This window comes from Miscanthus floridulus, chromosome 17 (assembly GCF_019320115.1).
Source record: "Miscanthus floridulus cultivar M001 chromosome 17, ASM1932011v1, whole genome shotgun sequence".
NCBI classification, from domain to species: Eukaryota; Viridiplantae; Streptophyta; class Magnoliopsida; order Poales; family Poaceae; genus Miscanthus; species Miscanthus floridulus.
Window position 1 is genome coordinate 21,287,628 of NC_089596.1, and position 72,089 is coordinate 21,359,716.

Here is a 72,089-nt window from a genome sequence, read left to right on the forward strand (position 1 = left end):
CTGCTAATAATAACATAAATAAGGATTCACTATTAGTATTGCTTTCTGCAAAAAGGAAACCAGCAAACCATAAAGCTTATCATATCCCTTGGAGTCGGGAATGTATTCCCACTAGTCGGATAAGTCTTGCGAGTACATTGTGTACTCAGGGTTTATTTACCCCTTTTGTAGGTGCAGCTTGAGGAGTAGCCATTGTGTGAAGGATTCTTCTGGTGGGCACAGACGGATCCTTGTTTATTATCAATAGATGTTTATTTTCATTCCGCTATTTAATATTCCGCACTCTAAATTTGGTAATGTGATAATGCATTTTTAAGAACTCTGGATGTATGAAATGGACTAAGTATTGTAACTCATTCTCATTATTGGATCCTTGGGAAAAATGTGGATTATTCGGGCTCTCCCTTGGGGTGTGCTCGACGGAACCCGCTCGATGTAGCTCCCTCTCGGGGTGCTTAGTGTCAGTGGAAGACAAGCGCCTCCCTTGGGGTGTTATTTCGGGCAGTTCTACCACAGAAACCTGCATGTAACATCTGGAGAGGAGAGTTAGATGTGCGAGGGCATAAGCAAACATTTATGTATTTGTATAAATGTTGTAGGTAGACATGTGCATGTTTATGCGTCTTGCTAGCACTTTTGGTGAAAAATAGATGTATTGTTAACCCTAACGCAATTATACATGGTATAAGTAGCGTCCGAGCAATTAGTTCATTACTGGGCTCTTGACCTTGGCTAGCCCGTATTCCATAACGTCGAGCGCTGGAGCCCATGCACGTGTAGGAGGAACAGACATGACCAAGGAACCATAGCCGACCACCCATAATGCAGAGCGTGGAGCTCATAGCATGTGTAGGGAGAGATCGGAGACAGGGTTTTCTCCAAAGAACATAGAGCGGAACGTGTGCTGCTCGATGGTTGGTGAAATATCTTAGAGATATTTTAGTATGGAGAAACGTGGCGAAGCATTTATGGAGATCATGTATAATTGTCAGAGTTTGTTAAGGAGTAGCATAGAGTTGGTGATTATAAATGGAGATTAAACCGGAGTGGAGAAATAACGGAGACAAATTATGGCGATGAAAACTATATTCATCATGGAGTGGAGAGTACATATTTGGAGCGTTTCAAGGATAGAAACGTATGAGGTGCTCGATGTGCCATGAATTGGGGATATCGGTTCCTTCCATGTCACATAGCCGGTAAGACCCTGGCCAGGTAACCTCTTTGACCACGTAAGGCCCCTCCCAGGGGGAGGAGAGTTTGTGCATCCCTTTGGTTTTCTGCTTTTTGTCGAGAATGAGGTCGTCGACCACAAATGAACGACCTTTGATATTGCGATTGTAGTATCTTCGCAGGCCCTCTAGGTATTTTGCCATGCGGATGCAAGTGATCAGGCGTTCTTCTTCGGCCCTGTCGATGTCCTCTGTCCGAATAGCTACGGCTTGCTCTTCATTATAATGCTCTACTCTGGGTGCTCGGAAAGCAATGTCCGCGGGAAGTACGGCCTCTGAGTCATAGACCAAAAAATATGGAGACACACCGGTGTTGCGACTAGCTTGAGTGCGTAGTCCCTAGACCACAGCTGGGAGCTCTTTGAGCCATCTGCCCAGATGCTTTTCCTCTCTCTGGTATAGCCTCTTTTTGAGGGCATCGAGGATCATGCTGTTCGCCCGTTCAACCTGGCCGTTGGCTCTAGGATAGGCAACAGAGACGTATTTGACAGAGATGCATCGGTCTTCGTAGAAGTCCCAAAAATGGTGACCAGTGAATGTAGTTCCGAGGTTGGTGATAATGCTATTTGGGAGACCGAATCTATGGATGATATCTTCGAAGAGCTCGACTGCCTTCTTTGTAGTAGCCATAACAAGCGGCTTGTATTCGATCCACTTGGAGAACTTGTCAATGGCGATGTATATGTACCGAAAGCTACTTGGCGCAGGCTTTAAAGGCCCAATCATGTCTAGTCCCTAGCATGCAAAAGGCTAAGAAGCTGGGATGGTCTACAATTCCTGTGCCAGCACATGTATTTGCTTGGCGAAAAATTGACATCCTTCACAATGTCGGACGAGGTCTTCTGCATCGGTGATGGCCGTGGGCCAATAAAAACCAGCTCAGAAAGCTTTGCCGACCAGGTCTCTCGAGGCCACATCATTGCCACAGAAACCAGAGTGAATTTCAAGAAGTAGTTTCACTCTCTCTTCTTGGGTGATGCATTTCTGCAGTATCCCTTCCTTGGCACTTTTCCTCATCAAGTTCCCATCCACCAGCACGTAATGCTTGCTACAGCAAATGAGGCATTCAGTTTTGGTCTTATCGGCGGGTATGTCGGTGCTGGTGAGGTACTTGATGAACTATTCCCTCCAATCTTCAGCCGGCGATGGTACTGCAAGTACCAGCTGTTCGGCGGGTGGGATTTTTTGAACTTCCTTCTCTTCCTTAATAGACGACGTAAAGAGGTCTTGAACGAAGACCCCAGACAGAATCGTAGCATGAGAAGAGCCTATCTTAGATAGGTGGTCGGTGAACTGATTTTGGTCTCGTACCACGTGGTGGTACTCGATACCGTAGAACTTCCCTTCGAGTTTCCTAATCTCAGCGCAATATGCGTCCATCTTCTCATTGGAACAGGACCAATCTTTGTTGACCTGGTTGATGACCAGTGCGGAGTCCCCATATACCATGAGGCATTTGACACCGAGCTCGATGGCTATATGGAGTCCGTGGAGACATGCTTCATATTCTGCGGCGTTGTTGGAAGCTGGAAAATGAATTCGGAGGACGTATCAGAGCTTGTCCTTGGTCGAACTAATGAATAAAATGCCAGCACCAGCACCGTTGATGTTGAGGTCACCATCGAAGTACATCACTCGGTGCTCGGGGCAAGCAGCGGGGATGGGCTCTTGGATCTCGGTCCACTCAGCGACGAAGTCAGCCAGCGCCTGTGACTTAATGGTAGGCCTGCTTCTGAATTCTATGGAGTAAGTGCCGAGCTCAACAACCCACTTGATGATGCGGCCATTGGCCTCTTTGTTGCGGAGGATGTCCCCTAGAGGGAACTCGGTGACCACCGCAATCTTGTAGTACTCGAAGTAATGGTGGAGCTTGCGCGACGTGACCAGAATGGCGTATAACAGCTTTTGATCCTGAGGGTAATGAGTTTTGGACTCATTAAGAACCTCGCTGATGAAGTAGACCGGACATTGTACCTTATAGGCGTGTCCAGCTTCCTCGAGCTCGACGACGATAGCTGTGCTAACGACGCGAGAAGTGACGACGATGTAGACCAATAGGGTTTCATCTGGTTGAGGCGCCGTCATGATCGGAGGCTTCGTTAGAAACAACTTGAGTTGCTCGAAAGCCGTATTGGCTTTCTCTGACCAGGAGAAGCGCTCGGAGGCCTTGAGTAGTTTGAAGAACGGTAGTCCCTTTTCGCCGAGGCGTGATATAAAGCAGCTGAGAGCAGCCATGCACCTTGTGAGCTTCTATACATCCTTTACGTAGGTTGGCCATTTCATATTGGTAATGGCAGAGACCTTGTCGGGGTTGTGTTTGATACCGTGGGCACTGACGATGTAGCCTAGGAGTATGCCGGATGGAACTCCAAAGATGCACTTTGAAGGGTTCAACTTCCATCTGTATCTTTTTAGGTTGGCGAACGTTTCTTCGAGGTCGGCGATGAGATTGTCGGCGGTTTCGGATTTGACGACCACATCGTCGATGTAAGCTTCGACATTGCAGCCTATCTATTGATCAAGGCACATCTAGATGGCCCTTTGGTAGGTCGCCCCAACGTTCTTGAGTCCGAAGGACATGGTGGTATAGCAATACACACCGAAAGGCAAGATGAACGATGTTTTGATCTGGTCGTCCTCTTTGAGGGATATCTGGTGATAGCCGGAGTAACAGTCGAGGAAGGAGAGGAGTCCGGTGATGGAGTCTACAACCTCGTCTATCCGAGGCAGACTGAAGGGGTCTTTAGGACAGTGTTTGTTGAGATCAGTGTAATCAACGCACATTCTCCATTCTTTATTCTTTTTTTGAACAAGAACTGGATTTGCTAACCACTTAGGATGATACACTTCTTTAATAAATCCGACAGCTAGGAGCCATTTTATTTCTACCCTAATAGCCTCCTTCTTGTCTGGCGTGAATCGTCGGAGTTTCTGCTTGATCGGTTTGGCGATCGGCGAGACATTCAAGGAGTGCTCGATCTTCTCCCGTGGTACCCCTGGCATGTCTGCAGGTTTCCAAGCAAACACGTCAGCATTGGCACGTAGGAAGGAGACAAGCACGCTTTCCTATTTGGGGTCGAGATGATCCCCAATCTTGACAGTCTTGGTGGGGTCATTGAGGCCAAGGCCGACCTCCTTCGTTTCCTTAGACTTGGTGGAGGCACGTGGAGGCTCTAGCGCTGGGATCTCCAGATCGTCGACGGACACCGTCTTGGTGTCGGTGACCACGCTAGCCATTTAGATGGAGAGATCGGTGGCTTCGGCGAGGGTGAGACTCTCTGTTTCATAGGCGTAGGCGATGGAGAGGTTGGCCTGCAATGCCAGAACTCCTACAGGCGAAGGCATCTTCAATACCAGATAGGTGTAGTGCGGTATGGCCATGAACTTGGCTAGAGCTAGCCGACCAAGTATGGTGTGGTAGGCGGTGTTGAAGTCGGTGACGTAGAAGTTGATGTGCTCGACGCGAAAGTTGCTGGCCATGCCGAATTGTACCGGGAGGGTGATCTCTCCAAGCGGTTTGGATGCCCTGCCAGGTACCACACCCTAGAAGGAGGAGTCAGAGGGGGTGAGGTCTTCTATTCCAAGGCCCAGCTCCTTTAGGGCTCTGGCGAAGAGGAGGTTCAGAGCACTTCCGCCGTCGACAATTTCTTTCCTAAAGATCACTTTCTTGATGGTTGCATCAAGAACGAGGGGGAAACGCCCTATGTAAGGGATGTCCGCCCACTGGTTGGCCCTGCTGAAGGTGATGGGGACCTCAGACCAGGGACGATAGCTAGGGTTGGTGATGGCGTCTTCTGTGTTGATGACGAGCACCCGGCGGGCGGTGAGCTTTCAATCTCTTCTACTCTCGGTGGTGGTGGGCCCCCCGAAGATAGTGGCTTCCACATTGTCATGATCCTAGAAGACGTTGTTATTGTCCCCAGGTGGTCGGCGGCCTCTAGCTCCGTCGTCATTGTCGTCCTCCAACTTTTTGGCCTAAAACTCCTTGGCCAAGCCAAGACAGTCCTTCATCTTGTGCTTGCTGTTCTGTTGAGGGGGCACGGGCCTTTGAGGATTTTCTTGTACTGCTCATCATAGTTGCATTTGGCACGAGGTTCGTCAATGGTTGTGACAATGTGGTCTGGTCGGCGGTGGTGATATTGACCAGCTCTGGACCCTTCCGGCCGATCACGGCCACTATCCTGATGGTGGCCGCGGTCGTCGTGGCGGCGGTCACTATGGAGTCATTCGTCGGGGCGCTTGTCGCTGCGGTGAGCTAGGTGGTGAGTGCTCGCATCCTTGTTGAAGCGAACTTCGGTCTCTTCAGCGTCGGCGTACTGATCGACGGTCGTGATCATCTTGCCAATCCCCTTCGGCGGCTTTCGATTGAATTTGGAGCGAAGGTCGCGGTGATGGAGTCCTCTGACGAAGGTGGTGATGACTTCTGCTTCCGTGATGTTGGGAATAGAATTCCTCATCTCAAAAAATCGCCTGATATAGCTATAGAGGAGCTCAGATGGTTTCTGGTAGATGCGGTTCAAATCATGCTTGGTGCCTGGCCAAGTACACGTAGCCATGTAGTTGTCGGTGAAGACCTTCTTCAGTTGTTCCCAAGATCTGATGGAATCCGTGGCGAGGCTCGTGAGCCAGTTCATTGTAGTTGGCGTGAGCATGACAGGAAGATAATTTGCCATGACACTGGTATCTCCCCCGGCGGCGTGCACGGCGGTGGCATAATCTTGTAGCCACTGTGTGGGGTTCATCCGCCCCTCGTAGGGCTCGACCCCGGTGATTTTAAAACCATGGGGCCACTGAAGTATTCGGAGTGCCCTCGTGAATGCTCAGGGCTCTTCAGGATCGTCACCATCATGATCGGCGGTATTGCCAGCGTTAAGTGGCTAGAGGGCAGCATCCGGATTGCCGAATTCTTGCTCGTATTCTTGACGCCGGCGTACTTCTTCTTCGTGGCGAGAGAAATGGCACCCGTCGATATGACGTCGCGTGTCCCGGAGATTGTTGATGTGCGCTTGGACATCTTGGTCGACTTCTTGGTCGTGTTGGCGAGGGTAGTCGAAGTGGTTCCCCCTAGCTCCCCCTGGAGGAGTTGTCCATCATCACGCTGTTGATCGGCGATTGGATCTTGATGTAGCTGATCGGCGAATCGAGCTTGTCAAGTAGGAAGGTCTTTGATCCTGGCGGATCTCATTGACCTAGCAGTGTGCAGCTTTGAGCATCGTGGCGACCATGGCGACCTTGGTGACCTCTAGCATTTGCTCAAGCTGAGCGAGCTCGTTGGCGGCCACGGCCAAGTTAGCGCTTGGGGTCTTGTAGACATCGTGGCCATCGACACGGACGAATTCATCATCGAGGTTGCGTTGGAGTGGGCGTGGCCTCCCTTGCGAGTCGAGCTGTTCATTGCAAGTAGCCTCAGCTAGCACAATGGCAGCCTTATTTGCTTGGCGCTACGCATGGTTGGCATTTCTATTAACGTGAGCTATGTGGTCCTCCTCGGTTTCTCCATCCCATGAGGGCTATCGACGCTAACATTAAAAATCCCGCCCCCTCAGAAGGGTGGGAAAGGAGGTTGGATGGCGATGGTTTCAGCGACAGTCTCCATAGAGCCCTAGGACTCAGAGTATGGATTTTTCTCCAGGATGGTGTGGAGGGATGCTTCGGGACATCGGCTGATCTTCAGCATATTGATAGTCGGCGAGAGCTGGCCGGCGAGAGGATAGATGTCTCCCACCTGGTCGGCGAATTTGCCCCTTAGGGCATCTTGATGGATGGCGGCCGTAACCGCTGGGGTTTCCTGATTAGCCTCTGATAGATCTGAATCGGAGGGTGGTCGGCGCTGAACTAGAGTGGTCAGAGCCGATTCTACGATGGAGAGGCAGTCGGCGAGCTTCTGGCCAACCTAATCAATGGATGCGATCATATCATCGTTGTTGATCTGCTTCCTCGGGTAGCGGGGGAGCGGGCGGCAAGTTGTTGGTGAAGACGACCTCGGAGGTGGTTCTGAGATTGGATCTGCTATTGCAGGTGCTGGTGTGGTTGGCACAGAGTCGATCTGCACCGGCTCGATGATCTCTCTGTCTCCGTTAGCGTTGATGACCTAGGAGATTGATCCAACCGTAAAGATCTGGCTGGGCTGTGGGGAGGATGAAGAGCCTGCAAAACGTACCATCTTGTTCATCATGGAAACAGCACGCACACCCCTACCTGGCGCGCCAACTGTCGATAGAATATCATCGGCAGTCCTCCGAGGGGTATCCCACGAAGATAGATTGATCGACAGAGATGCGTGTAATCAAGAATAAGAAGGCAACAGAGACACAAGAGTAGACAGGTTCGAGCCGTCAGCGTGACGTGATACCCTACTCCTGTGGTCTGTTGGATTGTATTGGCTATCGTATGATGTTGTGTGTATTTTGAGGGGGTCCCCTACCCGCCTTATATAGCTAGGGGGTAGGGCTACAAGTCAGTTAGATCTAGGAGATAACCGGAAAGTAATAACATATTACATGAATCATGGGATCGAACATATCCTAATAGATCTCATAGTATCTTCAGGATATCGCCCTTGATGTCTTGCGGTACACGCCGAGCAGTACTGTGCACCGTAAGTCTTCGTCTTGTGGGCTGGACCACCCCTGGGAGCGCAGCCCATGTAGTCTGCCATGGGTATCCGGGGTCGTACCCCCCACACCAACTAACTTACTAATTAACCCTACACTCAAACAATAAACTCCAAAGAAGAACCAACTCAAAGCACTCAACATGCAACTAATCTACATGGGTGCACAAGATTATGAAGTCCTGATCTTGAAGTTAGGCCGAGAAGGGAGGGAGTTGGCTTAGGTTTGACCTAGCGACTATATGCTTCACACATTGCAGGAAATTTTTTAAAAAGGTCGTATTTTTGCTACTCAAAAACCCGGAATGTTACAGGTAGGGTTACAAGAAAAGTATCCTAGTCGGTTATATGGTAGGTATTCTATTTGGATTACAATATCTCTAAGAGTCCTAGTAGATCACATCTTCTACCATCTTGCGGTACCTGGGGGCATATCCTCCACAACTAGTCCCCGAACGCCTTGTATCCGCTAAGCAACGCCGTCTTGATCACGTTTGAGCAGTCTAGCTTGAAGCCGACCAGTTTAACTGGTAATCCGGCCAGTTTAACTAGTAGTCCGACCAGTTTAACCGGTAGCCAACCAAAGAAAATAAATAACCTACCAGTTTAACTGGTCAGCAGGCCTCGAACTTGCTCAAGTAAGGCTTGCCAGAATGTTGTAAGGGGCTCAAGATTAAATTTGAAAATTCTTCACCTTAGATGAAGAGTACACACTTAGGTGTCGTTTGCGATGTCGGATGATTATCATCCATGACTTAGTCAATAAGGGAGCTTAGTTCATATCAAGGAGTACACGCACCGCTAGGTGAAATGTACACACTTAGTCCCCAAGCCTAACAGTAGGTGAAGAATTCACCTAGTGCCAGGGTCAAAAGAATAGAAGACTTCAAATGTTTAGCCGAACATGCAACTAGTCCCCAGCTTAGCTGAGAACCAGTAAGAAAGGAAAAAAGTACACTCACCACAAGGTGAAGTGTATACACTTAGTCTCCGAGCCTGATATAAGATAGAGAAACATCTTGTAGCAGGGTCAAAGAATGTAAGTTTGACGAAACGTAGCAAAATCCGACCGCCAAGGGAGTCCCCAGCTTAGCTGGCGACTCTTGCACAAAGAATCCGAACACCGAGAAGTCCCCAGCATCGCTGGAAAGCCTCCAGCGTAGCTGACGATGAAGCCCAGGTGACGAGCAATCTGACTAGCTGGTCGGCGATGAAGCGAGCGTCGAGCAAGAGGGAGTGTCGAGCAGTCCGACCAACTGGTCGGCGACGAAGTGAGCGTCGAGCAGTAGAGAGCGTCGAGCAATCCGACCAACTGGTCGGCGATGAAGTCCAAGTGCCAGGTCGGCGGTGAAGCGAGCGCCTGAGCAGTAGGGAGCGACGAAGTGAGCGTCGAGCAGTCCGACCAACTGCTCGGCGACGAACTGAGCGTCGAGCAGTCCGACCAACTGCTCGGCGATGAAGTCCATGAACCTAACGATCCGACAAGTTGGTCGGCGGTGAAGTCCGAGTGTTAGGTGGTGCGACCACCCGGACGATGATCCTCTTATCCTTCCCGACTGATCCAGTCCCCGAGCGTAAAAATAAGCTCGTCGACTGAACCTGACCCTATAATGCAAATATGTAGAATGGGTAGTATATGATGTAAAAATAAAATATATGAACTCCAGCGAAAATCAGCACGGATGAAATAACATATGCGACATTATGTTCGTTTTTTTGTAGAAAGTGTTCATATTTAAAATATAAATGGGGTCCGACCAGTTGGTTCTTTATCGAGTCACCAGCCCCAGCTAGCCCTTACCCCATGGCGTAGAGTGCTACTACCCGTGCACGCTTATGAATATAAGTGTCGCCGAGCAGCTGATGCCGACTGCCCATGACGCAGAGCGCTACTGCCCATGCACGTTTAGGGAGAAATCGGGAACATGGCCGTCTCTGGATAACGCAAATGAGAACGTGGCGGGTCGACGAGTCGAATGACGAAAATGTGAGACATCTTAAAGATGTTAAACATGGAAAAAAAACAAATGGATGTTAAACATGGAGAAAAAACAAATGGAGAAGCATGGGGACACATATGAAGATTAGAGAAAATACAAAAAATATATTAAAGCATGACTTAGCTTATTCATTATGGCCGGGTGGAGGAGTCGGCGGGTCGTAGTATCCGAGTAGATGGATGTTGATGAAGTAAACCAGTCGGGACTCGTCCCTGACTGGGTCTTGATCGCATAGAATTCGTCCCGAGTAGTTCTACGTTGAACCAAGTAGCTTGCACAGGAAAGCATCCAATTAGGTTGCCTGTTACTTGCTTGCGTGGTCATGTAGATGCAAGTACGTGAAGCCTGCACGTGATGCATGTACATGCAAGTTGATCTCAGCCATATCCTGGTTTGGCTTGCATGATGTCATCTTCATGGTGCTGTAGATTGCTTTTGTTCATAACGGATCATGATTGACTTGCATGCCTGACGTACGGCACAGGTAGATGCAGGCATAACGATTTGACCTTGCTCGTTTGTCGTCAGAAGTTGCACACGTACGTGAAGCCGTAATATCCTGAATATCTTGGCTACCTTCATGTCGTCCTGCTCCGTGTTCTACTCAGACTCGGCGTTGTGATGGACGAATCAGCACGGAGCCGAGTAGCCTCAAAGGCGATGCAGGTGGTAGCCAGGAGTAATCCGATGAGCCTTGCATGTGGGCATCGATGCTGCCGTGAGTAGCCGGCTGATGGTTGCACGCTCGATCTGAGCATGTTCACTTGAACTTATCAGCCAGCTTATTAGCTATAATCTACAGTATTTTCTCTCATAATAAATCAGCTCCAGCCGGCTTATCAGTCGGCTTTAATACCACGGTAGTTTGGAAAGCGCCGTTTCAGCGTCGCATGCCCGTCTTGGAACGATTGGATCTTCATCTGTTATCTCGATCAACTTGATGTTGTCGTGATCCGTGTCCTGACTCCGAACCGAGCTGCTGCGACGCCGCAAGGAGATCCCGTGTGGAGGCTCCCGCCATCGTGTCCAGCGATTTCGTCGACTGTCGCCGGATTGCTGGTGAAGCGAGGGAGAAAATCACACGGTGGTGTGCCGATTTGGCTGATCGCCGTAAAGTGGCCACGAGACCCGCAGCCATGCTGCTGATCGCCGAGCAGCAACCACCGTGGATCTGAAAAACGCTGCTGCAGCTGAAGTCGCTTGTTCTGCCGACTTGCTTCCTGCCGTTGATCCCGAATTGTCCGATGGAAGGGACCGGATTGTTGATGACATCGACAAAAACTGCCATCTGGCTCACCGAAGGATCAGCACGCACACCCCGTGCCAAATGCCGACGAGATGTCGTCGATAGTCCACCGAGGGATGTACCCACGATGATAGATTGTGTGGTAGAGGTGCGCGTAATCAGGAACCGGATGGTAATACAAGCACCGAGACATAAGATTTAGGCAGGTTCAGGCCGTCAATACTACGTAATACCCTACGTCCTGTATTCCGATGGATTGTATTGATTCTAGGCTAAGCCTAGGGTTTGTATCTGTATGCCGATGCGGGATTTGTGATGTGGATGTCCATGCCGATTAGGGGACCCCTGCCCCTCCTTATATACTCTAGAGGGGTAGGGTTACAAGGAAAGTATCATAGTCGGTTATATGGTAGGTATTTTATTTGGATTACAATATCTCTAAGAGTCCTATTAGATCACATCTTCTACCATCTTGTGGTACCAGGGGTATATCCCCCACGGTTCACAAGGCTTTTGGATGTGTATAGAATGTCCAGGGAACCAGCAGGCACCAGCCCACCAAGGGCCGTGGGATGGGTATATATACCCCACTCCTACAAGAACTAGCCGTTACAGCTCAAAACTAGCCGTTATGGCCGTCTAGAGCGCGAAACTTCTACGTCTGAACACACAGAACTTATGCGTATGAACACACAACTTCCGCAGCCTAAGAAAACAACATAGCAGGCCTCATGAAGAATGCCAAAACTTTTTACTCCAAACTCCGATTTCGATGATCTTGGACTTTTCGAAAAGCTTATTCCAAGGGTTATTCAACCCAACCAAGAACAAACCCTGAGATCAGAAAAGTGGAAGTGTTGTGCAATTGTTTCTCTTATGTTAGCACTTGGGGTTCGATTAGTTTGAGCACTTGAGACTTGTCTAATTATTCGTGTTGTATCCCCCTTGATAGTACGAGACACCTATACTCAAGATAAAAATAATATGTCTATTTTAAACCACTTGAGTCTTCAATGTCTTCATATGCCAATATCTCTTCATAGGAGTTGCAACCATCTTTGTCTCATTCTTTAAGCAAATTAACCTTAAGCTTGTGACTTGAACCATTTCAGCACATGGGAGTTCCATTCATGGCTTCAAGTCATCTCCACTTATGATTCAACAATAATTTGATCCTCTACATAAAATGACTCTTCATAGCTCGATTAGTACCTCAACTCAATGCAAGTACTCTCTTCTTCAGCTTAGCCATGTATCTCGGTCGCCAAGCCATCGCTTGCCCTTCACCTCCGCTTAGTCCCTCGAAGCCCTTTCCTTGCTATCTTCACCCTATCGAGCTATCTCCAAGTCACATCATATTTTGAACCAACATTAAGCATTCATTTGAAGTCCCATAACTATCATTATCCATATCCAAGTCATACTCCAAATATTGTCCATAAACCTTCCTTAACTTGGTTCATCTTCTTTTGATCACATATCTTGATCAATATCAATATAGTCAAACCAATTCACTATTCCTTATATCCTCTCATTTTGGCTTGACACCCTTAATCTTCATTTCAATATCTATCTCCATAATGGCATCACTCTAATTTCCTTCTTCATTCTTCCACCTTGATCAATATCAATGTGTAGTGATTTTCCAAATCTTTGTCCATACAAGCAAACCAATATAGAGGAAATATTATATTATACATTGTTTCCCTTGTCATTTGACATTTGCTTGACATATCATCACCTATGCAATCTTGACTACTTCTTGAATACTTGATCAAAGTCAATCCACTATCAAACTCTTCTTGTCCATGCAAAGCAAGCCTCCTATGAGACTAATCTATTTTCATCAACTCATGTCTCATTTGCCATTTGCCAAATATACTTGCTTTCACATGAATCTATGATATCCCACAACATAGAAGCCACTTCCTCAAATGTATCTACATTGTTGTATTTTGCTTGAACTAGATTGTTTCTATAATCTTCCAATACAACAATACACAATTTTGGCCTTTACTTGAACACAATGTAGAATACCATCAAGGTTGCTTTCTTGTTGAACCTTTGATACCTTTCTCATCAAGTGTATATAATATACTCAATTTCCTATTCAACACTTAGCAAACTTGTTAGATCTTTAATTGTGTTGTCATTCAATCAACCAAAACCTACTAAAGGGTTAGATGCACTTTCATCTTGGCGTCTCCTATGTCTATGTCATTTGGCGTTCTACATTTCCCAGGCCAAGGCGATCGAGTGGCGGCTGCCTATAAGGAATGACAAATCGCGATCAAGATAGAAGAGGGCACTGCACGGAGGCCAAGTGGGCGACTAAGGTCATGTTTGGATGGACTAAACAAAAGTTTACTCCATGTTTTGAATGCCAAATAGAAGACCTTAATATTAACTAATCATGGTCTAACAAAAACTAATAGAGGCTAATTGATGAGTAGAACTCATTAGAAAAAAAATAAATTTTTAATTAGTCCATGCTTAGCCTATTATCCAACGACAGACTAAACTTTAGTCCGGTGATTCAAATAGGCCCTAACTGAGTCCCCCTAATGCACCGATGCGATGATCATGAGTAAATAATGTTGTCCCTCTATGAGTTTCATTTGCATTTAATGATGTGACACATCAGTAAAAATGATGGCATGACACATAGACTATGAGACAAAGGAGACAATACTGTCGATCACCTCTAACAAATGGCTCTATTAATTGCCTCTGTAAATGGTTTATAGTAAACTCAAAAAACTATATGTTTCTCAAGACTCGAACCCGCAACCTACTACTCACATACCAACGATTAGTTTTGTGTGGGGGACTATAAAAGGTTTAGCATAATTCTGAAACCCCCTTGCTGATACTCAGACACATTAGAGGCTGGTTATGAAACACCCATCACATTTGCTGATAGTGATTGCATACTTGGTGAGATTAGAGTGATCTTAGTGCAATTGCTTTGAGAGATTGCATCGATTGGCACTAGAGATAAAGTTTGTTGTGTTTTTGCTTGTTACTCTTAGTGGTTGTTGCCACCTAGATGGCTTGAAACAACAGTACTCCATTGAAGCACTCAATTGAAGATTATGGGGTGCTTCGAAAGTGATTGTGAGGGGCTATTAGCATGATCCCCACCGAAGGAGGCAAAGAACAACTCTAGAGGAATCAAAACTTGGATAACACCTTGTGATTGAGCCGGTTCAAGATCAAGTGCTCACGTCAGAGCCAACCTTTTGAGGGTTGTATATGTGATATAGGAGTGACGATCCTTAGGCTTGCCTCAATGTGGACATAGGTGACTAGCAAGTCACCGAACCATGGCGTATATCTTGTGTCATCCTTCTTGTGGTATTGCTTGTTTACTCTACTCTTGTGGATTACTTTGGGTTGATTCATTTCACAGTAGAACTGTTAGGCATTGTCATCCTAGAAAGCAAACCTAGATAGTTTGTTTAATTGTAGTGACATAGCTCAATCTCTATCTTGATCGCTAGAATTGTGTAGGTTGCTTTCACCCTAGGCTTGCAAAATAATAGCTAGAGGTAGAACTATTAGGGCCTCATTTTGGTCTAACTCTTTTGCCTAGTTTTTTTGTGTGTTTGCAAGACTTTTAAAATTGGCATATTCATCCCTCTAGCCATCCAAAGATCATTTCAACCACCCCACACCAACACAAGGATATGAATTACCTCTTCATCCTCCCCTCTTATTTCCTCATAGAACAACCACATGGGTGCTACACCAATGTAACCGATACATCGAGTTCATATTATTGATGTTCTTGACATGTCAATAACAACCTTGAACTTGCTAGCAATCAAAGAACAAGTTAACAACCAAACAATTCATGGAATTTGCAATAGGATGAATCTGGTACACTCTATGCTAGGGTTATGAATAAAGTAGAACAGATGGTCTAGTCGAAACATGTGTTTACAAGAAAGTAACAATAACTAAAGTTACAAGAAAGTAACAATAGCTAAAGTTTACATGCAAACCCAAGTTCAAAGTGGGGCTGTTAGGGGTATTTATATGTAGGACCCCAAGGTACCCTATCCCGAACGTGACTTAAGGGGCTTTTATGTTTGGTTTTGGTAATTGAGTGACAACTAATGGACTAATGCTTTCGATGGGTTGTGATTGAGCTAGGGTCCACATGGAGTGATGAGTAAGGGTAGGAGATAGTGGAGATGATCAAGCCACATACAAAGCTAAGGCTCGCACTTGGAGAAGGAGAGGAGATGAAAACAAGCTCAAAGGCAAAGGTATAAGCTAGAGGTTTTTATTTCGCCAACCGAGATGCAATAAAGTGCATGGTCTAGTTTAGAATAGATAGTTGTAATATTAACATGGAGAATACTAAAGCAAAGACGGTTGTCTAGTGCCACCAAGTTTGAACTAACTTTGCATATGCATTGGACCTAGTGACGTGGTGAGGAAGTAAGTGAACATGCTTTGAAAAATGTTTTGAAATGCTAACTAAGTCCCTACGTGAAGGCGTTCAAGTTGGAACATATTTTTTCTGATCAATTGGGGGGGGGGGGCACAGTGCTTTACCTACTTTAATATTGAACGAAGTGTCCAAAGCACTGGCAGTACAAAATACGCCCGGCATACCGGGGGAAGCGGAGATGGGGTACAATAGGAACGAAGGAAGAACATTGGGGGAGAGGGTAGAGCACAACTCAGTACAGTTCAGGGACAAGCCAAGACACAACCTATAAGACAACCATCAACCACAAAAGAACGCCACCATCAAACAACATACTCGCCGATGCACTACGATTATTGTGCATCCATGCCACCCCTCATAGCTACGCTGATCCAAAGCCATTCTTAGTGGTGGAGCACAATGGAAAAGGGGACTAAAGGCGGTGAGAAACACGCCAACCCGGGCACATCAGAGACGACGACCTCACTTTAAGCTGAATTGAAGGGAGCAAATCTGGAAAGCATTTAGGAGGCCAAACCGATGGTCCAAATGCACCCATATAGTTTTTCCCTTGGCAAGGTTGTCGTCATCACTAGAATAGCTAGTCTCATGGTGTTTTACTCCTCACCTTGAGGAGGGTTTTAAATAATCATGTCATGTCAATTGTGGAGATAATTGTTATTTCCTTTGCTAGTCTGTTTGCTGAAGTTCTTCTATTGCTGTTCATCACAAGACGAGTGGATAATTGGCACTACCAGTTCCTCCTTTTATCCCGACAACTTAGAAAAAAAAGAACTGAAACCTCTCGAGTGATAATGTGCTTATGGACCAACAATTCGGCCATCAATCTTATTAGCAAATATTCTGAGCGTGTCGACGGAAAGATGATACTATTCACATGCTTCCTTGGCTACGAATGCGAACATGCTTAACACTTCGATCATACCTTTGGATACTTTTTGTCATAGTCCTTTTATTCTTCCCCTGGGCCCAATATAGGTGCCATGAATCAGGGATGAAGCTAGGAAAAAATTTAGGAGGAGCTAAACAACGTTAATTAGCAAGAAAAAAGGTTTAGCAAATTTCAGCTCCTCCTACCTGTATATCTACAGCTGAAATATTAGACGGTGGCTCTATGGGGCTTCGCTTGCTCGCGAGCGGTAGGGGGGCTGGAGCCCCCTAGCCCCACCGCTGGCTCCGTGCCTGCCATGGATTGATATCATAACTTCTGCGACCCAATATTGGTAACATTTTTGATAGGTTTAAATCCTGGGTTACATGCTCACATCGCAAAAAGAAAAGAGGAAATAGTTCAACGGGTATCATTTGATTGGTGGTACGTGCAAGGCCGTGTAAAAAAATGCCCTTCTAACCCACCCTCCGCCACTTGTGCAGTTGTGCTAGTATGAAGGAGTAGCTAACAACGATATACTACGTGATACCTCATGTCACTTCTGTTACGACTGTAATTACCAAACCACTAATGACACACAACATGTTGAGCTGAGAAAAATAAAATAAAATATAAAACAAGCCGGCCATCCTCTCCCCGAAAACGCACAACAACACCGTTTTTTTCGCTCGCGAAAAATTGGAAAACCATTTGGCAGCCACCTTTTAACACTTATGTTCGTTTGGCTGATAAGCTAGACTGAAAGTACTATTGACTGTTTTATTATAAAAGAGAAAATACTGTTTGTTGGTTAAAAAAGTATGGTTTATAATCCCAGCGATCTCACCTGCAAAACCATTTTGAAGCGAGGAAAAAATAAAAAATAAAAAAGCGAAGACAGCCAGCCACCCGCATAGCCCCCCCTCCCAACTCTCTTCTACCTCTTCCTCTCCCCCACAATTCCCATTCCCAATTCGCCCTCCTCAAATCCGGCGCCCGCATTCCCCACCCGCCCGCGCAGATCTGGGATCCGCCGCCGCAGCCGCCGGATCCCCCGCCGCCCGCGACGCCCCGGGACGCGCGTGATCCCCCAGCCGCCAAGTTGGCGCCCCAGCGGAGGTCGCAGCGCCTCGCCGGCGGCGGCGCGGGCCCCGCCGCCGCCGCAGCCGCGGGGCCGCCCGGAGCCGCCTCCGGCGCGCAGGCCGCGATGGGCGGCGACTCGGGCGACGCCGTCATGGCGCGCTGGCTGCAGTCCGCGGGGCTGCAGCACCTCGCCGCGGCCTCCTCCGCCGCCGGCGCTGGCGGCGCCGACTACCGCGCTGGGATGCCTGGGCTTGTCGGCGCTGGCGCGGGGAGCATGCTGTCGAGCCTGCTGATGCAGGTGAGGTTCCTCTCGCTTCTCCCGGGAGATGAATGCGTGCTCTATATGTTGGAATGCGGATCGTGATGGTGGCCGTCTTCGGCGCGTTCCGGTGCCGCGTGTTCCGGATCGGGTTGCTGTTGATATGAGGCGTTGGAATCCCGCGACTCGCTTTAGGGGTTGTTGCTTTGCACGGAATCGATCGGGTTCAGCCTGGCTTCATGAATAACTGGTTTGTCGTCAGGCTGTTCGGGCTACGTCAGCATGATTAGAATCTACAATCTTTTTCTAGGTTTTTTCACGCCTTATTAATCTAGGATTGTGATGAGCTGTATGAAATGCCCTGCCCATTAATTCACGGGCAAACCCACATTGTATAACTGATAGCCATCTGTAAATATAAAAAGGGCGTACCCAGTGCAGAGAGCTCCCGCTCTGTGCGGGGTCTAGGGAAGGGTGTCAGTGGCAAGCCATCTGTAAATATAAACATCTTTATCCATTGTGTAAACTTTTCTGTATTTTTATATGGAGTTTGGAAAGAGAATCGTTAGAATGGAATCGAGGACTTAATTTTTGTTCTTTATGCTTTCCTTTAGGTGGTATTTTGATTGTTGATTACCATTTCTTTTGGAATGCCTTTGAATACCATACTCCTATGGGGAAAATAGTCTGACAAAATCAATAACAGACGATTTAATTCATATGTTTATTGTTTGTTATATTAGAAATGGCATAGTTCAGATAAAAGGCAACTTGTACCGACTGCAGCAAGAAATGATCATGGACATATTGTGACCACCAACCATGCATGGTCACATCGAATATCATTTTGGTTTTCTTGGAAGTTGAGGAATCCAGGAAACCCTACTAACTTGAATCTAGTATGATTCTTGTGTAGTTGTGTTGACTGGGAGCACCAAGTTAAAACTAGAAACTAACTTTCAACCCATATGCATATATCTGAGGTGCCTTATTTAGACCCTTGTTTGTTTGTGTGATGTAACTAAATAAATTCTTCTGTTTTCTTCTAACACTGTTTCCTTCAAGTATTGCTTACCACTACATAAAAGTATTATGGTTTTCCTAGTGATAGGATGTTTACATATGAATATACTCTCGTACCATGTGCAATTGCATAAATGATGATCATCATTACTATTATTGTTTCATAGGGCTATGGGCCAGAGTCGACTGAGGAAAAGCAGAGGCTTTATACGCTTCTAAGAGGTCTAAATTTTAACGGAGAGTCTGCACCCACATCAATGTCTGAGCCTTACACGCCAACGGCTCAGAGCTTTGGTGGTGCGAACCCTGTTGAGGGGTTTTATTCACCCGAACTTAGAGGGGAACTTGGTGCTGGACTTCTAGACCTTCATGCTATGGATGATACTGAGCTTCTGTCTGAGGTATGCCTTGTAAACATTCGCGATTGCATGATCTATGTGCGAAAACAGTATTTCATATTGATTCCTGAAGTGGCTTCATTCAGTCTACTTTAAGCTTATTATTTTTCTGTTGGCAGGATGTAGCATCGGAACCATTTGGGCCATCACCTTTTATGCCAAAGGATATCGATGATGATGATGATGATGTGATATCAGGGAGTCAACAAGCCCCAGTAGATAATTATGGTGTGGTGACCAGTGAAAAAGAGAGCACTGCTAGAGAAAATAATGTAGCAAAGATTAAAGTAGTGGTATGTTAATCTTGTTCAAGTCAGTGATATGCTTGAATCTGGTTAATACTTGACATACCTGACTTAGTTCTTCACATTTTCAGGTAAGGAAAAGACCTTTGAACAGAAAGGAGCTATCTCGTAAGGAAGAAGACATCATAACTGTGCAGGATTCATCATGTTTGACAGTCTACGAGCCTAAGCTGAAGGTATCTATGACTCATCTTCAGGAAGTTTTGTTGTGCTTATATAAAGCTACAACCATTTCTTTAGATTCTTTTCATGGTTATGGAAATCAACCATTTTACACTTAAATGTCTATTTGATGCATTAGATGGTCAACATAGGTAGAGATACTCTAACTCTTTTATGGTGGTACTTCATGGCCATGAACAATGTACTCGTGTGCTTACCGTGTTACTTTCTTGTTGCTAGTCATATAACTATGTATCAAAACCTGGAATACTGATACTATTCCATGCCTACCATGCTAGATAGCTACCATATGGGTACTGTAGACATGTAGCTTTCCAGTGTTGTGTGTATATATTTGTGTTGGGGCGTGCCTGTTCCTTTGGAATGGGCAGGAAGAGTTTGTGACCATTTTGGTTTAATATGTTCTAATTTGGTGGTAACTTAATGTCTCCTGTTGACTATCATGTTGGGTTTAACATTGCTGCTATACATTCCTGAGTTTATTAATGAACCTATGCAGTGAACCTGTGGTGCTTAAAAGAATCATTTAGAACATTTATCGAGAAAAAAAGCATCAAACTAACTGAAATTCTGCTTGTTTTCCTTCACAGCTATATATATATGTTTTCCAAAACAGCTCTAAAATAATTCTGAAATGCTGTAGGATAAACTTGAATTCATAATCTTAAGATTTCACGAGTACTTCTTTGGACCTGTTTTTCCTACTTTTATGATGTCTGCTAACATATTCTTTCCACTGAAAGGTGGATCTGACAGCCTATGTGGAGAAGCATGAATTTTGTTTCGATGCTGTCCTCGACGAACATGTTTCCAATGATGAGGTGTTGCTCTTTCTTATCTGTTTTTTCTCTCGAACAAGGAGGAGAGTGTAAGATCAAAATAATTATCATTTAATTTACAGTTAACCTTATGGAATTTTCTGGACAGGTTTACTGTGAAACAGTTGAGCCCATAATTCCAATTATATTTCAGAGAACAAAAGCAACATGCTTTGCTTATGGCCAAACAGGTTAGATAATACATTCTGTTATTACAGGGTTATCAATATACTCCCTCCGTTCCAAATTATAAGACGCTTTGACTTTTTTGGTACATCAATTTTGCTGGATGTACCAAAAAAGTCAAAGCGTCTTATAATTTGGAACGGAGGGAGTATATTTTTATGCATAATTGCATTGTGGTTTCTTATAGTTTCTGTTGACCTACCATCTGTCGAATTCGTGAACAGGCAGTGGCAAGACATACACAATGCAGCCTCTGCCTCTGAGAGCTGCACAAGACATGGTTCGTCTATTGCACCAACCTGTCTATCGGAATCAGAATTTTAAGTTGTGGCTTAGCTATTTTGAAATATATGGTGGGAAACTCTTTGATCTTCTATCTGACAGAAGGTTAGTTTTTGGATTTTCTTTTTTTGGTTACGTGACCTGCTTAAATATTTAAAAATGGCATACGTTTCTACCTTCATGATTCTGATGTATTGAATACCACACTATCACATTGTCTTTTTTCCTTCTTCCTGGTTGTGTATGGGTGAACTTGTGCATGTGTGTGCTTGTTGCTCGTATTCATGATCTCTGGTGCGACCGTGCGAGTGTTGAAGCATGTCTCTACTTCAAAGTATCTATTCTTCATCTATACTGTTAGCCTTGAACCATTATTTGTTTGGATGAGAAATCCATGTTTTCGGATATTAGGTAGAAATGCCGCTTGATGCTTTGTAAAACAGCATCATTGTAGATTTTTGAAACGCTGTTAAAGTTCCCTTTGACGTAACCTACATTTTTCATCATTTACTGAAAGGAAATATTTATGTCTGAAACAATGGCACTTCCTTTTGGATTTTGAAGATATAACTTATTGTTTGAAATATGGGCCTAAAAATTGTTTTTGGGATGTTCTGGTCAGCTTATTTTACCTGAACTGAAATGTTCTATCCTTTGTTTTATAGGCAACTACTGATGAGGGAAGATGGCAAGAAACAAGTTTGCATTGTTGGTCTACAGGAATTTGAGGTTTCTGACGTTCAGATCGTCAAGGAATATATTGAAAGAGGAAATGCAGCCAGGAGCACAGGGTCAACAGGGGCCAATGAGGAGTCATCAAGGTCACATGCTATTCTGCAACTTGCTGTGAAGAAGCACATCATTGTAAAAGATACCAGGAGACAGAGAGATCGTGATGCTAATGAAGCTAAAAATACAAAGGCTGTGGGGAAAATATCATTTATTGATCTTGCTGGAAGTGAGCGTGGTGCTGATACTACCGACAATGATAGACAGACAAGGTGTTGGTTATGTCTCTATAGAATTGCACTCCTTTATTGATTTCTCAAGCTCCTTTGCCATCTCACTTATTTTAACCATCAACTTGTTATCATATATCAGGATTGAGGGAGCAGAGATAAATAAAAGTCTGTTAGCTCTCAAGGAATGCATTCGAGCTCTTGATAATGATCAGATACACATTCCTTTCAGAGGAAGCAAGCTTACAGAGGTTCTTCGTGACTCATTTGTTGGTAACTCTAGGACAGTGATGATTTCTTGCATTTCTCCAAACGCAGGTTCATGTGAACACACACTAAATACCTTGAGATACGCTGATAGGTAACAATGCTATATCCAAGTGATATACATGATTTGTTTGTTTCAAAAATGCTTCCTGTCATTAACTTGAATTAAATAATAACAGGGTCAAAAGTCTCTCCAAGGGCGGAAACACAAGAAAAGAGCAGTCCACAGGACCAACTACCACTTCTAGCCGGGAGTCTTCGTCAGCTCCATCATATCCATTGCCTGCTGAAGCTGAAGAAATTCCTAATCAGATTCAAGAGAAGAGACCAGTTGATACTTACCGGAAGGGCACTGAAAATTTGATCTCCAACGTTTCTGTGGAGCCTGACAGAAATTCCTTTAGTATGATTCCAAGTTATTCTAATAGAGGGAGAGAAGAAAACGGCGCAGCATCTGGTAATGACAGGGAGAGGTATGATTTGAAGTCCAGCCAAACTGCTTACACTAGTAAGGCACAGTTGGTTCAGAATTCAGCAAACACACAGGAGGAGGAGAAAGTCACAAAAGTCTCACCTCGGAGAAAGGCTTATAGAGAAGACAAATCTGATAGGCAGAGCAATTACATGAAAAAGGATAATGGTCCTGAGACAGGTCGGGCTGGGTATAAAATGCAGCAGGCAAAGCAGCTGCAACAGCAGCAAAGGCCAGCATCTGCTTCAGCTTCATCAAGGCAATCTGAAAAGGAAAGTTCTTGTGATGATGTAGAAATTGATGCAATTCTTGAGGTAAAGACAATTCATGAAAATGCTGTGTGATTTTATCTTGCATCGAGATGTGTTGCTAAGCTTTCTTTTGTATGTTAGGAAGAGGAGGCCCTCATAGCAGCTCACAGGAAGGAAATCGAGAATACTATGGAGATCGTGCGGGAAGTAAGTTTTAATCTACTGAATAATGTCCATGATAATGTTCTTAGATTGACAGCTGTATACATACAATAAGTCATCTTACTGTATACTACCACCTCGATTTTAGAATGTATGGCGAATTAGAATTTGAAAAAGCCAGACTGTAAGCTTTGATCATCAATTAGTTAAAATCTATCTATGTTTACTTGTTTAGTGGACAAAAAGATATATAATTAGATTTGTACTCCATGCCAAAACCGATGTGAATAGTGCTTAGTCAAATGATTTGAAGTTTGACCAAATTTATATAAAAAGATGCTAATATTATCATACTAATTAAGTATCATTAGAAGCATCATAAAAATAATATTTTTAATATTTTCTATGAACTCCGTCAAACTTAAGATAGTTTGACTTTGACCAGACCTAGAATTGTATCCTTTTTGGGACGGAGGTAGTATTTCACATGCCTTTTAGTAACATAGTTTTGTAGTAATTGATATTATATTGTAAGAGAATCAATGGACAAATCGTACCTTGATAGATTCTTTTAATTATATAATACGCCTTATTATAATGATATTTGTGTGTTCATAGGAAGAAATGTGATTAGCTAGTACACATATATGCACATACATGTCCAGTTATCATAAAGAGGGGACCATATATTTTGTGAATTAATGTTAAGCTGTCTATTTGCTTTTGACTTCATTGTTTGTTCTTTTGTTTTAAGGTCACTGGTTGATAATACCGCTATTTCACAGCCCTGTTCATTTTGCTATGCTGCTTAAACACATGCTTTATTTTTCTCAGGAGATGAACCTTTTGGCAGAAGTTGATCAACCAGGTAGCCTGATTGACAACTATGTGGCCCAATTGAGCTTTTTGCTGTCACGCAAGGCTGCAGGTTTGGTCAGCCTCCAAGCACGCTTGGCACGGTTCCAGCACCGCCTCAAAGAGCAAGAGATCCTTAGCCGCAAGAAACCTTCCAGATAGTATGATCAGCAATGGCTCTGGCCTTTTGCCTGGTAATCTGATTGCTTGGAGCTCAGTTGTGGTCTCAGTTGTTTTTTACCTATGCGCTTCAGTAAATGCTAGTCCCAAGCAAGGCAGTGATAGAAGACACATGGGAGTGGCTTAGGGCGGTCTTGATGTTGAGCCCGTGGTCCTGGTTGATATCACCTGCACACTTTGGGTTTGTCAGGGTTGATAACCAGTTTGGTAATAGTCTTTTTTGCAGTGGGGCTGCTTTGGTGTGCTATTTTTGGTGGATGTATGGCTTGCCCATTTTACTTCTTTCTTTTCCCCATTTTGTACGAGGAATTGGAACTGTTGTTTGCAGATATCAGTGGGTCTGATTTTTGCCATGGGGTCTTTGTGGAAACTGATACATTGTTATATATTCATTACTGATATTATTTGCATTGAGGAATGAAAGGATTGTGAATGGTGAAGCCCTTGAAATGGCCTTTTCCCCATTTCTTTTGAGTGAAAACAAGGAACACCAACTGTAGTATATAAGTAACTTCCCCATTTGTAACAGTGACAGTCAGCATTCTCTGAGACCGACCTTTTCTTATGATTTTTTTTTCTGGACAAACTCCAAATGTTTAGAAGGACACTCATTTGTCTCCAACCTGAGGTATAAATCAGGTCGGTCGAAACTCATGGGTTTTTTCGTGGTCCTAAGCTTCAATAGGTTTAGGGTCTTTTGGTTAGCGGTGGTCATGGAGGTCCTAAGCATCAATAGGTTTAGATTCAATCTAATAAATTTGATGTTAGCTTGAAGATATACCATCTAATTATTTAAAGATAAACAAGATCATCGTCACAAATTATGAAAATTGATAACTACTCAGGAATGATACTAGTGCGTTTAGAGGACTAAATAACAAAAAATATTTTGCCATTCTCATTTCCCTCTGTATTTTTTCTTTACCTGAATGCTTTTCTCATAATTAGTTTAGTAAGTCACGATATGCAAACTAACTCACATATATATGTTCTATATACTATATTATCCAAGGACAATTTTCTCCACTTGAAACGAGTTTTTACAATGCATGTCGAAATCTCACATTATTCACCAAACGAGATTATTCACCAAACGAGAGTATTGCAATTGCAATTCAACCTAAGCCAACTTGACTGGAGAATTGGGTAGGCTGATACTCAGCATTGTTACAATAAGATAAGAAAATACATTGCTCACTATCCAATTATGTTTTTTGAATAAAGAAGAGAGATGGGGAGGGAAATGTCTCACCCACTAGCAACGTGCATATTTATTACAAATAAGGAAGTCCTCAATGACTTGAAAACACTAGTCTTAGATAAATAGATCTCAGGGAGATCTGACAATGGATGGTGTACACATAACTGGATGGGTGCATAAAAAATCAGTTCCATTTGACTGAATATGTGTCTAGAGGCCAAGCAAAATATTTAACTCAATCTATCATCGTAGGCCAAGCAAGCATTGCCATGTCAACTTATCGGCTGATCAGACACTTGGTTGGCTGTCACCACCGCTGCTGCTGACATTACTAGGTAGACGTTGTTCTGAGGAGGTGTCGCTCCCCACTTGTCCGTCGTCTGTATCCAACGGCTCCAGCACATAAACTGCACCATCGCTCATGCCCACTGCAATCTGGTTAGGCTTCCAAGGATGTGTTGCGATGACCGTGGGATAGACAGTTTCACCAACGCTGGAAACCAGAGAGGCAACAAAAACAAGACGTTTGTTACCAGAATTGAAAGTACCACTCAAAGAAAAAAACAGAAACTGCTTCAAACTCCACATACCTGGATATTGAAGATGGTACGTAGGCAGAGGGTGCTATTCAGCACTGTAGCGTAAGAGATTCTGCCTCGAATATTCCAATTGCACCATCACGAAATCCAGCATAGACCAACAAACAACCAAGTGAGTATACTGCACTTGAAATTGGTGTAGGGAGTGCATCTCTTGGGTACCACTGCATTATCAAGTTATGGAAGGTCAAATATCAATGTGTAATGTGCTTATTACAATGCATCGATACGATTAGGAGCATTCGACAAGCATGATGTAAATCATGTAATATGTTAGTACTCCAACTCAATAGATAAGACAACATATGATTACTAAGAGATGCAAATATATTGTTATGAAAATGTTGTGAATGACTTACGGAGCACAAGCATTCCAATTGCCAATCATAGATCGCCAACTGACTCTCATGAACTACTAAAAGATGCGGTCCATCATAGTGAAACTGCACCATTGTATCACCAACTAAAGCACCGGAACAATTAGATGGATGTTTGATGTATCTTGATTTCTTCTTCTCCCAACCATCAATGCTCCAAACACATAGCTGCAAAATTCATTTCATTGCAAAAAACAAGAAAAGAATGATTCAGAAAGAAACAATACTATATTTGTAGATATTATACCTTTTAGGAAGTGGAGTGTATTTATAGATCTTTATATATTTTAGAAAATGGACTAATGGATGGTATGAAATGCGACTAACATAATGTCGGGGGAGCATACCCCGGTTACCCCACAACGCGGCTTACGCCGGAGGAAAGCGCACTTCGGGTGGCCCAGTAGGCCACGGCCCATCATCCGCGTAGTGCCTCGACCACTCGCTCCACCCGACCACGCAGTCGGGTCAGGATACGAGGCGCGACCTCGACCACCCCGGGCCTCGGCTGACCGTCAATGGATAAGACTGGGGGAGGTTGGCGCATGCAATGCGCCTGCCACAATGAGACGTGCACGCACCGCACACCCACTCAGACCAAAAGGACGACGACCACCCAACGGACCGCGGGGCCTTAGGATGCATCGACCACCCTTCGGACCACAGGGTCTTAGAGTGAGGCATCACCCCTTAGACCGCTCCCCCCACCAATTCAAAAGGCCACTCCGTGGCCAGGCGATGTCAGGATATGGCACATGACCGCTCAAACACGACTCGACGGGCAGGTGTACGGCCACAGAGCAGGTATACCTTTACTCCTGGTTGGTAACACGCACCGTGAGTAAAGGACCTTTACTCCCGGTGGGGGGATGGCACCGGGAGTAAAGGGGTGTGGCATATATATACCAGTGCCATCTTCTTCCTTGCGTTCTTCGCCGATTCCTCTCCCCCTGCGCCCACGCCACCCGGCCCGCCACACCGAGGACGCCATCGCCACCCCGCCCGACGCCGGTCGTCGCCACCGCCTCGCGCGCGTCCGCGGTCCCCACACCACCCCGCGCGCCGACGACCTCGCGGCGCCAGCTGCTGCCTGCCCCGGCCAGACGCGCGGGCCACACCATACCTTCCAGCGCGTTGACACGGCGTGACGACGAGGCCGCCAACGCGCGCGGCTTCCTCTCCTCCATTCCCGAGGTACATACGTACGTTCTACGACGGCAACGATTCTCCGTGACCGTCGTATGTGCGTGCTTGGTGGTTCGTAAGTTTGTTCGTGATTTGGCGATCTTGAACAATGCAGTGGCGGCGCTGATGTCGGGCGATCTTGAACAATTAGGGGAAGGGGTGCTTAGCTAGCTAGCTGCAGATCTGACATCGATCCTAGGTATAAGTTTCATGGCTAATTAATTCGTACGTGTATGTGTGTTGTTAAAATTTTATTTTATAAATGGAAAGATCAAAGGTGGAAGTTTGTTGCAATTTAAAATGGAAGGTAGTTCGATGGCATCTCAAAATGCGCGGCATCTACTTAAAGAGCTAGCGAAATGGAATCGGAGTTCTCTTATGTGACCCAGCTAGGCTGCTTGAGTTATTATATATTGTTACAGTACATAACTGGTACAACAACGTACAGTTGGGGTCTAACGGCATGGAATACTGGATAGTTGGACCACAAGTTAGGGCCCCTTCAATTAGTCAGGAATGGAGCTGGGAATTATTCCGGCTTACCAACATTATACAAATTAGTGAACCATTTCGACCGAGTACTCCCGGCTGGTGGCTGGCATATGTATACAGCCCCTAGTATATAAGCGCCATGCGTTTCTATGTATACAGCGGAGCACCGCCGCCCTCGTTCGCCCTAGGGTTTAGGGTTTATACGGTGGAGCACCGCCGCCCTCGTTCGCCCTAGGGTTTAGGGTTTATACGGCGGAGCACCGCCGCCCTCGTTCACCCATGTGTACAAACATATATACGACAGAGCGGAGCATCGCCACTCTCGTCACACCGCCCTCTCTCACGGCCTAGTCGATCAACATTCGTATTATTGTTATCATTAACGCTAAACAATCACACTAGGGCGAATTGCATCGGTGACTAGGGCGAACCGCGTTGTTGATGTCACCGACGTGGTTCGCCCTAGTCACCGACGCAATTCGCCCTCGGCCGTTTATGTATAGCCCTAATTCGCCCTAGTACCGACGCAGTTCGCCCTAGTGTGACGAATTGCGTCCGTGACCGAGGGGCAAGATTTAATAATGCAAATTGTTCGTAGATTTTACGCATGTAAGCAAAGATTTGACGTACTATATATTGGTTTTGTTTTTTGAAGCTAGATGGCCGATCCGAGAAACATGGATGAGGAGGAGTTGATGATGAATTTAATCAACACTGGCACTCAAGTTGCCGGCGATGATGGTGCTAAAAATAACGTGCAAGATGATGCAGATGACGGGAGTCAGTACTTAGCTCTTGAACAAAATGAGCAACAACATATTGGCCAAGTATATATTTTTTATTATTAGCTATTTATATTATCATATGTCTTATGTGTGCTCATGACATTAAAAATAATGTTTATGTTTTGTAGCCCTCTGGATCGACATCAACAACTACAACGAAGAGTAAAAATGTTCGAGGTCCCAAAAAACCATTGGAGGGCTGCTTCATCATCTCGGAGTTCAATGTGGATACAGGCGAACCGGGGGGGGGGGCAAATAAAACGAAATTCGTGCACCACTGTGGTTACCTTGTACGGGACCGGCTCCCAATCAGTACCTGCGAATGGAAGAAGAAGACCAATTCTCCTCATATCAGTTTTGTCTTCGATCGTGACAAGACGTTAATTTGGAATGATGTCTTGGAACATTTCACGCTCCAAACAGATGGTTATGATGATATAATAGATGGTGATGAATTAAAGGAGCGAGTTAGGGATTGGGCAATGAAGAAGATGGCCACCCAGTTTCAGACTTGGAAGAAACACCTATATACGACGTATGTCAAGAAGAACATAGCACCAGATTTTACTGTCCCAGGCCCGATCTCAAAGCAGATGTCCTATTGGGATGCGTTTGTACAGTACAAGACGTCGGAAGAGGGTGTGAGTTGGGTGATAAGAACCAATGTAATGCCCAACAGAAGACATACCACCATAACTTGGGATCAGGTGGCTACCCGACTGCCATTAAGAAGTGGAACAAAATGGAAGCAGACCTTCTTGCTAAGGGTATCACACCAGATTCACTCGAGTAGGGAGAGCGTGCAAAGAATTGGTTTTTCGCTCATGGGGGAACACTGGACCAGAAGACAGGGAAGTGCGTTTATGGCGCAAGACTGCAAGAAGCAGCAGAAAGATTATTTTATGCTCAGAGAGCTACTGCTAGTGGTGCGTTTAGGCCCAACAGAGAGAAGGATGAACTGACATACGCCATCGGGACTATTGAACACGGTGGCTGAACTAGAGGCAAAGGAAGTGTCTCGTGGGAGCATGGATTCCCTCAGGACAGACCTTCCTACAGAAGCCGCCAGAGAAAGAAGGAAGAAGAGGCACAGCGGCTCTAGAGGTTGGAGGAAGCGGTGCGTGAAGCACAGGAGCGGGAAAAAAACCTTGAAGCGAGAATGCAGGAGGAAATCAGAAGGCAAGTGCAAATAGCAGTGAGTGCAAGAAAGCAGGCATCAGAGCCAGGAATCAACATTAGCCAATCTGTTCAGTTGAAAAGCAGCTGCGCTTCCACAGAGATACCAAATCAAAGGGACACAGGACTGTGCTTCCCTGTGGATGACGTCACTGAACCTTGTACATCGTGTGAGCTACACATTCCGAAGGGGAATTCCACAATCAAGGTGGCTATCGGTCTTGTTAATCCTATCGACCGAACCAAGACACCAAGGATTCATGGGAATATAATCCAAGAAGGATATGCTACCATCTCGGTAGATAAAGCTGAAAAAGGTTTTAGTGATTTGCCTCTTAACATTCTTGGAGGTGATGGCGAGAAGACTCTCAGAGAAGCAGAGAAAACATTCATTCTATGGCGCAAGCGCTACATCATCATTCCCGGGATGTCGCCTCCACCTCCTCCTGAACTACCTCACCATAGGTGCGGATGAAAACACTACATCATTAATTTATATTGGCTTAAATAATTAACAATCTACTCATAATAATATGTCATTCCTTTTTTTGTAGCAGATCCTCCCCCAACCTAAGTCCAATTGTTCAATCACCAGATCATCATAGTGCTCTGTACGATGACAATGTGTTGGAAGGCGAGGCTGCATCCACACCATCTCCAAGGAGGTCTCCAACGCCGCAGCCGCCACCTCCTAGGAGGTCTCCAACGCCGCTGCCACCACCTCCAAGGAGGTCTCCAACGCCTCCCCCGCCCCCACCTACCAAGAAGCCAAGTACTAGCAGGAGGCCAGCCCCGCAAACGAAGAACCAGCCCCCGCCGGCAAAGAAAGCCACCGTGAAACCAAGGGCTATTCCCAAAATAATATCTGAAGAGAAGGAAGAAGTAACTGATGCATATAAAAAAGATATGTCTAGATTCTATGACAAACTTAAAAAGGATCAAGAAACAAGGAGTAACCCGGAGAAACCGTACTTCTTCGTAGCTCCAGATATTCTAAGAAAAAAGGTGGCTTCTTACCAGCAACAACAGCGGGAATCTCGTAAGCCGTCCAAATCAACGTTAACGGACTATGACCGCACTCTCACCAAGTCAATTGAGGCGGCACAGAAAAAGAAGCGGGCAGGGAAAGGAGTTGCACAATTCGGACAACAATCGCATCAATCAGTCCCCCCGCTAGTTGTTGGTAATAAATATGGTTCGAATTTAGGATTAATGCATCAGGCAAACATACCTCCAGATATCGATTTGGATCACCTTGGTGAATTTATTGAAGAGAATGGTCTCGACCTTTACCAGATGTTTGGTGATGGAAACATTGAGAGTGCGGCGGAGGTTGATATTTGGAAGAAAAAATTTGTACTAGGCCAGAGTCTATACAACTCTCAAACCTTAGGTGATCTGGGGACGCAAATGTACCTGCTAAACAAGTGGTACATGCAGGCGTCTACCGGTGGATACTTCTGCGTTGGTGTCAAAATTAAAGACGAACATTGGTTCCGTGACGATGATGTTATGTATGTTGACTTTGCAGAATTTCATCAACTATGCCACCTGACCTCTCTGGACAAAGTTATCATTAGCTGCTATTGCCTGTAAGTAATAATTCTTTCGATCTATTATTAAACTCATCATATGTGTGTATATGCATATAAATTATCCTAACAAGTACTATATATATGCAGATTTACAATGACAGAGCACAGAAAGAAAGGCTGCAATGAAATTGGTTTTGTTGATCCCCATATAGTATTCAAAGACCCAGTTACTCCAAAGCCTAATTGGAAGTCTGAGTCAGAGAGTAACCTCATGAACTTCTTAGTGAACCAACGCCACAAGAAGGATATACTCTTTCCCTACAACTTCAAATGAGTGTTAATAATGTCGATCATCCTTAATGGCTCATATGTTGATTCTAGTTAATTAATGAGTGTTATGCGTTATATCCTATAAACACATGCAGCAATCACTGGATATTGATGGACATCGATCTGGTGAAAAGTCACTTGATAATCTATGACTCGATGAGAAAACCACAACAAGACTACCAAGATATGATAGATATTATCCAGAGGTAATTTCAGTATCTCTAGCAACTATATATACACACAAATATGATGATTAACTATATCTGATGATGTGGCAAATTTTTTATTGGGCAGTGTTTGGAAAACCTTTATTGAGAAGCAACACATGGGAAAATGCAAAGCGCCACTGAATGTAATCCCTTTGAAAGTAAGTCCCCTAAATCGCATCATCTTTATTAATTAAACATATAGCTTTCACCGGATCACCAGATTGGATGACAAATCTTTTTCTCGTAAAGTGGTGTCTGAGGCAGGAACAGGGGAACAACTACTGTGGTTACTATGTTTGCAAGTTTATCAAAGAGCTCTCCTAAAGAACTCCTACAGAGAGCCTCAAAGTACGTTAAAAATACACTATATATTTATTTAATTATTATTATTGATTGTGTTACTATGTCTTTATATATATATGTATGTATGTACATATATTAATTTATTTTCCTTTAATTCAAACCTGTAGGCTCGATGGTTGGAGGAAAAGGTTATACGACAAGACCAAATCAAAGCAATTCAAGAGTCTATAGCCGAATTTTTTAATGACCAGGTCATCGATTCCAAGGGCGAGTTCTACTTCAACCCAACACTGCCATGGAAGCCAAGCTAGAGGATGAGGGGAAACTTATTATATCACAACAACTGTAATGCAATCTTTTGTAATATATGCACATAAAATAATATAATGTAAAATACACATATGCATGCATGCATGTATATATATATATATATATATATATATATATATATATATTTCTATGCTTGAATTGTGTGATTTAATACGTTCATTGTGTTTGAACCGAAACATACTATACGCGCGTATAAATGTATTATTAGCAGCGTACAATATGACTTCGGAAACCTATTTTGAAAAGAAAACAAAAAAATAAAAAGAAAAGAAAAAAGAAAAAAAACATTTAGTCCCGGTTCGTATTACCAACCGGGACTAAAGGGTGCCGGCCTCGTGACATATCAGGAGGCACCTTTAGTCCTGATTGGTGTTACCCACCGAGACCTTTTAGTCCCGGTTCCTGACCCGAGACTAAAAGACCCCCCTTTAGTCCCGGATGCTTGCTCCCGGATGGGGAACCGGGACTAGAGGGGGTTCCCTACCCGTCTCTGTACCAGTGGTAGTTAGACACCACAATTCATAATGTTATGAATGAATTTGCCTTGAGCCACACAAACACGGCCAACCGGTTGGCAGACTATGGCATTTGTGAGACAACACATCCAACTTGGTGACATGCATGCATGACCACTGCAATCCTGCGTGTTTGGATCGGAATCTGAGCTAGGCAGCAGATCCAGCCACCGGTGTTCAGAATCTGAGCCAAAAGCAAACAGGCCCTACATGCATGCAGGCGAGAACAAGGCAATCGGGATATTTTTACATTAACTATCATGGCCCACCCACCCTTACTTACTTAATACGGAGCAAACAGGCCTGGAATACTGTGTAGGAGAACCCAATTGAGCTAGGACTAATAATAATTCAAAGCAGAGGAGCTAGCTAGATTTAGTCCTGTACCACTTGAACCCCGTAGGTACTGTATGTATGAGATAAACATTTTATTGTGACCATTATAAAGATAGAAAGACATGATAGATAGGAAGTAATAGTTAATCAGAGCCAGTAGCATTTGAAAGCAAGTTCAAATGTGCATGCATGATCAGTTCATCATACCTCTTGGTAGCGTGAGATTATATATTGTACCATGTTGGTTAGAAGGGTGGGATGTTTTGGATGGACTGCGGCCGCGTGCTCCAAGGCAGCCTCCGCTCCCTTCACATCCCAAATACTGGCACCTCCCCAGTTCACGTGGACTTTGACTCTTTGGAGCGAACTTGTTCCGAGGTTCTGGAAGCCAAGCAGCTTGTCAAAACCAAGATGCTGGTTCTCGTCTTTTAGGGACCGCACATGGACAACAAACTGAAGGGATTCAAGACTTGGCATGATAGTATTATTAGATGGTACCCTGCTGCTGTTGCACTCGCTGCCGCGCTGATCAAACCAGATAGATGGACCGAGTATCTTTAAGAATCTCAACTTGCGAAAGTAGACAACACCTTTATCTGTACGAATCTTTATGCTAACTACTGACTTGGTGTCACCGGAATGCAGTACGAGGCAACTGAGCTCTGGCAACTTGGCAAGGGTCTCCATGTCCTGGTCCTTCACAACTACCACTTGCACATCCAGATAGGAGAGGTTTGGAGCAAGCGACGAGTTAATCCATGCCGGCAGTCCAGAGAACACCAAGCAGTCCAAATGCAGCAAACGGAGATGCCGACAGGAGACCCGTCCTGCGTCGCTGCTAACCAAGTCCTTCCTTGGAGAATAGCCAAATCCTTTTTCTGAAAGAGAATAGTCCCAAATTTGAAGTTCCTGGATATTGTGAAGATGACCAAGGGACTCTAGCAAAGCACTCTCGATGCTCTCACTGATCCTAACATGAAGTACAGTCTTGAGCACCGTCAGTTCCTTCAGCAGGCCCAGCTCCTCCACAAACTGCATTATTATAGCATCTTCACCTCCACACGATATACCTAGCTCTTGCAGTGACGTGAGCTTACCGATCAAACCTGCTGGCACTCTTATTGCCCCAAAACCACGTAGGCAAACAAGTTGCGTCAGAAGTCCCACCTCCTCCGGCAGCTCCTTTATCCAGTAGTTCTGTAAATCCAGTGTTTGCAGAAACCTCAGATATTTTACCTCCCTAGGCAGCTCAGCGATATTGGTACTCTCTAGTCTGAGGTACCTCAAGTGAAGTAAACTCCCAAGATGATTCTCCGACACATCTTTGATGCAATCTTTGTTGAAAACAGAACATCCTACCATTTCTACTACACGTAAAGATGGGAGGCGTGGGCATAATGCACAAAAATCACACTCACTGGCAAAAATGGATCTCACTTTCTCCACAGCGATGTTAGCCAGCTGGCCAACGTTGTGCCCTTCAACACACTGTAGGGCTAACCTGCGGGAAATGCTCCCCTGAAGTTTCTGTCGCTCACCACCATTCAATACAGTGACAAAATTTTCTTCACTCGATAATTGATGCATCAAATCAAGAACCATATCATGAACCGAGCATGGATCAACGTACCCTTCATATTTTGTCTCCTGTGCCTGGATCATGTTTCTATTTATCAATTCATTAAAGTACCTCTCCCCAAGCTCAAATAATCCTACCCCTGCTGCTGCTGCTGCTGCTGCTTGTTCCTCAGAGATGAAACCTTCAGCGATCCACATCCATATCAATCTATTTTTCTCTATGATACGATCTTCCGGAAATACGTTAGATACAACAAGCAAGCCTTTAGATGTGAAGGCAGATCATAGTAGCTAAAAGACAATATCCTTCTGGTATTATCTACGTCATCATTGCCTTTATTCCCAAAACCAATTGAGTTGTAGACCTCAGACCAGTCCTCTCCTGGTTTACTGGCCAACAAACTGGCTATTGTAATGATAGCAAGTGGCACGCCGCCACATTTCTTCAAAATTCTTTCACATGTCTCAGTCGAAAGACTATCAAAATACTTCCCTTCACCGTCATCTATTCTTGCGTACAATAAATTTTCAGAGTTATCATGAGAAAGTGGCTGTATTTTGTAAGCTTCATCAGCATATGCGGCAACTTCAGAAATACGTTTAGTGATCACAAGTCTACTTCCACAATTACTTTCTTGCAGAGCACATCTGACTAAATTTCCAGGTCTTCTTGTCCCATATATCATCAATAACAATCAAACACCTACATATTCACAAGACAGTACAAGAAATGGTAAATAAATATACGAGATATCATTTATAGTTTTTTTATTCGTATATCACCATTTCATTTTGTTCCTTTCATCATTTTCCTTTATTAAAATAAATAAGATATAAAGAACCAATAATTGTGCAGCTACATAATCTAAAAGCGGCTATAATTATTGTTAGCAGTGAGCCAGTGATGAGTAGCAATGATTAATGAATCGGTGATCATATTAGCTCGTACCTCTTTTTCTTGACGAATTCGTTGAGTTTGCCCATGAGCTGATTTTCATCCAAACCCATTAATTTGGGACGAGTGTAAGTTTGCTCATCAAGGGCTATGAGAATGTCTCCAAAGACTTTCTTGATGTCAGGATTCTGACCCACCGGAACAAAAGCCCGGCACTCGAAGCACGGTTTGAGGTGGTCATAGACAGCTTTGGCAAGAGTGGTCTTGCCTAGCCCTCCAAATCCAACGATAGAGAGGATCTTCATCTTTGTAGTACTAGACACATCCACGTCGTCATCCCCTAGGGACAGCATATTTATGAGCTCGTCCCTTGGTCCCTCAATGCCAACAAGCTCCGTCGCCCTTTTGTATAGATTCAGGATGCGAGGGTCGATGGTGTTTGCAGCTACAGGGCTGGCGACAATGCTGTCAAGTGTGTACCTGCCACGCCTTGTTGCCACCTCCTCAAGCTTCTCGTTGATGTCATCTATTAGGCTAGAGATTTTGTGGCGAGCCTTGCTCTTCTTGAACAGCCTGCCCACCTTTTTCCGGAGGCGAGGAGCATGTGTGGCTCAGTAGCCTCATTAGGGTCTTCAACGCGCACCAGGAATGTGTCGACGATGTCCTCCATATCGTAGGATGCCTCCCTGACTTCACTCGCCCAGAGCCTGACCAGCTGGTCGAGCTGGTCCGGTGGAACATCGCCGATCTTGCGGAGGACGGCGTGCACCACCATGAGCTCCCGTGAAAGAGACTCGATCTTCTTCTTCACGCCTTTCTGGAGGCCGTACTCCTCCTTGAGCAGCTTACCCAGCTTGGGGAGCAGGCTCCCCACCACCAGCTCCATGGACTGCAAGCTCTCGGTGTGGGCGCCGCCTGCGGACAGCAGCTTGCATTAGTGGTAGTAGTAACTAGTAAGCGGGGCTGATTTTTGTGTTGGAAAAACAAGATGAAGGTGGGCTCACCCAGATTCACTGCCTGTTCTTGGTCTGAGCCCTGTAGCTGGAGCCACGCAGCAGCTGGATTCGCAATGGTGGCTTCAAATTAATTAAAAGAGAAATGTATACAATTACTGTTCCGTGTTCTTGAGATTGGAGCAAGCTGAAAAGCCCGCGGGCCAAGATAATTAAAAATAGTAACGAGAGAGAGAGAGAGAGAGAGAGAGAGAGAGAGAGAGAGAGAGAGAGAAAAGTTGAGCTTTCCATTTTTCAATTGTTTGATTAACGTGTGCGTGTGTGTCACGCAGAGCTAGGAAGTTGCGCAGAAAAACAGCTCTGCTGCTTCGTGTTTGATGGTCGGTAGTAAACTACTCTGGCCCGGCTCCCGATAGATGTCGTATTTTTTCTCGGGCTGGAGGTGACCACAGTTTTTTTCCACCGTCCAAACCAGATGCAGTTGTGATGGCCGAAAACAACCATGGGCACCCAGCCGAGCGTCCATCAGGTTGCATCAACGGCAGTGATGATGTGCTACATGGCAGCTCATCTACATCACGCAGGTTAGATCATCGAGAAGCGGAAAAAAGTACGGTAGTGGTGCAACAACCATGGGCACCACCACTCGGAACCATGCCACTACCATGTTACAAGCCCAAGCCCACAAGAGGAGCCGGCCAACGTGCCACGCAGGTCGGGTCGAGTTGGGAAGCCCAACACGCGTGTGAACGGTGCGGAGTGGCTGTGAGCTGTGTCTGCGTGCACGTATCCGGGCAAGGCCCGTGTAAGAGGGATATATATTAGGTAAATGTGAGGAGAGAAGAGGGTAAGAAGAATATGGTAACAAACTCAAACTATCGTAATCCTGTCCTCGCTCGAATCCTCTCTGTTCTACTCCGCTCCTTCCGATCCCCAATTCTCCACTCCTATCTCCCCTGCTAACATACTACCAGCGGAACGCGATGGAACACGTGAGGCACCGGGGAGGCGGCAACCACGCAAGCGGCATCGTCGGCCCATCCCAAAGCTCACGGGACCTAACGGGAAAATGATTCTCCTGATCTAAAATACAGTGGTGGAGTTTAATTAGGACAAAAAAGGTTCATTCCCCCTAAAGGCTCCTTTGGATACCGCCGGTATCCCGGCCTCATCCACGGGTAGAGAGAGCCCCGTGTATCTGCTCCCCCTCCAAGCACAGGTGCCCGTTTCGAAGCAATCATGTGGCGGAATAACCCTGGTCGATTCCTCCCCATCCCCGTCCATCTACGGGGAAATAAAAAAAACACCTCCTGTCCCGTGACAATTTCTCCACGTCGCTCGCTTCTGTTTCTTTGTCGTTGCGGCTTCGTCCTCCCCATCTGCTCGGCGGCCGCTCGCCGCCTGATCTACTCCCGCCTGCACCTCCCCATCTACTTGACAGCCAAATGACAAGAGAGAATACAGCACCGTAGTGCCAGGGATGTCATTTGCACAGAAAATTTCCCCCACGTGATTGTGTTCCACGCGAGTTTCGATCACTGCCTGTCATCCAAAGGAGCCCTAATGTAGTCAAATTCTTAATGTACTCCCTCCATTCCAAATTGTTAAGCATTTTGGCTTTTATAGGTACATTGTTTTTACAATTTATGTAAACATAGTGTATAACTAAATGCACGGTAAAAGCTATCTATCTAAAAAAGTTGTAGCGTCTTATAATTCAGAATAATCTCATGAGTATCCATGTGCTGTTCTATTTTTATTTCCTCTATTACATGGCCTTACTTTTTTTTCCTTGTTTCCTACCTCTTCCCTTTATATTTGTTTTGTCTTTTATTAATGTTTTCTATTTATTTTTTTGTTATTCATTTGTTTTCAATTTTTGCTATATATGTCATATCATTTATTTTTCTGTTCTCGTGGATATAATATGCCCAACATTGTCCCCCAACGTCTTTGTAATAATAGGAGAGAATACATTGTCCACCATCCAATTATGTTTTTTGAATAAAGAAGAGGAGAGATGCTGGAGAGCGAGGGAAATGTCTGACCCACTAGCAACGTGCAGATTACAAATAAGTAAGCCCTCACTGACTTGAAAACACTAGTTTCAAATATACAGATCTCGAGGAGATCGCTGGCATATACGCAACTGGATGGGTGCATAAAAAAACAATCCCATTTGGCTGAATATATAAATAGAAGCCAAGCCTAATAGTTAACTGATGTTAGGCAACTGTAGGTTGTGCCTTGATGAAGGCTACAATTGTGTTCTCTGCCATGATGACACCGAGGAAAAAGGAAATGCACTTGTTCTTTGAATGTACATCTAGTACGTGTTACACGGTGGTTCATGCTTGGCATACAATTGCTTGGCATACCTTGGTGTATTTGGAAGGAGAGGAACTACTACATCTTCAACAATCATGTGCCATCCACAGCTGCTTGGAAAGCTTGTTTTATAAGTGAAGTTAGGCTCCACTTATGTCGCTACCCCCAAACTTTAACATGTAATAGAACTTTGGCTCAACTCTTTGTAGTAGGTAGTTTTCCCTTTGTAAGGTAAGGTCCTGCTCTTGTTAGCTCCTAGCTAACACGTTTGTAACTTGCCCCTGTGTTTTTTGAATTTATTCCTGGGGAGCTTTGGTCCACAGTTTCGATCAAAAAACGGTAGGTTGTGCCTCGTCGGTTGATCAGACACTCTGTTGGCTATCACTACTGCTCCCGCTGATATCACCGGGTGAACGTTGCTCTAAGGAGGAGGCGCCAGTCTTACATGTCTGTGTCCAAACAGTGGCTCCACCACATGAACTGCACCATCGCTCATACCCACTGAATCTGATTTGGCTTCCAGGGATTCGCAGCGGCGACAAACATGGGATAGACAATTCCACCACTTCCACACCTCAAAATTCCTATTTTGGGTTGTGAATAGTTTTCACAAAATAAGATAAATGATTTAATAGTTTTTTTTATAAAAATTTCCATGATTTAGTATGCCTGGAAACAAATTAGTGTTAAAATATAAAAAAAGCTTTTACAAATTTTCCAATTATTTTGACAGAGTTCTGCATTCATTCCGCTTGTGCGAACACAAGGTTGACATGTGCCCTTGTGGTTCGATGTTGTGATGAGTGATTGTCAACGACATGTGCCCTTCACCACTCCCGATCCATTTAGCAGTGGCTGACACTTGGGGACATCGACAAGCGCAAGTGTACATGGAGAGTGACCATGTTGACCAAGTCAAGACGGCGGCCGGGCGAGTCGAGCGGAGGCTCTGGAAGACTTGGCGGCCGGGTGGACGAGGATGCGGTGACACGTGTCGAGGTACGGGGGATGCGTATGGAGTACGCTACTCGCGAGTGGTTTGGTGGGTTGAGCCAAAAAACCACCGGGTGGCAGGTTATCGGGTTTGGGCCTCAAAACCCGGGTGCGGTTCTTGCGGAAATTGGAGCGGCACGTGGCGTCATCGCGAGGCTTGCGTCGAGGTGAAGCTAAGTCATGAAGGGCGCATGGCTGTCGGATGCTTCTATCTCGAGTTGGACCATAACGCCCCCAGGGTCAAGTGGTTCGGCTCAAAATATCTAAGGGTATTGTTGGGAATGTGTAATAGCTCTATAAATAAGGTAGAGGCTGCCCCCAACAAGCCATCTCTCGAGTTAGTCATTTCTTTCATCCTTGTCAGGGTTTCCCTGTCTCTAGATTGCTGTAGTGATCCATAGATAATTTAGCCAAATCATTCATCTGTGTAAATGTAAGGTCGAGATGGCAGACTAGAGGGGGGTGAATAGTCCTTTCTAAATTTAATCGCGTCGGCTAACCGAAACAAATACAAAATTAAAACAATCAGTCTAGCCAAGACTACACCCGATCTATATTCTCTAGCACCTTGCAAAGATCCTAATTAAGCAACTAAGGTGCCGGGCTAGCTAGGGCTCACCTATCCAATTCTAGGAGCAAGGTCACATAAACCTATGCCACTAGAATTTTGCACACCGGGAAGCTCCTACACAATTCTAGTAAGCAAAAGCACAAAACTCCTAAGCTCACTAGCAATGCTCAATAACAAGACAACCAATGCCAAATTAGAGAGCGCAAATTACTTAGCTACACAAACTAAACAATGTGACTAACAAGGTTACACAAACCAAATTAGTCACGCAAGGGAGCTACTTCTATGCTACACAAGCAAGAAGGTAACTAGTGAGCTACACAAGCTAACTAATTACAAGAGAAACTATACAAGCACAATGTATAGGAAAGTAATTACAAGCTATTTCACAGCGCTGTTTATTTTGCCATGCTGCTTAAGCGCATGCTTTATTTTTCTCAGGAGATGAACCTTTTGGCAGAAGTTGATCAACCAGGTAGCCTGATTGACAACTATGTGACCCAGCTGAGCTTTTTGTTGTCACGCAAGGCTGCAGGTTTGGTCAGCCTCCAAGCACGCTTGGCACGGTTCCAGCACCGCCTCAAAGAGCAAGAGATCCTTAGCCGCAAGAAACCTTCCAGATAGTATGATCAGCAATGGCTCATTGGCTCTGGCCTTTTGCCTGGTAATCTGATTGCTTGGAGCTCAGTTGTGGTCTCAGTTGTTTTTTACCTGTGCGCTCCAGTAAATGCTAGTCCCAAGCAAGGTAGTGATAGAAGACACATGGGAGTGGCTTAGGGCAGTCTTGATGATGAGGCCGTGGTCAAGGTTGATATCACCAGCACACTTTGGGTTTGTCTTGTCAGGGTTGATAACCAGTTTGGTAATAGTCCTTTTTGCAGTGGGGCTGCTTGGGTGCGCTTTTTTTGGCGGATGTATGGCTTGCCCACTTTGCCTTTCTTTCTTTTCCCCATTTTGTACGAGGAATTGGAACTGTTGTTTGTAGATATCAGTGGGTCTGATTTTCGCCGTGGTGTCTTTGTGGAAACTGATACATTGTTGTATATTCATTACTGATATTATTTGCATTGAGGAAGGAAAGGATGTGTGAATGGTGAAGCCCTTGAAATGGCCTTTTCCCCATTTCTTTTGAGCGAAAACAAGGAACACCAACTGTCGTATATAAGTAACTTCCCCATTTGTAACAGTGACAGTCAGCATTCTCTGAGACTGACCTTTTCTTATGATTTTTTTTCTGGACAAACTCCAAATGTTTAGAAGGGCACTCATTTGTCTCCAACATGAGGTATAAATCAGGTCGAAACTCTTGGGTTTTTTTGTGGTCCTAAGCTTCAATAGGTTTAGGGTCTTTTGGTTAGCAGTGGTCAAGGAGGTCCTAAGCATCAATAGGTTTAGGTTGAATCTAATGAATTTGATGTTAGCTTGAAGATATACCAACTAATTATTTAAAGATAAACAAGATCATCGTTACAAATTATGAAAATTGATAACTACTCAAGAATGATGATAGTGCGTTTAGAGGATTAAATAACAAAAAATATTTTGCCATTCTCATTTCCCTCTATATTTTTTCTTTACCTGAATGCTTTTCTCATAATTATTTTAGTAAGTCACGATATGCAAACTAACTCACATATATATGTTCTATATACTATATTATCCAAGGACAATTTTCTCCACTTGAAACGAGTTTTTACAATGCAGGTCAAAATCTCACATTATTCACCAAACGAGATTATTGCAATTGCAATTCAACCTAAGCCAAGTTGACTGGAGAACTGGGTAGGCTGATACTCAGCATTGTCCCCAAGGTCTTTGTATATAATACAATAAGATAAGAAAACACATTGCTCACTATCCAATTATGTTTTTTGAATAAAGAAGAAGAGAGATGGGGAGGGAAATGTCTTACCCACTAGCAACGTGCATATTTATTACAAATAAGGAAGTCCTCAATGACTTGAAAACACTAGTCTCAGATATATAGATCTCAGGGAGATCTGATGATGGATGGTGTACACATAACTGGATGGGTGCATAAGAAATCAGTTCCATTTGACTGAATATGTGTCTAGAGGCCAAGCAAAATATTTAACTCAATCTATCATCGTAGGCCAAGCAAGCATTGCCATGTCAACTTATCGGCTGATCAGACACTTGGTTGGCTGTCACCACCGCTGCTGCTGACATTACTAGGTAGACGTTGTTTTGAGGAGGTGTCGCTCCCCACTTGTCCGTCGTCTGTATCCAACGGCTCCAGCACATAAACTGCACCATCGCTCATGCCCACTGCAATCTGGTTAGGCTTCCAAGGATGTGTTGCGATGACCGTGGGATAGACAGTTTCACCAACGCTGGAAACCAGAGAGGCAACAAAAACAAGACGTTTGTTACCAGAATTGAAAGTACCACTCAAACAAAAAAACAGAAACTGCTTGAAACTCCACATACCTGGATATTGAAGATGGTACGTAGGCAGAGGGTGCTATCCAGCACTGTAGCATTAGAGATTCTGCCTCGAATATTCCAATTGCACCATCACGAAATCCAGCATAGACCAACAAACAACCAAGTGAGTATACCGCACTTGAAATTGGAGCAGGGAGTGCATCTCTTGGGTACCACTGCATTATCAAGTTTTGGAAGGTCAAATATCAATGTGTAATGTGCTTATTACAATGCATCGATACGATTAGGAGCATTCGACAAGCATGATGTAAATCATGTAATATGTTAGTACTCCAACTCAATAGACAAGACAACATATGATTACTAAGAGATGCAAATATATTGTTATGAAAATGTTGTGAATGACTTACCGAGCACAAGCATTCCAATTGCCAATCATAGATCGCCAACTGACTCTCTTGAACTACTAAAAGATGTGTTCCATCATAGTGAAACTGCACCATTGGATCACCTACTAAATCACCAGAACCATTAGATGGACGTTTGATGTATCTTGATTTCTTCTTCTCCCAACCATCAATGCTCCAAACACATAGCTGCAAATTTCATTTCATTGCAAAAAACAAGAAAAGAATGATTCAGAAAGAAACAATACTGTATTTTTAGATATTTATACCTTTTAGAAAGTGGAATGTATTTATAGATCTTTATATATTTTAGAAAATGGACTAATGGATGGTATGAAATGTGACTAACATAATATCGGGGGAGCATACCCCGGTTACCCCACAACGCGGCTTACGCCGGAGGAAAGCGCACTTCGGGTGGCCCAGTAGGCCACGGCCCATCATCTGCGTAGTGCCTCGACCTCTCGCTCCCCCCGACCACGCAGTCGGGTCGGGATACGAGGCACGACCTTGACCACCTCGGGCCTAGGCTGACCGTCAATGGATAAGACCGGGGGAGGTTGGTGCATTCAATGCGCCTGCCACAACAAGACGTGCACACACCGCACACCCACTCAGACCAAAAGGACGACGACCACCCAACGGACCGCGGGGCCTTAGGATGCATCGACCACCCTTCGGACCATAGGGCTTTGGAGTGAGGCATCACCCCTCGGACCGCTCTCCCCACCAATTCAAAATGCCACTCTGTGGCCAGGCGATGTCAGGATATGGCACGGGGCCGCTCAAACACGGCTCGATGGGCAGGTGTATGGCCACGCTCGCCACAGAGCACGGGTCTCATGTCCAGGGACTTGACTCCTCAGAACCGGCCAAACAAGTTGACCCCCGACCACCTACGTGTGGTCAGGGACGACGCCTCGCCACCCCCTTCATGATCAGGAGGGCGGCTGGTCAGCAGAGGACGGCAGCCATAGACTCAAACTAGCGCACAACGCCCCCCGGGGGAAGTAGGCACAAGGACGAAGGCCACGACTCGCACTATGCGCCCACATCCCACAGGACTACAAGAGGACAGCCACGACCCGCACTGTGCCGCTATGGCTCACCATACCTCGACGTGGAGAATAGGAACCCGTGACGACATCCGAGCATGCAACATAAGTTGGGACAAGACGCAGAGGGCCCACGGATCGGGCTCGCCAACCACCGCCCTCCCCTCGGGCTCTCGACCACTCGGGTCGGGCGAACCCTTTTCTTTCAATTGTCACTCGGCCCCCGGAAGCATATAAGGGGAACTGGGCCTTCATTCTAGCGGATAGAAAAAGGAAACACTCTCTGGCTCTGGAGGGATCTCTCTCTCTCTCTCTCTCTCTCTCTCTCTCTCTCGTCCTCTCCCTTCTAAACCCACACTTACGAGCACCCCCATTGTAAGCCAACTGAGCACTTGAACCGAGAAACACCACCTCGAACCCCTCTGAGACTGGACGTAGGGCTCCGATCTGAACCAATATAATCTCCCCATGTCTTGAGTGCTTCCATCGATTCTTAGAGCTGCGCGGCACTAAATTTTCTGGCCAGTTCACAAAACACCGACACATAACATTTGACTGTATTTAATTCAGCATCCCTTAAATTTATAAGCAAAAACAAAATCACTAGCCCTAATTTTGATATATATTAGAATTCACACCTGAGCATCAGCACCTGAAGATACAAGCACCTCCATTGATTGCGAAAATGCTAGTCCAGTTATCTTTTTGTGATGACCCGTGAGCACAGTTCTAACCTGTTCAATTCGATTAAGATAAGTTGATATTTTGGCACGTTGATGTTAAATATAAACTAAACTGTAATTAGTACACTAAGCATAGTATTTCACATAGGAAGAATCCATTATCCTTAAAAATTCTCAAATTTTTAAATGTCGAGCTAACAACATATGTATGGTTTATGAAGGTTTTTTGGGTCAGATACCACGAGGTACTTACTACTCTTCATATTGTTGACGGGAGCTACCACAAAGTTGCTATGTAATATGTGTACCTTGTGGTAGTATCTGCTCAAAGTGCGCAAAAGGTACATAATTTGTTATGTCAAAAAGAACATATATAAAACAACACCTACAATCTTATGATATCCTAATACATAAGTAAAATATGAGGGGATATATAGTCTGAAACGCGATCATATTATTTTACAATGGGTACACTAATGCATTTCCAGTGAGAACTATATATAATAAGTTTTGCCAATCCTATGAGATTCATGCAAACAGGGGATGACATATTCATGTTCAATACTCACTTCGTCTATACCGACATTGTAGATTTGAACTGAAGAGTCCTCCCTTCCAATAGCTATGATGTTATTGTCCGAAGGGTAGAATGCAAGGAAAGTTGCAGCAGGTGGAGGTGCCATGAAAGTAGTCATGACCTATATATGAGAGATTGCACAAGATCAGTGAAGCCAAAGAAAGGCCATGGTGCAACTACGAAATAAAAATTATTTTACGGAAGTTGTCAAGCATGATTTGTAAGAGATCAATCATGGAATTAACTACTTATTGTTATAGACAACTGAAGAAGACATACCTCGAATGTCATCATGTTGAACCATGAGACTTTGCCACCAGAAGCAGAAATTAGATAGCTGTCATTTGTGGATAGTGCAGTGCAGGCTGTTGCTTCTTTAGCGTCATTGCCATCAATTGTGTCGTTTGTCATTGGAATGCCATTTTCCGGTTGCCATAGTACAGGTGGAACAGATTTGGACGACTAACGAAAAGTAATGATGGATGGTTTTTAGAAAACAACCAAACAGAACTACAGTGTTGAAATCTTAAGCTAGTGGTCCTATCTAACCTTGCCACGTGGATTCTTGTCCCTGTGCTCCCATTTCCACAGCTTATGAACAGCATTGGAGCTGAGAGCCAAAAGTGCCACCCCATTATCTGTGTACAACAAGCGCATAACCTACGAAGAAAACAAATAAAACACAATGCTTATCAGAATTATATATGTTCTGAATATGAACATAACAGTCTTAAATTATACCGATTTGTTCGGTGTGTGCTATGTCATGAAAATCATAAGCACACGAACAGATACTGATGTGTGATATTCCTTTCATTAATTTAAATGGAAGATGTACATGCAAATGTTGCTGAACATACTTTGCTTGAAGATGCGGTTGGATCTGGCATACGCAGTATTTGAATATGTCCTGAGCCAACGATGTCGTCCGCCAACTTCCACGCCTTGGTTACTAACTCAGGGGCTTTGCTCATTTCCATACATGCCTACCATTTGTTCGATACGGTTAGCAAATAAATAGAAATATATTGAACTGCGAGGAAAAAGAAAAAAAACCACGTGCACACTCGACTGGCCACTCATGAATTCCCTGTCATCATCGTAGAAATACAACATACACAATCCAACCAAAACAAAGACACAAGCTTTCTTTCAAAAAAACAAAGACAATATTCCCTTTCCGAGGATGAGTCGGCTCCCCTAGGGTTGGCGACCCTTGGCGGCCGCCACCCACCCCCCACCGCCGCTGCCGCCGGCCGCCATCCCGGCACCGACGGCCCCCTCCCCTACTCCCTCCACGAGCCCCACAAATCCAGCCAGCGATGTAGGCTGGCGCCGCCCTCAACCCGCCGCCGCCGCCGCCGCCGCCAGTGGTCCCCTCCCCCTCCCCTTCCGGCAAACCCGGCCCCCACCAGCCGGATTTGCTGCTGATCGTGGGCGCGGACGCCGAGGCTGTGCGGCCGCCATCTCTACCCACAGGGCCCACGCCGCCGCCACAGGGATGACTTCCCCCTACCTCCCTACATCCATGCACCCCTCCTCTCCACTCCTGTGCGCGGGCGCGCGTGAGCACGCGGCACGCCCGCTAACACCGCCTGTGTCGGGCCCCTCCGCCAGCGTCCCACTGCACGGCCAACCCCAACCTCACCGCGCCTACGCCCCGTCATCCGATGTGAGCCTCCCTAGACCGGCGGACCCCACCAACACGGGAGCCGGCGCTGGAGCGCCTTGCTCGCCCCAGCCACCGCCGACGCCAGGCCCCACCACCGTGGCCACCGCGGTCGGCGCTGGGATGCCGCCTCCAACGCCAACGACGCGCGCCCCACCACCGCAGCCACCTCCGGCGCTGGAGCGCCTGTCTGGACTCCCTCCCCGTCCACACCGTCGATGGCGCCGGGCCCTTGCACCGCGGCCACCACCTCCAGCTACAGCTCCATTGAGCCCAACCCACGGGATCCGGCTCTAGTGCACCTCCGTAGATTCCCTCTGCGTCCCCACCGACGCCGGGCTCCACGCTCTCACCGGCCGTGGCTCCGTTCTACCCGTCTTCGGGAGAGCGCACGAAGCGCCGTCGATGGGCTGACGATGAGTCCGACGACGACCGCCCCACAACCTACCTGGAGGCCGCTCATCACCCTACAAAGCCGGCCGCAGCATCCCCCCGCTCGCCCAGACTCATTCAGTCGTGGTTCTACGGCGCGACAGAGCGAACGCTAGACAGGGACCTGTGTGATGGCGCAGGAAGTGCAGATGGCCGCGCCACCAGCTAGTGCACGGCTTGCCTGCTCAACCAGTGGCTAGTCGGGTCCCTACCCGCCAATGCCTTAGCGCCCGCAGACGGGTCTCTGCCCCCAACGCCGATGGGTGGCGGGAGATCCTACCCCGATAGGAAGCAGGACCTGTGGCTGTCTCGGCTGAGCCTCGCCGCGGCCCAGGTCTGCGTGGATAGGCTCAGAAGATCCTAGCATAGCTCCGCGACAGATGTTTCAACTACCTCTCATACTCGCACCGAGTAGCGACCTGCCGATTGCCACGCCGTTGCCTGCGCTGCCATGGATTCCGCCACCTCCTGAGGGACCGCAAGCGATCCAAGTCGGTGCCGAAGGGTGGTGGCCTACCTCGCCGCTCAGCTCATGTTGACAACACACCGGCCTCCCAGCACGCACCCCTCGGTAGTCCACCACCCTCGGATGGGACCGCATAGGGAGTCGTAGGGTGTGCCGATGGCAACCGTCGATGCCGGAAACGACGTCGGCGGCGCAGGGGTGTCCTAGCGATGGACATCAGCATGGGCGCGCCTGCCAACTATGCCACTGCTTCGACTGCCGCACGAGGCTTCCTCGAGCCAGATCCGCTGGCGGAGGCGCTATGCGAGGGCGCAGGGCCTCTCGTTTGGCTCATCTCGGTCGATCCGATGCTAGACGAGCTTGTCGTCTCGCCCGTCGAGAACCGACCAGCGGTCACACCAGCGCCTGGGTGCCTGCATGCTGCGGCATCCTTCTCTCAGGAGGTTCAAGCTTCGATGGTGGACACCAGTTCTCCGACGACGGGTCCCCAGTGCACGACGGACCTGCCTTCGTCATCACCTGTGAAGGGCATGCCTCCACAGATGGAGCAGCCCATTGTCATGGGTGCTGTGGCGCCAGGGGACGACAGTGAGGTATGGCCACCTGGGTTCGAGCCGGCCAAGCACATGGTGGGTACTTCTACATCGACGCTGGACGGCCATTCGTATGGCCAAACCACACCTGACCCTTCTACGTCGATGAAGGACGGCCAACCAGATAGCCAAGCCACGCCTGACCCCAGCGAAGCGACGCCCACGCCGCGCGAGGCCGCTCGACGTCTCGCACGGTTTACCGAGGAGATGCAGCTCAAGCGAAGGTCGCCCTTAATCGCCACTCCACCAAGGCAGAAGGCGGCAACCAAAAGGCCCCTGCCAATCAGGCGCAGATGGATTGCCACTCAGCCGCTGGCGCACATACCGACCTCCAAGCGGGGCGAGGTACTCCTCATGCAGAGGATGGACATCGTGCCATCGGCAGCTACAGTTCATCTGCGTCCAAGGGAACATACGGTGGCATATTCGCAGGGAACTTGATGCCGAGCCAAGTGAAGGCTCTGGACGAGCTGTTCCCAGCGACCAACAACAAGGCTGGTAGAAGAACGTTCTTCTCGGATGGCGGTGTGGGGTCGCGCAACCAGCAGCGGAGACGTCCAGCTCCGTAGGACGCTGCAGTGCTCTTAGTTCGGTTGTTTACCATTTATGTAATATCGAGGTTTGTAACAGTCGGCTAGGAAGGTCCAGTCATAGCTGTAAGACCACCTAGCGCGTTCATCAGAAGCGTGTCGTTTATATGGTTAAACTCTTCTTATTAATTATAATGATACACAAATCTTTTGCGTATTCGAAAAAAAAACTAAGTGTTTTTCCTTGCATTTCTAATTACGTTCCTTCGGTAGTTAGACACCACAATTCATAATGTTATGAATGAATCTACCTTGAGCCACGCAAACACGGCCAACCGGTTGGCAGACTATGGCATTTGTGAGACAACATGGCCAACTTGGTGATATGCATGCATGGCCACTGCAATCCTGCGTGTTTGGATCGGAATCTGAGCTAGGCAGCAGATCCAGCCGCCGGTGTTCATAATCTGAGCCAAAAGCAAACAGGTCCTACATGCATGCAAGCGAGAACAAGGCAGTCGGGATATTTTTACGTTAACTATCACGACCCACCCACCCTTACTTAATACGGAGTAACTATTTATTTAGGAGAACCCGATTGAGCTAGGACTAATAATAATTCAAAGGAGAGGAGCTAGCTAGATTTAGTCCTGTACCACTTGAACCCCGTAGGTACTGTATGTATGAGATAAACATTTTATTGTGACCATTATAAAGATAGAAAGACAGGATAGATAGGAAGTAATAGTTAATCAGAGCCAGTAGCATTTGAAAGCAAGTTCAAATGTGCATGCATGATCAGTTCATCATACCTCTTGGTAGCGTGAGATCATACATTGTGGGTCTACCCTGTTGGTTAGAAGGGTGGGATGTTTTGGATGGACTGCGGCCGCGTGCTCCAACGCAGCCACCGTTTCCTCCACATCCCAAGCACGGGCACCTCCACAGTACACATCGGCTATGACTCTCTGGAGCGAACTTGTTCCGAGGTTCTGGAAGCCAAGCAGCTTGTCAAAACCAAGATGCAGATTCTCGTCTTTTAGGGACCGCACATGGACAACAAACTCAAGCGATTCAAGACTTGGCATGATAGTATCGCTGCCGCGCAGATCAAACCAGATAGATGTACCGAATATCTCCAAGAATCTCAACTTGCGGAAGTAGCCAACACCTCTATCTGTACGAATCTTTATGCTAACTACTGACTTGGTGTCACCAGAATGCAGTACGAGGCGACTGAGCTCTGGCAACTTGGCAAGGGTCTCCATGTCCTGGTCTTTCACAACTACCACTTGCACATCCAGATAGGAGAGGTTTGGAGCAAGCGACGAGTTAATCCACGCCGGCAGTGCAGAGAACTTGAAGCAGTCCAAACTCAGGAAACGGAGATGCCGACAGTAGGAGAGCGATCCTCCCTCTCTCACCCTGTCGTTACTTAGAGAATAGTTTACAATTTGAAGTTCCTGGATATTGTGCAGATGGCCCAGGGACTCCAGCAAAGCACTCTCGATGCTCTCACTGATCCTAACATGAAGCACAGTCTTGAGCACCCTCAGTTCCTTCAGCAGGCCCAGCTCCTCCACAAACTGCATTATTATAGCATCTTCACCTCTACACGATATACATAGCTCTTGCAGTGACGTGAGCTTACCGATCAAACCTGCCGGCACTCTTATTGCCCAATGATCAGCTCGTAGGCAAACAAGTTGCGTCAGAAGTCCCACCTCCTCCGGCAGCTCCTCTATCCGGTAGTTCTCTAAATCCAGTGTTTGCAGAAACCTCAGATATTTTACCTCCCTAGGCAGCTCAGCGATATTACTATCTAGTCTGAGGTACCTCAAGTGAAGTAAACTCCCAAGATGATTCTCCGACACATCTTTGATGCAGTCTTTGTTGAAAACAGAACATCCTACCATTTCTACTACACGTAAAGATGGGAGGCGTGGGCATAATGCACAAAAATCACACTCACTTGCAAAAATGGATCTCACTTTCTCCACAGCGATGTTAGCCAGCTGGCCAACGTTGTGCTCTTCAACACACTGTAGGGCTAACCTACGAGAAATGCTCCCCTGAAGTTTCTGTCGCTCACCACCATTCAATACAGTGACAAAATTTTCTTCACTCGATAATTGATGTATCAAATCAAGAACCATATCATGAACTGAGCATGCATCAACGTACCCTTCATATTGTGTCTCCTGTGCCTGGATCATGTTTCTATTTATCAATTCATTAAAGTACCTCTCCCCAAGCTCAAATAATCCTACCCTTGCTGCTGCTGCTGCTTGTTCCTCAGAGATGAAACCTTCAGCGATCCACATCCATATCAATCTATTTTTCTCTATGATACGATCTTCCCGAAATACGCTTAGATACAACAAGCAAGCCTTTAGATGTGAAGGCAGATCATAGTAGCTAAAAGACAATATCCTTCTGGTATTATCTACGTCATCATTGCCTTTATGCCCAAAACCAATTGAGTTGTAGACCTCAGACCAGTCCTCTCCTGGTTTACTGGCCAACAAACTGGCTATTGTAATGATAGCAAGTGGCACGCCGCCACATTTCTTCAAAATCTTTTCACATTCGTCAGCCAAAGGACTATCGAAGTACTTCCCTTCACCATCAACTATTCTTGCATACAGTAACTTTTTCGAGTTATCATGAGAAAGCGGCTGTATTTTATAAGCTTGACCAGCATATGTGGCAACTTCATAAATACGAGTAGTGATCACAAGTCTACTTCCGCAATTAATTTCTTGCAGAGCACATCTGATTAATTTCCATGACTCCTTGTCCCATATATCATCAATGACAATGAAACACCTACACATTTACATGACAGCATAATTGCCTTCATGAGTTGGTAATTAAAATGAACAGGTGGTTGTAGATTTGTATTTCATACAACTAGTTATGCTTACTGCTGAAAATACAAATTTACTTCTTTATGACTCTTTTAAATCAATTGTGTATGGATCCAAGATTACTGTCGTAATTTATAGACTTGAAGTGGGACATGCTACCTCCTACCAGCCTTAATGTAATATATAAAATAAATAAGATATAAGGAAAGAATTGTACGGCTACGTACTTACTGAAATATAATTAAGTCTCTATATATGCATGTATGCAGTGACCAGCATTGTGTTGAGTGATTAAACTCGTACCTCTTTTCCTGGACGAATTCCTTGAGTTCGTCCATGAGTTGCTTTTCATCCAACATGGTCATATTCAAATTCATGAACTTCTCCTTATCAAAGCCAACAAGAATGTCTCTAATAACTTTCTTGATGTCAGGGTTTCGACCCACTGGAATAAAAGCCCCCCACTTGAACCGCGGTTTAAGCTGGTCATAGACAGCTTTTGCAAGAGTAGTCTTGCCCAGTCCTCCAAATCCAACAACAGAGACTATCTTCATCTTCTTAGGACCAGACGCATCACCGCCGTCATCCCCTAGGGACAGCATATCTATGAGCTCATCCTTTGGTCCCTCAATGCCAACAAGCTCTGTTGCACTCTTGTACAGATTCAAGATGCGAGGGTCGATGGTCGTTGCTGGCTTGGTGACAACGCTGTCGGGTGTTTTGTACCGGTCACGCCTTGCTGCCAACTCCGCAAGCTTCTTGTAGATTTCTTGGATCTGGCTAGAGATGTTGCGGCGAGCCTTGCTCTTCTTGAACAGGCTGCTCACCTTTTTCCTGAGACGGCGGAGCTTGTGTGTCTCAGTAGCAGGCTCAGGGGCATCGACGTGCACCAGAAATGCGTCGATGATGTCCTCCATGTCGTAGGACGCCTCCCTGACATCACGCGCCCAGAGCCTGACCAGCGCGTTGAGCTGGTCCGGTGGCATGTCGCTGATCTCGCGGAGGACGGCGTGCGCAGCCTCGAGCTCCCGTGAGAGAATCTGGACCTTCTTCTTCACGCCCTTCTGCAGGCCGTACTCCTCCTTGAGCAGCTCGCACAGCTTGGGGAGCAGGCTCCCCGTCGCCCTCACCGCTAGCTCCATGCTTGCAATATCGATTGGTGGCTCCTGCACGCAGCAGCTTGCATTAAAAAGACTAGTAGTAAGCGGGGCTGATTTTTGTGTTGAAATTGAAAGCAAGGTAAAGGTGGGCTCACCTAGATTCACCCACCGCCTGTTCTTGGTCTGATCCCTGTAGCTGTAGCAGGAGTGGTCGAGGAAGCCGCGCAGCAGCTGGATCTTCGGTTCACGCAGAGCTAGGAAGTTGCACAGAAAAACAGCTCTGCTGCTTCGTGTTTGATGTGTCGGTAGTAAACTACTCTGGCCCGGCTCCCGATAGATCTCGTATTTTTTCTCGGGCTGGAGGTGACCACAGTTTTTTTCCGCCGGTTTAATTTAGATATACAAACCAGCTGATCAGTACCGCCGTCCAAACCAGATGCAGTTGTGATGGCCGAAAACACTAGGCGCCACCATTGACCAGCTGCGCTGCGAAGGGACCCAGCCGAGCGTCCATCAGGTTGCATCAACGGCAGTGATGATGTGCTACATGGCAGCTCATCTACATCACGCGTGCATAAAATTTATTTCCTGTCATCGAGAAGCGGAAAAAAGTACGGTCCATCAGGACGGTAGTGGTGCAACAACCATGGGCACCACCACTCGGAACCATGCCACTACCATGTTACAAGCCCAAGCCCATTAGAGGAGCCAGCCAACGGGCCACGTAGGTCGGGTCGAGTTGGGAAGCCCAACACGCGTGTGAGCGGTGCAGAGTGGCTGTGAGCTGTGTCTGCGTGCCCGTATCCGGGCAAGGCCCGTGTAAGAGGGATATATATTAGCTAAGTGTGAGGAGAGAAGAGGGTAAGAAGAATATCGTAACAAACTCCTCCAACTATTGTAATCCTGTCCTCGCTGGAATCCTCTCTGTTCTACTCTGGTTGTACTCTTCCCTTCCGATCCCCAATTCTCCACTCCTCTCTCCCCTGCTAACATACTACCAGCGGAACGCGATGGAACACGTGAGGCACCAAAGAGGTGGCAACCACGCAAGCGGCATCATCGGCCCATCCCAAAGCTCACTGGACCTAACAGGAATATGATTCTCCTGATCTAAAATACAGTGGTGGAGTTTAATTAGGACAAAAAGGTTCATTCCCCCTAAAGGCTCCTTTGGATACCGCCAGTATCCCGGCCTCATCCACGGGTGGAGAGAGCCCCATGTATCTGCTCCCCCTCCGAGCACAGGTGCCCGTTTGGAAGCAATCATGGGTGGAATAACCCTGGTCGATTCCTCCCCATCCCCGTCCATCTATGGGGAAATGAAAAAAACGCCTTCTGTCCCGCGACAATTTCTCCACGTCGCTCGCTTCTGTTTCTTTGTCGTTGCGGCTTCGTCCCCATCTGCTCCTGCCGTCTGATCTACTCCCGCCTGCACCTCCCCATCTGCTTGGCAGACAACTTTTCCAGTTGATGACAAGAGAAAAGGTGAGCTTTTCATTTTTCAATTGCTTGATTAACGCGCGTGTGTGTGTCACGCAGAGCTAGGAAGTTACACACAAGAGAGAAAAAGAAAAACAACTCTGCTTCCTCTGTGATGTGTCGGTAGTAATTTATAGGAGCTCTTTTTATCTCTTCTATCTTCTTCTCTTACAGAGCCAGTGGGAGCAGGTGGAGCCTCTGTGAGAGGAGGAGAGAGGAGAAATAAAAAGAGTTCCTATAAATAGTATATGAACAGTAAATACATTAGAGAAGCTAGAGCTCTGCTACCAAACGAGGCCTTACCTTCCGACACGAAAAAGGATGGTTGTAGCCGCGTAGACGGTAGACATCACACACATGGGCGTAGGGGTCAAAGAAAATTAATTAAGTCAGTTTGTCACGATAGATCTAATTGGATACATTAATTTGCAACTCAGATCCAATTGCAAGATATTTTACAACTGCAAGATATTTTACCTATTTTTCTACTTTTCAGAATATAAAATATATTTCTACTATTAGGTCCTTGCAGTAAATGATAATATTCATCCAAATACACCATAGTAAAACCATTATTATATTATCTTGGCATCCTTTTAAAAAGGGACAGGAAATTGCCACTCAAAAAAATCTGTGAGAAAAACTAGAATTCACACCTGAGCATCAGCACCTGAAGATACAAGCACATTCATTAATTGTGAGAATGCCAGTCCAGTTACCTTTTTCTGATGTCCCTTGAGCACAATTGCATCCTTTCCAATTCAATTAATAAGATAAGTCAGCATTTTGGCATATTGATGTTAAACATAAATAAATGGTAATTTGTACCATCGATTTCCAAAATATTATATAGGTTCATGACAGTAAGATAGTAATGTTTGACTTAATAGGACTGTGCTAACGTGACATGTAAAAACAACGGAAGGAATACATATTAAGCATATGGCTCCACATAGGAAGAATTAATCATCATTCAGAATTCCCAGATAATTAAATGTCGAGCTGAAAACATTTCACGGTTTATGAAGTGTTTTTTTTGGTCATACCATGAGGCACACTCGTCACAGTGTTGTCGGGACTCGGGAGATACCACAAATCAACAACGGAACTTGTGATATGTCCTCATAGTCCACAAATAAGTTAATGGTTTGTTATGTAAAAAATGAACATATATAAAACAACATTTACAATGTCATAATATCCTGAAATCTAAGTTAAAGACGAGGAGATATATAGCCCAAGTTGAGAACATATTATTTTATGATGTGTACTGCACTTCTAGTGAGAATCGTATACAATGTGTTTTGGCACTACTTTGAGATTCATGTCTAATACTCACCACATAAATAACGCAGTCACTGTAGATGTGAATTGTGTAGAGTCCTTCCTTCCAATACCGACGATGGTTTCATAGTATAGCGAGTATGCTGCAAGGAAAGTTGCAGCAGGTGGACGATCTATGGAAGTATTCGAGGCCTGTGAGAGATTCCAAGAGGTCAGTGAAGCCAAATAAAGGTCATGGTGCAACTACGAAATAAAACATAATTTATGGTAGTCGCATGATCTGTGCGAGATCTATCATGGAACTAACAGCTTATTGTTCTACACGACATACCTTGAATGTCATCGTGTTGAAGAACGAGAATTTGCCACTAGGTTGAGAAACTATATATCTTTCATTTTTAAAGAGTGCAGTGCAGGCTGCTTCTTCTTCAGGGTCGTCATCAGTAATGTCGTCGTCTGTCGATACAATATCTTTTTTCGGTTGCCATAGTACAGGTGTTGGAGATTTGGACGACTAACGAAAAGTAGTGATGCATGCATGGTTTTCAGAAAAAACAACCAAACATAGCTGCAGTGTTGAAATCAAAATAAGCTAGTTCTCCTATCTAACCTTGCCACGCAGATTCTTGTCACTGCGCTCCCATTCCCACAGCTTGTGAACAGCATTGGAGCAGAGAGCAAAAAGTGCCACCTCATCATCTGTGTACAGCAAGCGGATAACCTATGAAGAAAACAAATAAAACACCATGCTTATCAGATCAGAACTGTATACTGCTCTGAACATGACCGTAAGAGATAAATTCTACTACTAAACTGTTTGGCGTGTGCGGCTGACCATACAACAGTTCTAAATTCTACTGAACCGTTTGGTGTGTCCTATGTCACAAAAATCATAACCATATCAATCAACATCAATGGATACTGTGAGATATTCCTTGCATTAATTTAAATAGAAGATGTACATGCAAGCATTGCTGAACATACTTTGCTGGTGGATGTGGATCTGGCATGCACAGTGTTTGAATACAGTACTATGTCCTGAGCCAACGATGTCCGCCAACTTCCAGGCCTTAGTTTCTAAGTTAGGGTGTCCGGTTCATAAACCAGGGTCCCTAATGGACTTGCTTCCCAGCAAAAGCTCGGCCCAGCAGACGACATTGTGAACGACGCGTAACTCCTGGGCCGGCCCAAAAACCTAACGACAGGCCAGAAGGGCGAACCAGTCTTCGACCGGAAGGCCTGGCCAAGGAGGAACGATGCTCGCTTCCGACTCCGGCCCGCCTCTCCGACCGAAAGGCCTGGCCAAGGAGGAACGACGCTCGCTTCCAACTCCGGCCCGCCTCTCCGACCGAAAGGCCTGGCCAAGGAGGAACGGCGCTCGCTTCCGACTCCGACCCGCTTCTCCGACCAGGAGTACACCGAACCTCTATTTATAGCTCTTCTCCAACTGGCGCGGTCGGAGCGGACTGGGAAACGACCGAACGGGGACGCCTGCTCGGTAAGGACCCAAAGAATCAGGCGGAGCAAGTAAGGCAGGGCGCTGAAGTCAAACCACGATAACGAGGACTGTACCTTGCACGCCTGTAGGATAGCACTGTCAGGTCATGTCAGAAGGGTACTTTATAACCTTCTAGACATGTCAGAACACTTAGCGCACGTCGGAGCTCCCGTCACTCTTGGCCCTTCGGTCTGGAGTCCGATCGGACCTCTGATACCCCCATCTTACTCCCTCTCGTTTGTAACCGCACAGCAAACTTCGAGCACCTAGGCTCAAGAATAAAGTCACCGACCGACTCAAACTGGACGTAGGGCACGTTGCCTGAACCAGTATAAACCCTATGTCATTGAGTGCTAGGCCACATCCGATCACAACGTACGGCAAAACTATAAATATTTACATGTTGGTCACTTTTCGCACCGACAGTTGGCATCGTCCGTGGGGAAGACGTCGTACGTTCACGCTTTTGGTCATCAGATGGCCCACCTTTCCGCCACCTTCGACATGGTAGGCTCAACCGATACGACTCGCTTCGGCTCGCTGGAGTTTCCCATGCTACCACCTGTTGGGATGTGGGCTCCTCCCGTCTTCGAGCCGTCCTAGTCCTTCCTCTTCGGAAGCCTAGACTTCATCGCCGACCAGCTCGACGTGCTTTGCCTCCGCGAGGAGGCACTTGTCCCGACGCCCGTCGGAGGAGGAGCACCCTCCGTCCGCTCCGAGCCACCCGGCAACCTCAACGATGAGGCGCTTGCGCTTTGCTCCGAGCCTGCGCTGGGCTCAAACCCCACTGTGAGTAACATACATATTGTTCTTTACTAGCTTTTTAATATCTTCCGCCAACTCTCCGGAGGGACCCCGTTGTCCCTGCCGTGACCGCCATGTAGCCGGTTCCCCTACGGCCTCGCGTCCCCTACGGACGCGTACGCACGGGGGGCTCCGAAGGATGCTGGCGCCGCCCCCTCTCACATCCAAATTCGTGGGGATGGCGGGCTACGCCCCTGCCACTTTTCATGACCTCATGGATGACGAGGTTGAGAGCGACGGCTCCAGCATCGGCGACGTCGTGGCACCTAGCCACCCTCTGTCCCGGGAGTGCGCTATGGCGGATGCTCCGGGACAGCTGCCGGTGGTGGCGAAGTCTCTATAGACCCACAACCCTCCAGATCCTAGCACGGAGGCCCTCGCATGTGCGCAGGAGCACAGCGAGGAGCTACGACAAAGGCAGCAGAACCAGCCGCCACCTACGCTAGCACGCTTGGCACAGCATGCTGCGCCCCATGTGCGTAACGCGGCGAGCAGCACCCGGGGTCGCGCCCGCTAGGTCCAGCACAACGTCATGGATAGGGGGAACGATCCCCCATAGTTCGCTCGGGCTGGCCAGAACATCGCCGCTGCGGCGATGCTTCTGCGCGGCCTTCTAGAGCATGTCGACCCCCAGGAGCAGGCGGTCCACCGAAACCTCCGAGCTCTGGTGGAAACCGTCGCCGTTCAATAGGTGGAGAGCTCCGCATTGCGACACCAACTAGTGACCTCTCTCCCCACCAGGGGAGTGGGGACATACCAGACGAATTGCTCCATCCGCTCACCACTATAGTCGCCGGGCGTGGAACAGGAGACCACAGCTGCACCACGGCCTGACCTGGTGCCCGCTCCACACCGGCCACCTATGCGCGAACGCCTCGGGCCAAACCGAGACGCTCACAGCGTCATTAGCAACCGGCATCAGGCCCGGCATGATGATGACATCCACGGGCGGTGGTGAGAGCAGGCGGCGCGGGCCCTGGCTAGACCATCGAGGGGAGTGGTGAAACACACCCCAGGCATGGTTGCCAACCCGACGATCGGAGTCCCAGCCTAGATGGCCTGGGACCATGGGCCTTTGGCTGACGCATCTAGAGAGCGTCGTTCCCACAGTGCTTCCGATCGCCTACCAACATCGCCAAATATACTGGGGAGACAAATCTCGATATATGGCTCGAAGACTTCCGGCTCGCCTGCTGAGCCGGAGGAGTGGATGATGACCACTTCATCATTCAATACCTCCCCATCTGCATGGGCGAACATGTTCGAGTGTGGCTCGAATTTCTCCCGCATGACAGCATCCGCGACTGGGTGGACCTCAAGAGAATCTTCGTCGGGAATTTCCAGGGGACATATGTCCGCCCTAGGAACTCCTGGGATCTCAAGAGCTGCCAGTAGGAGTCCAACGAGTCCCTGCGGGATTACATCCATAGGTTTTCAAAGCGATGCAACTCCCTTTCCGATGTCATCGACGCGGACTTCATCAACGCGTTCCTTTCCGAAACAACCTATGAGTCTTTAATCCACAAGCTTGGCTGTCTGAAGGCCTGGACCACCCGTGACCTGCTCGACGTCGCCACAAACCATGCCTCCGGCGAGGAGGCGGTTGGAGCGGTTTTTAACGGAGGCCGGGACAAGGGCAAAGCCAAGCGCGAGGATCAAGACGAGGGCCCCTCCACATAGAGGGGCAAAAAGAACAAGAAGGATCGGCGTCGACCGGCCAACTCCATGTTGGTCGCCGTGGCTGATCGCATGGGCAAACAGCCCTAGCAGGGCCTACCTGATCACTTTGACAAGCTCATGGAGAGCCCGTGCACCAACCACGCCTACCCCGTCAAGCACCTCTACAAGGAGTGCGAGCTCCTCAAGCACTTCCTGCGATAGGCCAGCGGGCCAAAAGAAGAAAAGGGCAAGGAGGCAGCATCCAAGAAAGGGGGCGCGGTGGGCAAGAATGGGGGCGGCTTTCCTAATCCCGGGGAATGCATCATGATCTTCGAAGGATCTGATGCCACCTACTCCAATTGCCAGCACAAAGTGCGCTACAGAGAGGAATGCATCGCCGAAACGGCCATCTCCTCCTTCCTTAGCTGGTTGGAATCTCCGATCACTTTTGATCAAAGGGACCACCCTTCCCCAATGTTCGCCTAAACGGTTTAAACGACCGTTTAAACGGCTAGTAAACGGTAAACGGTGGTAAACTGTCTTGTTTAAGGGGTAAACAGAAATTAAACGGTTGACCGTTTAAACAGTAAAAAAAAACGGGAAAAAACGGTCTAAACGGCCTAAACGGAACGGAGATAAACAGCATTAAACGGGCTAAACAACTGTTTAAATGGTTGTTTAGGCGAACACGGGTAAATCTAGTTCAGTTTTGTATGGATAAATTTGTATACTTAAGTTTATTATGTTTATAAATGTGTATACTTGATTTGTTACATGCATAAATATCTATATTTGGTTCTTTTCACATGCATAAATATATATACATACCAAAATAATTAATTTTTACTCAGATAAATATGTATAAATGCTAGAATACTTGATTTTTTACATGCACATATATAATTATATGTATTTTTTTAAAAGTACAAAACCGTTTAGACCGTTTAACTTCGTTTAAACATCGTGTAAACAACCTAAACGCTAAACGAAGGTCGACCGTGTAAAGACTATTTACCATTTAGGAAAACATTGCCCTTCCCACGTCGTCAGACTGGGTGGCTACCCGCTCATCGTCCGCAAGAAGCGCCTCACCAAGGTGCTGATGGACGAAGGCAGCGGCCTCAACATCCTCTATGTCAACACCCTCGACGCCATGCACATCCCCCGGTCGGAGCTCCGCCTAGTGAGCTCTCCCTTCCACAGCTTAATCCCAGGGATGCAGGCATACCCGCTCGGGTAGATCGACCTGCCCGTCACGTTTGGCGACCGAGCCAACTTCCACTTGGAGGTCCTTACCTTCGAGGTGGTGGACTTCCCGGTGTCCTACCACGCCATCTTGGGGCAGCCATGCTACGCCAAGTTCATAGCAAGCCCCAACTACACCTACCTCAAGCTAAAGATGCCAGGACCGAACGGCGTCATCACCGTGGGTAGCACCTTTTCGCACGCCTACACGTGCAACCGTGAGTATTTTGAGCTTGCCACTGCCGTCATCAACTCGTCCAAGCTCCCATGGCTCGCGGAGTTGTCGACCTCAGTAGTCCTGGACTGCAACAAGCCAACCTCCATGACTGCCTTCCACCCACTCGAGGAGACCAAAGCGGTGGGGATCGACCCCACTGACCCAACCAAGATGGTGCAGATTAGGACACAGCTCCTGGCCAAATAGGAATGCGAGCTCGCTGACTTTCTATGCGCCAATCGCGATATCCTCGCATAGAAACCTTCCGACATGCCAGACATACCGTGGGAGGTCACCGAGCATGCATTACGCCTCATCCCGGGCTCAAAGCCCACCAAGCAATGCCTGCATCAATTCGATGACGAGAGGCGCAGGGCCATTGGCGAGGAGGTCGCTAAACTCCTAGCAGCCGGATTCATCAAGGAGGTATACCACTCTGACTGGCTTTCCAATCCTGTTCTTATCAAAAAGAAGACCGGGAAATGGAGAATGTGCGTTGATTATACCAGCCTCAACAAGGCATGCCCAAAGGACCATTTTCCTTTGCCACGCATAGACCAGATAGTCAACTCCACCTCAGGATGCGAGATCCTCTCCTTTCTAGATGCCTACTCAGGCTATCACTAGATCGCGATGAAAGAGTCCGACCAGCTCGCAACCTCGTTCATCACCCCATATGGTTTGTACTGCTACTTTACCATGCCTTTCGGTCTGAAGAACGCTGGCGCCACCTATCAATGGTGAATGCAGCAATGCTTCACCGCTCAAATCGACCTGCTCGACCAGCCTGACCAAGTCATGCGGCCAAAACCAATAATCGCTGTCTATGTTGATGACATAGTGGTCAAAACGGATCAAGCTTGCGACCTGATCGCAAACTTGGCAACGACATTCATGATCCTCCGAAGGTTCAACATCAAATTGAATTTTGAAAAATGTGTTTTCGGGGTTCCGAAGGGGAAGCTACTTGGATACATCATGTCTAAACATGGCATCGAGGCCAGCCCCAAAAAAATCATGGCCATCTCCAACATGGGCCCCATACGCAGCGTCAAGGGCATACAAAGACTCACCGACTGTTTGGCCGCCCTAAGCCGGTTCATGTACCGGCTAGGCGAGCGAGGGATGCCTCTGTATAAGGTTCTTAAAAAGACAGACGTGTTCGTCTGGATTGGGGAAGCACAACAGGCTCTGGAAAGCCTCAAAGCATCACTGACATTGGCCCCAATCCTCGTCGCTCCCGAATGGGGAGAACCCCTCCTCCTCTACGTCGTGGCAAGCAACCACATGGTGAGCCCTAAGGTTTGGTACCCCCAGGTACAGAAACTTCTATACGCCGTGTTGATGGCAACCCGGAAGCTCCTACACTACTTCACCGACCATGAAGTCTCGGTCGTCACTTCATACCCGCTCGAAGACATCATTCGCAACCGAGACGCCGTAGGATGAATCTCCAAGTGGGCACTCGAGCTAATGGGCCACGACATCAGGTATATCCCCCTTACCGCTATTAAGTCTCAGGCACTCGTAGACTTTGTCGCCAAATGGATGGAGGTCCAGCTCCTGACCCCGGACGTCACCCATGAGTACTGGATGATGTACTTCGATGGGTCCGCAATGGCGCTCGGCTTGGGGGCTGGAGTGGTTCTGATCTCCTCAGATGGGAGTAGGCTCCGCTACACAATCCACATCCACTTTTTGGCCTCAAACAATGCCGTGGAATACGAGGCCCTCATCAACGGACTGTGCATCACCATCGAGCTCAGCGCTACGTGGCTCTAAGTCCGTGGTGACTCAGAGCTGGTCGTCAACTACTGCTAGGAGGTGCGCAAGCTCGAGGACAAATTCTAGGGGATTGAGCTACACCATGTCCCCCAAAAGGATAATGATACCGCCAATTTTCTTACAAAATTGGATGCTAGGCGGGTTTCGTCTTTGGACGGGTCTTCATCAATGACCTTCACGAACCGTCTACCCGCATCCTAGAAGTTCCGATCTAGACACACCCCGATGCCAACCCAGCGCTCGGGGGCTCTGACCCTAGTGCCTCCGTGACAACATCGCCCGCTAACATCGCCATGGTGACACTCGATCAAGCTGACTGGTGAGCGCCGCTACTCGCCTACCTTCTCGAGGAGGTTCTCCCACCTGAAAGGACTGAAGCGTGACAGATCGCTTGACGTGCCAAGATGTTCATCATGTTCGGTAATGAACTTTACAAACGAAGTCCATCAGGAGTACTCATGAAGTGTGTCTCTACCAACCAAGGCAAGCAGCTCCTCCTCGAGGTCCATGCCAGAATCTACAGACATCACATGGCCCCGAGGTTGCTGGTCGGAAAATCCTTTCGCCAAGGTTTTTACTGGCCCACTATGCTACGAGATGCAGAGGAGGTCATCCGCAGGTGTGAGGGATGCCGGTTCTATGCTCGGGAAACGCACTTGCTGGCACAGGAGCTTCAAACCATCCCCATCACCTGGCCGTTCACGGTCTAGGGCCTCGATATGGTAGGACCCCTCAAAAAGGGCGCAGGTGGCTTCACTCACCTGCTCATGGCGGTAGACAAATTCACCAAGTGGATAGAGGCAAAGACCATCACCAACATTTGCTCGAAAGAGGCGGTCAAATCCTTCCTCGACATCATCTACCGGTTCGGTGTTCCTAACTATATCATCACTGACCACGGAACTAACTTCACCAGGAAGAAGTTCCTGGACTTCAGTGATGGATACAACATTAGGATCGACTGGGCCTCAGTCGGACATCAGCATACTAACGGTTAGGTCGAGCGAGCCCATGGCATGGTCCTCCAAGGACACAAGCCACGCATCTTCAACTGACTCAACAAGTACACCGAGCAATGGGTTGTAGAGGTCCCAACGATCCTCTATAGCCTGAGAATGACCCCGAACCGATCCATAGGGTTCACACCCTTCTTCCTGGCCTATGGAGTTGAAGCAGTCCTGCCCTCTGACCTCGACCATGGTGCCCCAAGAGTGAAGGCCTTCGACTGTGACCGAGCCGCGGAGGCTCAACAACATGCAATCGACCTGCTCGAGGAGGCCCGTGAGACGTCCATCATCTGCTCCGCCCGCTAGAAGCAAACTCTCCACAGGTACCACGAAATGAAAATCAGAGGGAGAATCCTCGAGGTTGGAGACCTCGTGCTTCGAAGGACTCAATCAACCAAGGAGAAACACAAACTCTCTCCACCATGGGAAGGACCCAATAGGGTGACCGAGGTGATCTGACCAGGCGCCTACCGACTGAAGGACGACAATGGCTACGTTCTCACCAACACTTGGAACATCGAACAGTTACGTCGTTTCTTCCCCTAAAAATTCAGTCTTACCACTTTCTTTCATTCAATGTTTGCTCCTACAAAGGACCCTGGCCCGACCACTTTCGGCCTGGGTCGCTCGGGGGCTCCACGGGGGTGCGATACCACCTCTCTTTTGTACAATCATATGGTAAATACCTTTTTACCCAAACGAAAGGGTAGTCCATTCCTTTAATTACCCTATGTAACTTATGCTTTAAACATTCCGACTGATCACACCCCGCCACGACCTATGGTTATGAGCAGCTGAGCCTCGCGGGCCATGCCTAGGTTCTTAAGGTTGCAGCCTATGGTTCAAATGGGTAGGTGTGAAAAAGAAATAATAAGAAACAAAGCTATGCTAGGGTAAAAATAAGGAACGGATGGGACAAGCTTCTCCTTATGAAGTGATTCCATCACAAAACGAAGTCGATGTATTCATGGATACAAAAATGTTTACACAGGGGGCTCCTCCACGAACTTATCCCTTACATATATTGACTATTTTTTCTACTCTAAATACTACTGCGGCTGCCCGGTGGCATCGGCTACCGGCTCTACCGACGAAGATAAGGGCTGCTCAGTCTCTGACGGGATGATGTTTGGCTCGGTAGGAGGCGGGACGACGTTCGCTTCTAACCTAGGCTCCACTCCATCCACTGGCTGGACGACATCTTCTAGACACGCACCTTCGGCTATGCTCGCACGGTGAGCATCCATCACCCATTGCGTGGAGACTTGCTCGGCCACCATCTGTGCGCATGGCAACAAGTTCTCCCCGAACGCATGGATGGCGTCTAGGCTCTAGCCATCGATGTACCCACTACAAATGGTGGCAAAGTCCAGGTCCGGGTGGTGTGTCGCCACCAAAGTCAGCACCCCCAATGTCTCATATATCATCCCATCAGAGATAAGCGCCCGAACTTTGTCCGGGACCTCCGCCAGTTGGATAGCGGGCGTGCTGGTGCTCGGCGCTGACCCGAACACCTTCGAGATGACGACCTGGATGGCATTACGGATCTGGTCGAGCTCCCCCTTGAGAGCACATCACTCTTCAAGGGACTTGACCAGCGCCTCCACATTCCAACCAATCATCGCCTTGGCCGTCTCTAGGTCCCGCTCCAGCGACCCAACCCTTCCGCCCAATTCTGAAAGAAGGATGATAAGCTCAGAAGTAAGTTAAAGGAAAAACCAAGACATCAACAAAAAATAGAATAGGTACATACCAAGGCGAGTGTTCTTGAGGATGGAGAGTCCCTCCTCCTGCTGAGTCACCTGCTCGCGCCGCCAAGCATTCAACTCCTCTGTCCCAAGCACCTAGCCCTGGAGCGCGAGCACTTCCTGGTCGACCTTCGATCGGGCCTTCCGCTCTGACTCCAGAGCCTCTAGGGACTCCTAGAGCACCGCCTCGGTCTATGCCAGGGACTTCTAGAGTGTTGCCTTGGTCTCTGCCTGGTGGACCTTCGCCGCGTCAAGTCCTCGCTCAGTGGCAGTCGCCCACTCCACTGCGAGCAGTTCTGCCACCCGCGCTTTTGTCGCCTCGGCCACCCGGTCTTGAGACTCACGGTGGGCGGACTCTAGCTGGTGCTTGAGCTCGGTGACTCACCATGACACCACGGTCTCCCGCTACATCCGAGCATGCTCTTCTCGGAGGAAATGGGACTTGCGGCTCGACATCTCCTCCAGACCCTGCAAAACGAGAAGCAAGCATGCTGAGGCAACCAGCGAAAGACCAAAGAGTCAAGGACGAACACTGAAAACTTACCTCTGCGATGCAGGGTAGGTCGACTGTAACCTCCTGATGGACGACCTTGACCCGCTCCAAGGCCTCCTCGAGCCTCGCCCTGGTTTGGGCGAGATGGGACTCCATCGCGAGTCCTCTCTCCCCAAGAACATCCCAGAGCTACACCTCCTCCTCATCCCAAAGGATGAACCGAGCCTTCCTCGGGTCGCTAGAGTAGGGCCACACTAGGTCATGGGTCCCCCAACCCGCTGGAAGGCCCGGCCAATGACTGGACCACCGCCAGCTCCTGCAATGGTGGGATCACGGTGGCTCCACCCTAGCACCTGCCTTGTCGGGGGAGGGGATCTGCACCTCCTCAACCCCATGGCCCACTGGTGGATGCTCTACCTCTGGCCTAGCTGCATCACCTCTCGATGCCTCCAGCTCCGACCAAGAGGGCGAGCCGTGTGTCCCTCCATCGGGTGAGGTAGGGAGCCCGGTCTCCCTCCTCTCTTCCACCACAGCCTCCACCGTCGCCACCGGGATCACCACCATCACCTCCGCCGCTGCTGCCGCTGAGCCCACGACCGACCAAGAGGGTGCAACCCCCTGAGGGCAAGGTCGCACCGCCGCCACCCTGCTCTCCCCACCGCTCGTCATGACCCGCTGCAGGCTGGGCCTCCACTCCTCCCGTACGGGAGGCAGGGTGATGCTCAACCCCGTTCATATCTGGCCACTGTCGAAAAAGTATTGGTCAGTCGCACTCCAAAAACACAACTATGAGATCGAAAAGAAACAAAGAATGCATACCGAGACGTAAGCGGCAGGGCTCTGAAGCCCCAACCCTCTAGCAACGGGCCCGCCGGACGAGGGCCACTCATAGGTTGTGAGCCACGCCCCCCACTTCGATCGAGGGGGGAGTCAACCCAGCCGGCTCCCGATCGGCCTGCGAGCCACCGCGACCTTCGACTTGGGGCGCGTTGACCGGAGCAGCTGGCGGGGCGTCCCCCATTGTGGGTCACACACCGACGCTGGCCCCGATGATGTGGGGGTGTGAGCCTACTCCTCCAACCGCCTGGCCTACCCCGCCGCGCCCGGAGCAGGTGGGGACAAGGCCAACGACACCTCCGAAGGGCGCGACAATCGTGTCCGCTTCGCCTCCCGCTCACCGATGGCGTCGGAGCTCGTGGCATGCTTCCTTGGCACGAGAATGTCGCCACGCCTCTCTACATCCCACCCACCATCGGTAGATGCGGCCACAGGCTCGTGACGCTCCACCAAAGTTGCGACAACGCTCTGGCTACCCTCATCCTCAGAGGTGCTCGCATCGCCACCCAGCTCAGTGGGCTCCTCTGACTCGAGCTCCACCTCGACGCCGCTCTGATTCTCGCTGGCCTGCACCCGCTGAGCAATCTCCATCTCCTTCTCGTGCCTCCAACAAGCCTTCTCAGCTCTCTTCTTCTTCTCGACCGCCACCTCCTTTAGGGTAGCTTGCCGAGCCACGCCCTTTGGCCCCTTCGGGAGATGCGGCCGAGATTTATAACCGGTGAGTCCCTGTGAAACGGATGACTTGAAGTCAAATTACAGGGGAGCAAGATCGAAAGGGACACAGAATAAGGAGAGGGGAACGTACCAGATTGGACAGCTTCCTGGCATGGAGAGGTCCAGGTTTTCCTTCGAGGGTCTCCTGGGCCTTCAGTTGCAGCATCTGGTTGAGTCGGCTCTAGACTTCGTCCTTCGCCAACTCCACCGGCGACGCGCGGTTGGGGTCCGTCAGGTCAGAGTACAGCCACATCGGTCGTGTCCTTTCTGCCAGCGGGGCTAGCCGATGGTGGAAGAAGGTGTGGAACACCCGCAGCCCATCGAGGTCGTGCTGCAACAGCTTTTGGAGTTCCACCTCGATGATCCCTAGCTTGTTCTACCAGCTGGAGGGGCCCCACGACCAGCTCTCCCGCCTCTCCAGCCTTCTACCGGTGAACGGTGAGAATGGCGCATCCGTCGGGTTCCTGATGTAGAACCACTCCCCATGCCACCCCCGATTGGAGTCGCAGGGGGTGTACATGGGGTAGGAGCCCGACGCACTAGGCTTCTTCTGCAAGGCGAAGGCCCCAACTAGTGCGGTCCTGGCCGGCTTCCCCTCCAACAAGGCTCACCCGGTGAAGGTCCGCCGGTAGAAGTCCACGTGTGGCTCCATCCCGAGGAAGGCCTCGCAGACGGTGACGAACCCGGTGATGTGCAGCACCCCGTCGTATTGAGGTGATGCAGCTCTAGGCCCCACTCATCAAGGAGCCTACATAGGAACCAGTGCACGGGGTATCCTAGCCTGTGCTCATGGAAGGCGAGGAAGGAGACAACCTCGCCGGCCCGAGGTCATGGGAAATCCTCCCCCGCAGGAGCCCTCCAGCGCGCCACCTCCTTTGGTGGAAGCAGCCCCTTCTCGACGAAGGCGGCCAGCACTGTCTCATCCACATTGGATGGCCTCTAGCTCGACATCTCACTTCAGACTCGCAAACAGATCTATGAGTTCTCCTCTCCCTTGCTCTACCCTTTTTCTCCTAGGAACCGCCACAGCACATGAATGCTCTTGGCAAGAAGGAAGAAGGAGGAGAGGCGGCAGTTGGGGAATAGGTGAAGGAATGGGAAGAAGACCCTCTCCCTTCCCCTATTTAAGGAGGAGACGCAACAGATGGAAAAAGGCGAAAGATTGGGGAGAAAAACCCTCTCCCTTCCCCTATTCAATGTAGATGGGAATGCAATGGGACGTGTCCTAACTGATGGGATGCACCCTGCCCGACAAGACACCTGGTTAGACGGGATGTGGCCTAGGCATGGCCCACCTCTACCGCTCACCGGGCGCGGGAAACAAGGCCCAACCGCACGCATGCGGCCCTTGGCCTTCCTAGGCAAGACTTGAAAGGGCCCAACAACAGGATCTTCGCCAAGGAGAGACCAACGGGCTTCCTGAGTCGATCGGATGGCTCAGGCGAATGCCGAGAGACAGGTAAGAAGCAGAGGGATGCCCCATGTGGGACTTGCTAACTCTGTCATGAACGACGAACATGGATCCCATTCGGACATATCCGATAAGAACTCCACAAGCCTGTCACTCGGGTTGTCAAGGTAACTCTACCAATCCCTCTTACTTTATTTTTCTGATGCATGATCATTCATTCATCCATTCTCATACACGCATTCACGCATTCATTCATACGGTCATTCATTCATCCCATACATCCAAAGCATCGCATATGCAATTGATGCATCACAACGCTCCGTGTTGCGTCACGAAGCGGTAGTTGCCCCATTCAACATGAGCAACGACTGACCGGGGTTCGAAGGCCGGCCCGCAAAGGGCTCAAGGCCTCCTTGCATCAAACAGAGCCAGGGGAGAAAACATAGATGAGTCCCAGCGACCCTCACCCAATATGCCCAGAAGCAGACATGGTCATCTCAACCTTCTCGTCCGATCCTAACCTCGAGCCATGCCCACAGAATCTCCATCGAGGGGAGGCCAGTGGGCCACCTGAGTTGGTCTCCAGAACAACCTAGGCATCTGTAAGGACACGGGTTAAGGAGCAGTGGAATGCCACATGAGGGCTGTGCCGACCCCGTCACGAACGACGGACCCGGATTCCGCTCCAACGTGCCCGTTAGTGAGCTCACCGAGCGCGTCGCTCGAGCCATCGAGGCAAGCAATGTTAGCTCAGCCCCTCCAGTTGTGGAAACCGTGGATGGGGTAACGCATGGAACTAGACCAACCCCTACCGAGCCCAAAGGGGCTCGAGGGCTTAGGTCACCCGACACCGACTCGGGAAATCAACCGACCGCATAGGTCGCTGGCGAGACAAACACAGGCGAATGCCCCGAATGGCAGTCTGCGGCCCCAAGAAAGAGTACCAAGATGCTCAGCCTCCAACCGACTCACCAGTCGGACGCAGGCTCGGGGGCTACACCCAAGGGTGCACTCGCGCGCACCCGCTGTCAAAACAAAAAAATCCTCCGCTGGCATAACGAAAACCCCCCAGACGATTCTACCCGAATCGCCTAGGGCCTCAGGGGCTACACTCGCGGGTGTGCTTGCGTGCACCCGATGTCAAAACGAAAAATCCCCTAGACGATTCTACTCGAATCGCCTGGGGGCTCGGGGGTTCCTGTTGGGTTCATGAACCCGGGGTCCCTAATGGACCTACTTCACTGCAAAAAGCTCTGCCCAGCAGACGACATTACAAACGACGCGCAACTCCTGGGTCAGCCCAAAAACCTAACGACAGGCCAGAAGGGTGATCCAGTCTCCGACCGGAAGGCCTGGCCAAGGAGCAACGGCGCTCGCTTCCGACTCCGGCCTGCCTCTCCGACCGGAAGGCCTGGCCATGGAGAAACGGCGCTCGCTTCCGACTTCGGCCCGACTCTCCAACCGGAAGGCCTGGCCAAGGAGGAACGGCGCTCGCTTCTGACTCTGACCCGCTTCTCCGACCGGGAGTACACCAAACCTCTGCTTATAGCTCTTCCCTGACCGGCGCGGTCGGAGCCGACTAGGAAACGACCGAACGGGGACGCCCGCTCGGTAAGGACCCAAAGAATTAGGCAGAGCAAGTAAGGCAAGGCGCTGAAGTCAAACCACAATACCGAGGACCGCACCCTGCACGCCTGCAGGATAGCACTGTCAGGTCATGTCAGAAGGGTACTTTATAACCTTCTAGACATGTCAGAATACGAATAGTATTGTGGACGCCGACATTTATCCGACAGTATGGTAGGCGTCGACATTGGCCATTCCAGAAGGATGCGATGGAGCATACCACATGCATCTGGGTGTCAACAGTATTGTGGGTGCCGACAAACCACCTTGTACCCGACGGCATGGGCAACAAGACTAGGTAGCACACACACTCTCTTTCTCTCACACTCTCTCTCTTATAAAGCCGTCCCCTTCAGCTATAAAAGGGGATGCGCTCTCTCCAAGAGGAGGATCGATTGACATAGATGATTCCAACGAACAACAGACGGATCATCCCGATTCTCTCTGCTCGGCTCTAGAACTCTAAAGCCAAACAGAGCATACGTTCGAACACTTAGCGCACGTCGGAGCTCCCGTCACTCTTGGCCCTTCGGTCCGGAGTCCGACCAGACCTCTGATACCCCCCATCTTACCCCCTCTCGTTTGTAACCCCACATCAAACTTCAAGCACCTGGGCTCAAGAATAAAGTCATCGACCGACTCAAACTGGACGTAGGGCACGTTGCCTAAATCAGTATAAACCCTGTGTCATTG

General features: G+C 47.7%; 1 protein-coding gene and 2 pseudogenes across 1 annotated transcript; 1 reads left to right on the forward strand and 2 right to left on the reverse strand.

Moving 5' to 3' along the window:
• The first annotated feature begins 17,355 nt into the window (after positions 1 to 17,355).
• Positions 17,356 to 24,557, forward strand: LOC136516623 (kinesin-like protein KIN-13A). The gene is made up of 12 exons (XM_066510069.1): positions 17,356 to 17,805; positions 18,957 to 19,190; positions 19,307 to 19,480; positions 19,564 to 19,668; positions 20,419 to 20,496; positions 20,603 to 20,684; positions 20,904 to 21,066; positions 21,627 to 21,962; positions 22,063 to 22,281; positions 22,367 to 22,973; positions 23,052 to 23,117; positions 23,907 to 24,557. Exons 1-12 carry the CDS (start codon positions 17,632 to 17,634, stop codon positions 24,087 to 24,089), a joined length of 2,421 nt encoding a protein of 806 aa, XP_066366166.1. The 5' UTR covers positions 17,356 to 17,631; the 3' UTR covers positions 24,090 to 24,557.
• A 1,039-nt stretch (positions 24,558 to 25,596) lies between these two features.
• On the reverse strand, positions 25,597 to 37,058 carry LOC136515385 (disease resistance protein Pik-2-like; annotated as a pseudogene).
• Positions 37,059 to 42,564: 5,506 nt separating this feature from the next.
• Positions 42,565 to 53,859, reverse strand: LOC136518175 (putative disease resistance RPP13-like protein 3; annotated as a pseudogene).
• Positions 53,860 to 72,089: the final 18,230 nt, after the last annotated feature.

Coding starts and splice junctions, on each gene's coding strand:
- LOC136516623 (XM_066510069.1), top strand. CDS start 17,632: ATGGGCGGCGACTCGGGCGACGCCGTCATGGCGCGCTGGCTGCAGTCC. Junction 21,963..22,062: donor GACAATGATAGACAGACAAG/GTGTTGGTTATG, acceptor ATCATATATCAG/GATTGAGGGAGCAGAGATAA. Junction 22,282..22,366: donor ACCTTGAGATACGCTGATAG/GTAACAATGCTA, acceptor AAATAATAACAG/GGTCAAAAGTCTCTCCAAGG.